The following is a 71,320-nucleotide window of genomic DNA, read 5'->3' as shown; positions in this document are numbered from 1 at the left end:
CCTCGATTTGGAGACCAAGGAATCCACCTTGGCAAAGGCTGCGAAATGTCCTTCCCAGAAAATTATCTCAGCTTTTTTGTCTCCCATTCAGCCAATGGCTCAGACTACTAGCACTTTTCTTGCAGTCTGAGGAGGAGAAGAACCCAGCTTGTGTGCCTCTGGATATGGCCCCCCACCCAATTTCCCTGGCTGTGGTCCCCCAGCACTTTCATGGAGTTGTTGAGCATAGGCACAATTGCTCCTTCTGGGGACACCGTAAGTCCTTTGCTGAAATGCTAGAAAGAATCTCTCCGCCCCCCGATTTTCTTCTGCAAAGACAGGAAGGATTGGAGACAATGATACGTGGAGTTTCTGAAGACCATCTGCCAGTTGGTCCTCTCAAGACGCTGAGAGTCTTTTGAAGATGGGCGCATGGATCACTTGATGGATCGATCCAGAAGGAAATTGGGGTTGCTATCAGTGAATGGCACTGAAAGGCCTGCAGAAGCAATCAAGTTCATCAAGCCTGCCAGAAATATTTCTTCAGTCAAAAGTTTTTGGCTCTTTCCATTTTCTCACCTAAACCTTGGAATCCCACCAAGCGTTGCCATTTAACTTAGTGCATATCTTTGCTTTGGGAATTTGTGAAGAATAGGACAGATCTTGCAAATCCTCTTGGGCCTGTTCTTTTCTTTTTTTCCTTGTTCAGGAGGGTCTTGTGTCCTTTGAGGAGGTGGCTGTGTATTTCACCGAGGAGGAGCGGTCTCAGCTGGATCCTCACCAAAAAGCGCTGCATTGGGAAGTCATGCTGGAAAATTATAGGAACGTGGCTTCTCTGGGTAAGGGTTTGCTTCTCTCACAGCAGAGAGTTTGGAAAGACATTTTCTAGTTAGATGCCATCAACTCATCTCTTGGAGGGGGGGAAGGAAAAGATCTGCCCTTCTCCTGCTCCAAGGAAGGAAGGACGTCGATGGCTCTCTGCTTAGATGCATCCCTAGCCATTTCTCATCTGGTGAATTTTTCCATTTCTTTTTAAAGGTATCAGTGAGAAACTCATTCCTTGGCTTGAGGAGATGCTCAGCTCCATCACACAGATTTCATCCTTTTGGGCGCAGATGCTTCCCTATCTGTCCTCTGAAGGATTCTCATTTATTCAGGCTGTTGGGTTAATCACTTGTCTCCCTTTTCATCTATTTCCTGAGCCTTGGGGTTAAGGGCAAAATGGTGCTGTTTTTCCATTGCAAACATGCTGTGTAGGGTTAATAGAAGAGTTTTTTTCTCTGCAACCATTTGATTTTGGCCAGAGAAAAATGAATAGTAAATGGAAGGCAGTTTGGGTAGGAAAAAAGGACAAATTTCAAAACTGATTTAGTTGTCACTGGTCTTTCCTGTTATTGACCGCCTTCCGCTAAATGTTAGGTTTTCTCCTAAGGCCTCCCTGGATGTTTCCCCAGATTCTTCCAGAACTCAATGCTGACTCTGGGTTTGGTTTGACTATATAAGAATGATTCTAAACCAACCAGATGCTGTAGATGTTTTCAAAGCTTTTATGGCTCATGAGTATAGAAATTATCATTTCTATACCATGTGATTGTAAGGATACAAATGTGCAATATATTGGAATTTTGGCAAAAATTCAGAAGGAAAATCATATGACCTCCTACAGTCTGATCTTTTCCCACATCCTTGCTATCATGTTCATTTCTCTTTTCCTTTGAAGGTGATCATGGTTATAAGAATAAAGATCCCAGTGAAAAATTCGAAGTGATCAGGCATGGAGGCGGAATGGACAAGGAACTGGAGATGCAACTAGAAAGTCATGAGAGAAGCCAGTCAAATAGTTGAAATCAGGAACGCGTATCCTCCATGGATGCTGAGACCCAAGGCTTTCTTGCCCAACAAGGAAAAATAAAGGAAAAGTATACTGGAAAAAGTGTAAGACTATTAAAAGACCAATTAGTTGTAAATGAACACTCTCCAACACAACCCAAAGGAGAAGATTCTGTCTGCAGATACAATAGAAAAAATCACAATTTGACTTTCACTCTTTCCTGTGAAAATGAGCCCTTTACTTCTCCTAAAAGGATCCACACACGGGGAAAACCATATAAATGTTTGGAATCTGGAAAGATTTTCAGAAGAAGCCGACAAGTTACTTCACATGCTAGGATCCAGAGAGAGGAGAAACGACATAAATGCACGGAGTGTGGAAAGAGCTTCAAGACAGGCAGCCAACTTATTGCTCATAAATGTCTCCACACAGGGGACAAGCCATATAAGTGTGTGGAGTGTGGAAAGAGCTTCTCTCAAAATACATCCCTTATGAGTCATAAATGTCTCTACACGGGAGAAGCCATATAAGTGCGTGGAGTGTGGAAAGAGCTTTCGTACTAGGAGTGATCTTACTTCCCATAACAGGATCCACACAGGGGAGAAGCCATATAAATGCATGGAGTGTGGAAAGGCTTTTAGTGAAAACGGTAATCTTACTTCCCATCAAAAAAGGATCCACACAGGGGAGAAACCATATGAATGCATGGAATGTGGAAAGAGCTTTACTACTAGCAGTGATCTTACTTCCCATAACAGGATCCATACAGGGGAGAAGCCATATAAGTGCATGGAGTGTGGAAAGAGCTTCAGCACAAACAGTTCTCTTTTTTCTCATAAAAGGAGCCACACAGGGGAGAAACCATATACAGTCAGGTCCAGAAATATTGGGACATCGACACAATTCTAACATCTTTGGCTCTATACACCACCACAATGGGTTTGGAATGAAACAAACACAATGTGCATTAACTGCAGACTGTCAGCTTTAATTTGAGGGTATGTACATCCAACTCAGGTGAACGGTGTAGGAATTACAGCAGTGTGCATATGTGCCTCCCACTTGTTAGGGGACCAAAAGTAATGGGACAACTGGCTTCTCAGCTGTTCCATGGCCAGGTGTGTGATATCCCCTCAGTACCCCAATTACAATGTGCAGATAAAAGGCCCAGAGTTCATTTCAAGTGTGCTATTTGCATGTGGAATCTGTTGCTGTCAACTCTCAAGATGAGATCCAAAGAGCTGTCACTATCAGTGAAGCAAGCCATCATTAGGCTGAAGAAACAAAACAAACCCATCAGAGAGATAGCAAGAACATTAGGCGTGGCCAAAACAGCTGTTTGGAACATTCTCAAAAAGAAGGAACGCACCAGTGAGCTCAGCGACACCAAAAGACCCGGGAGACAACGGAAAACAACTGTGGTGGATGATCGAAGAATCCTTTCCCTGGTGAAGAAAACACCCTTCACAACAGTTGGCCAGATCAAGAACACTCTCCAGGAGGTAGGTGTATGTGTGTCAAAGTCAACAATCAAAAGAAGACTTCACCAGAGTGAATACAGAGGGTTCACCACAAGATGTAAACCATTGGTGAGCCTCAAAAACAGGAAGGCCAGATTAGAGTTTGCCAAACGACATCTAAAAAAGCCTTCACAGTTCTGGAACAACATCCTATGGACAGATGAGACCAAGATCAACTTGTACCAGAGTGCTGGGAAGAGAAGAGTATGGAGAAGGAAAGGAACTGCTCATGATCCTAAGCATACCACCTCATCAGTGAAGCGTGGTGGTGGTAGTGCCATGGCGTGGGCATTTATGGCTGCCAGTGGAACTGGTTCTCTTGTATTTATTGATGATGTGACTGCTGACAAAAGCAGCAGGATGAATTCTGCAGTGTTTCGGGCAATATTATCTGCTCACATTCAGCCAAATGCTGCAGAACTCATTGGACGGTGCTTCACAGTACAGATGGACAATGACCCAAAGCATACTGCAGAAGCAACCAAAGAGTTTTTGAAGGGACAGAAGTGGAATGTTATGCAATGGCCAAGTCAATCACCTGACCTGAATCCCATTGAGCATGCATTTCACTTGCTGAAGACAAAACTGAAGGGAAAATGCCCCAAGAACAAGCAGGAACTGAAGACAGTTGCAGTAGAGGCCTGGCAGAGCATCACCAGGGATGAAACCCAGCATCTGGTTATGTCTATGCGTTCCAGGCTTCAGGCTGTGATTGACTGCAATGGATTTGCAACCAAGTATTAAAAAGGGAAAGTTTGATGTATGATTATTATTCTGTCCCATTACTTTTGGTCCCTTAACAAGTGGGAGGCACATATGCAAACTGTTGTAATTCCTACACCGTTCACCTGAGTTGGATGTACATACCCTCAAATTAAAGCTGACAGTCTGCAGTTAAAGCACATTGTGTTTGTTTCATTCCAAATCCATTGTGGTGGTGTATAGAGCCAAAGATGTTAGAATTGTGTCGATGTCCCAATATTTCTGGACCTGACTGTAAGTTCCTGGAGTGTGGAAAAAGCTTCAGGAAAAGCAGTCACCTTATTGCCCATAAATGGATCCACATAGGGAAGAAGCCATATAAGTGCACAGATTGTGGAAAGAGCTTTCGTACTAGGGCTGAACTTACTTCCCATAAAAGGATCCACACAGGTGAGAAACCATATAAATGCATGGAGTGTGGAAAGAGCTGCAGAATAAGCAGACACCTTATTGACCATAAATCGATTCACACAGGGGACAAGCCATATAAGTGCCTGGAGTGTGGAAAGAGCTTTCGTACTAGGGGTGAACTTACTTCCCATAACAGGATCCACACAGGGGAGAAACCATATAAATGCATGGAGTGTAGAAAATGCTTTACTACTAGCAGTACTCTTACTTCCCATAACAGGATCCACACAGGGGAGAAGCCATATAAATGCATGGAGTGTGGAAAGGGCTTCAGAATGAGGAAACAACTTATTGCCCATAAATCGATCCACACAGGGGACAAGCCATACAAGTGCATGAAGTGTGGAAAGAGCTTTCGTACTAGGGGTGAACTTACTTCCCATAACAGGATCCACACAGGAGAGAAGCCATGTAAGTGCCTCGAGTGTGGAAAGAGCTTTACTACTAGGAGTGATCTTACTTCCCATCATAAAAGGACGCACACAGGGGAGAAACCATATAAATGCATGGAGTGTGGAAAGAGCTTTACTACTAGGAGGGAACTTACTTCCCATAAAAGGATCCACACAGGGGAGAAGCCATATAAATGCATGGAGTGTGGAAAGGCTTTTAGTGAAAACGGTCATCTTACTTCCCATCATAAAAGGATCCACACAGGGGAAAAACCACATGAATGCATGGAGTGTGGAAAGAACTTTCCTACTAGGAGTGAACTTACTTCCCATAACAGGATCCACACAGGGGAGAAACCATATGAATGCATGGAGTGTGGAAAGGCTTTTAGTAGAAAGAGTAATCTTACTTCCCATCATAAAAGGATCCACACTGGGGAGAAGCCATATAAGTGCACGGACTGTGGAAAGACTTTTACTAAAAACAGTTCTCTTATTTCTCATAACAGGATCCACACAGGGGAGAAACCATATAAATGCATGGAGTGTGGAAAGAGCTGCAGAATAAGCAGACACCTTATTGACCATAAATCGATTCACACAGGGGACAAGCCATATAAGTGCCTGGAGTGTGGAAAGAGCTTTCGTACTAGGGGTGAACTTACTTCCCATAACAGGATCCACACAGGGGAGAAGCCATATAAATGCATGGAGTGTGGAAAGAGCTTTACTACTAGCAGTTCTCTTACTTCCCATAAATGGATCCACACAGGGGACAAGCTGTATAAGTGCCTGGAGTGTGGAAAGAGCTTTCGTACTAGGAGTGAACTTACTTCCCATCAGGATCCACACAGGGGAGAAGCCATATAAATGCATGGAATGTGGAAAGAGCTTTACTACTAGTAGTTCTCTTACTTCCCATAAATGGATCCACACAGGGGACAAGCCATATAAGTGCACAGAGTGTGGAAAGAGCTTTACTATTAGCAGTTCTCTTACTTCCCATAACAGGATCCACACAGGGGAGAAGCCATATAAATGCATGGAGTGTGGTAAGACTTTTCGTCAAAACAGTACTCTTACTTCCCATCATAAAAGGATCCACACAGGGGAGAAACCATATTAATGCATGGAGTGTCGAAAGAGTTTCTCTAATAATACATGCCTTATAAATCATAAAAGGCCAGCAATGTTTGGTAACCAGAAGGTAAGCCGTGAGAAATCAGAGAAGCCCTGAGTGTAGCCAATGTTGTCAACTAAAGTTTTGAAGTCCTCTATGCTTCCCTCTCTCAATTTAGAATTATCAACCGAATTAAAAGAGCAAATGTCTCAAGGAGGGAGAAGGGAAATGGCTCAGGCATTGAATACAGGGCAGTCCACCCCTGGGGAGTACTTGGGGCTCTCTGAGTTTGGTCGTTTTCTTGGAAACGTTTCTTGCTAGCACTGAAGATGTAACCTAGCCGGGTAACGAAACATTTGCAAGAAGACGACCAAGCTCAGAGAGCCCCAAGGACTCTACAGTTCGACCCTGAGCCGCACATATTCTCTTCTATTGGTCAGTCCACCCCTGCGAGCTCTCCCTTACGATCAGTGCGCCCAGCCCTCCGCAGGATGCCCTGAGTTTCACTTGAGGGGCGTTACCTGCCCGTCGTATGTACGGTAGACACGTGGCCTATCAAGAATAAAAGCCTATTTAGAGTTTTGGTTGAATATTAGAGAGTGCTGAGTTCCCATCCGCCCTCTCACATAGTCAAAATAGTCACCAATCTAGCGAGTCATTCAGTAGCTTTGTGTCGAAAGGGAATGTCCCTTGCCAGTCATGAGGCACAGACGTGGAGACCCAATATTTATACTGCTCTTCGGCGATGGCAGTCTGGCAGTTGAAATGTCAGTGAATGCAGCGGTCAGCGTAAGAGGCAGGCGTTTTCAGCCAGCACAGGCACCTTTGCTTTAAGCAGAGTCACGCTTAGTCAGGAGCTTGGAAGACTCCTCCTGAGGTGACCGCAATCCTCCTTGTGAGTTCCTATTGAAGTCCACTGAAGAAAAGGGCAATCCTTCGTCACTCTTGTAGGGGAGTCTCCTATTTTGAGATGTGAAGCATTTTTCCCTGCAGGGCAGAATACTTTGCCTGCTTTCAAACGCCCGGTGCCTCCCTTCACCCACATTTTGCTCCTGTGGCCCCAAATTGTCTTTCCCCCTTTCCTTTCCTCCCCTCTTGGCAGGGGGTTCCCTTTGTCACAGGAGGGGAGGGGATGTTGTGCAGGATCAGTTGTGCTGCTCTCTCTCCTGCTGTGAGGCTCCCTTTAGGTCTCTCTGGGCCTCACTGGAGAAGCATTCCTTGGTGCCCAGGGTCTATTGCATCTCCCCCCCCCCCCACTTTCATCTATGCCCAGTAGTGCCAAGTTAGTTATTTTTTATTGACATTGATGTCGCTGGGCACTCTCCGTGTGCTCCTGCACCTTCCTCATGGCGACCACCAGCATGAAACCTCAGGGTCTGACCTCTTCACATGGAGCATGTGAAGCTTCTCTCATGGGGGAGGTTTTGATATTGGGCAAGACTAGGTGCGGGTCAACAAAGCATTGATGGAGCTTCAGGATGGCTTGGTCCAATAGTGGTCTCCTCCCCTTCAACCATTTGTAGCCAGAGAGGAGGTGGACTGGCTGCTTTGGGAGGCCTTCCGTGTGAAAGCCCAGTGCCAATATCCCAAGAGATCTCCAAAGATTGGCTTTGCCTCACAGGGCAGAGAGTGGCCAAGTCTCAGATCTAGTGGATCACCTTCGTTGAGATCCTTGAGCCTTGTTAGGGTTAATTCCCTGATCGTGCAGTGGAAGATGAAGCTGCTAGGCTGATTCTTACTGCCAGAGGAAAGACAAATCATGGGAGGTCAGCATAACTCTAGAAATGCACCCCCAGATTGCAGGCCCTCCTGCTGTGAACGGGTGTGGGTGAATGCCAGCAGCCCTGAGACAGAACATGGACTGCTCATGATGTTTCTACTTCGATGAAAAGATCATTATATACTTCAACTGCTAAAGACTTTAATACCTTTTCATTCCTAATAAGTTCCTAGAATGAGATCTTGAGAAGCTGGAGAGAAGGAATGTACATTGACATAGGATTCTCAAGCATCCAGGTGGAATTGTCTGGAGGTTTTCTTTTCTTTCTTTCTTTCTTTCTTTCTTTCTTTCTTTCTTTCTTTCTTTCTTTCTTTCTTTCTTTCTTTCTTCTTCTTTCTTCTTTCTTCTTTCTTCTTTCTTCTTTCTTCTTTCTTTTCTTATTCTCTCAAAAAAAACTAAAGAAGTCCAGTTGCCGTGACTCAACCTCCAGACATTGACACAAGAATTGATAGAGTATTGGGATACCCTGCAGAGCCAAAGGTTTTTTTTTTTAAAAAAAAATTCTTGTTTTCAGATAGACCATACCAGTCCATGGAGGCTCTACCAAATATTGTCCTAAACATCATTTCCCTTTTGTCCCTAATATCCATATTGACAGACAAAGATGAAACCCATCACCCCTTTAGTTTAAAGGGAAAACACAGGAAGACCCCCTTGAGGGCCAATGCTGGATTCTTGGTGCAAAGCAGAGGAGGAGATTGCTGATCAAAGTGGAAATGCAAAGCACTTCTGGGGCAGCCCAGCAATTCAGAAATAGGTCAGAAATGGACCTCCCTCCCCCTTCTCTGAGCTATTGCTCCTCTGAGGTTGCTGAGGTCCTCCTGAGAAAACTGATCACTTTTTCCTAACTGTAGCTGCTGGAAGAAAATAAATTTGCAAAAGAAAACTTTTGAAATGCAGATCTTTATTCTAACAAGGAAAACTTTTCTTTTGCCCATTTCCTGTAATCACCTTTTTTTACCTTAGAGGGGAAGCAAGCTCCCCCCCCCCCCGCCCCCGTTAGGATTTTCTTTCCCATGGGAAGAAATGCAGCTTGTTATCTGCACAGAATTGTTATGACTAGAGATATCGCATGACAGGTGTGTCTCCACGTATACTGCTAGTTACTGCCACCTATTGGCATGTGTATGCTAGTTACTCAGTGGAGGGGTATGGAGTGGCAATATAATGGGAGGATCATATGCTCAGCCTCTCAGTTTACCTTAGTTTAGTTTGAGTACAGTGGTTTTATGTGGTAGCCACCATGTAGTCGTTTTTATGGGCTATGTAGTTGTAACTAATAATCAAGTAATGTACCTCTTCTCTGAGAGTTTGTTTTTACCTAGAGACTTTGTTAAGTTTGTAATGTTAATAAGTCTTGGATGCTACAATATATGAGAAGATGTGTTTTCCCCTATATTTTGTATGATATTTGCATTTTATGGAATTTTGCATTTTTATCAATAAACACCAGTTAGTATATATTTTCTGACTGGATTTTTTTGGGAAACAAGAAATGGACATTGTATTTTGCACAGCTGCCATGCTGATGTGTATTTTTCCTGGGCAACTCTTCTTGGAAATTTCGCTGCACCCTGCACAATAGGAGTATTGCTGCACTCTGCGCAACAGGTTATGGGCCCAGGAGTGCTGGCCCAGGAGTGCTGACTCAGGTGTGCTGTGCTGTCCCAGGAGTGCTATTCCAGAACTGAGCCCCGGACAGAGGCCAGAAGTGCTGGAAGCCAGGACTGAGATTCCTGAGTGAATGGAGATTTATGTATTTATCACCCGGCTTGTGAGCGTCTGGTCAAGGTTTTCGTTTGAGGTTTGGATTCTTTCTCTGTGTCTGAGTGCCTGTTATAAAAGTGAAACATGGCGACGGCAGCAGTAAGCCTTCTGTTTGAAAGATTGAATTCAAAGAACTACCAGACATGGAATATAAAAATGAAATTGTTTTTCATGAAAGAGGGGCTCTGGCATTTTGTGCACAACCCTCCTCCAGTAGCACCTATGCCTACTGAGCAAGCCATGCTGGACCGTGCGTATGGTAATTTGATTTTGGGACTTGAGTCTTCAGAACTAGTGCATGTTCGCAATTTGAAGACTGCTAACGCATGCTGGGTGGCTTTGCGTGACATTTATGCGAGACAAACCTCAGCTGCTATCGTGTCAAAGCAGTTATATAACCTTAAATTGGAGCAAGGAGCTAATGTAATTGAGCATTTGCATGAGATGAAAACTTTGTTTGCTGAGTTGGCAGATCATAATATGGAACTGCCTAAGCAACAAAAGGCATGTATCATTCTTTCGAGTCTGGATGATTCATTTGATATGATTGTAGAAGCTGTCCAAGCTTTACTGCCTGCCGATTTGACCGTCGACTACCTTACCAACAGATTACAGGAAATACAATCTTCTTGTGATTTACAGATAACTTCAAAGAAGAGGCTTGATAACATAAAGCAGCGACCTTCTGCTGGCACAGAGACTGCATGCATGGTGAGGAAATGCTTTCATTGTCAGTCTACCAAACAACTTCTAAAAGACTGTCCTATGAAAAATCAGCCAACTGAGAGTTCCAGAAAGTTCATCCATCGTGGGAATGGACAGTTTGGTAAACAAAAAGCAAGTACTAGAATGGTATCTGCTTTGATTTCTAACAGAGACAAACGTCCTTCTGATAAGTGGTTACTGGACTCTGCTTGCAGTGAAATCATTGTAAATAATGAGCAGTTATTACTGACCAAATGCAAGCCTAAAATTCAACAAGTTAACTTGGCTGATGGTCCGGTAGCTAAAGTAACTATGCAAGGTAAAGTATTAATCCCTTGTTTGGGGGAAGTGGTTTCTGATGTACTCTGTGTTCCTACACTTGATTTTTCCCTTCTCAGTGTCCCTGTATTAACTAGCATTGGGTATACTGTTACGTTCCAAGGTTCTGAATGGTATGTTATCAAAGAGGGGGCTGAGTGTGCTAGAGGGAAACTGGTTAATCATTTGTATGAAATGCTTCCTAAACAAGATGTGTTAATTGGAAGTTGTGCTGGTAATGTGCCTTTACATGATGGTTGTATTCATTATTATCACAGAGTGCTTGGTCATCCTGGATGGAAATGTTAGTTGCAAATGGCCAAGAGATTTCCAGAACTGAGATTCAAGAAATATGCAAAGTTTCTTGATTGTACTGTGTGTAAGCAATCTAAGATAAAATCTGTCCCTGTTGCCAGAAAAAGTAGCAGAATTTCCCTGAGATCAAGAAGCAACAGTCAGAACCGGTCATGGAACAACCGATTGGTTCAAAATAGGGAAAGGTGTACGACAAGGCTGTATACTGTCACCCTGCTTATTTAACCTATATGCAGAGTACATCATGAGAAATGCCAGGCTGGAAGAATCACAAGCCGGAATTAAGATTGCAGGGAGAATCATCAACAACCTCACCTAATGCGAAGAGAGATCTCTTTGGAGAAGACCCTGATGCTGGGAAAGATTGAAGGCAAAAGGAGAAGAGGACGGCAGAGGATGAGATGGTTAGATAGCATCACTGAAGCAATGAGCATGAAACTGAGCAAACTCAGGGAGGCAGTGAAGGACAGGAAGGCCTGGCGCAATATGGTTCATGGGGTCACAAAGAGTCGGACACGACTTAGCGACTAAACAACAACAACAACGCTGATTTAGCTGGCCCGTTTACTCCAAGTGAAGGTGGAGCAAGATTTATGTTTGTTTTAGTAGATGATAAGACACGTTTTACGTTTTGTTATTTGCTTAAACAGAAGTCTGAAGCTTTCTCTCATTTCAAAGAGTTTGTTGCTTTTGTTGAGAGAAAACATGGATATAAAGTGGGCAGTTTGCAAAGGGATAGAGGGGGCGGGTTTCTGAGCAATGAGTTTCAGAATTGGCTACGTAAAAAAGGCATTTTCCACAGATTAACAAATGTGGGTGTATCTGCAGAAAATGGCGTGGCTGAGCACAAAATTGGTGTTCTGAAAGTGTTAAAAGATAGTTCACTGCAGGATGCTCAAGTACCATCTCATTTTTGGGGTGAGGCAATGTTAACAGCAGTATTTCTCACTAATAGACACTGGAATTCAGCTGTGAATGAAGTTCCTTATTTTTTGCTTTATAACAGATATCCTTCCTTAGAGCACTTGCGTACGTTTGGAACTTTTGCTTATGTACAGATTCCTCAGTCTCAGAGGAGGAAAAACCAACCAAAAACACAGTGTTTGAGATTTGTTGGTTATTCTGCTGAATCTAAAGCGTATCGATTTTCTCTGGGTCATGGTCAGATTGTAATCTCTAGAAATGTTAGGTTTGAGGAGCCTTCCGGCTGGCAAAGGCTGCATGCAAATTCAGAAGTCATTTTCCATTCACACACAGACTTAGCTAGAGAGCAAACACCACCTGTTGTAGCCCCCTCTCCGCAGATAAAACAAGCGGCGGAGGAGGTGCCGGTTTTAACTGAAGAAGAGAAATTAGAGCAGGCAGAGGAGGAAAAAGAGCAAATTGTTTTTGAGATTCCTCGCAGGTCAACCCGTACAACAAAAAGGGTTCCACCTGAAAAGTTTGTTATTCAACAAGTGAGGGTGTGTCAGATCATTTGCGAACCACAGAAATTTAAGGAAATATTAAGTATGCCTCTCTGTGAACAAGAAAAATTGAATGTTGCTATGGATACAGAATTTGATGCATTGGTAAAACAAAATGTATTTGAAATTGTTGATTTACCTCCATCACAAAAAGTCATAGGTTCCAGATGGGTGTTTAGAAAGAAGCTTTTACCTGATGATACTGTTCAGTATAAAGCTAGATTGGTGGCACAAGGTTATTCACAAGAGCAATTTATGAATTACAACCTCACATATGCATCTACAGTTAGGCCTGAGTCATTGCGTGTAATGTTGGCCTTAGCTGCACAAAGAAACATGGTTGTTCATCATTTTGATGTGGATACAGCTTATCTGAATGCTGAGCTTCCTGAAATTGTGTACATGAAGCAAGCTCCGGGTTACACATGTAGTGATCTCCAGAAAGTCTACAGGTTGCGTAAAGCACTGTATGGATTGAAACAAGCTGGGAGATGTTGGCATCAATGTTTAGATAAAGCTTTGTTGGAAATTGGTTTCAAGAAACCATTAGCTGACTCATGTGTGTATACTAGAGGAGCTGGGGAAGATTATACAGTCCTTCTCACTTATGTTGATGATTTTTGTCTTGCAACTGGTTCTTTAAACTTGGTAAAAGAATTTGCCAAGCAAATGGAGCAATATTTTAAAATGAAGGATCTGGGTATGTTAAGATACTACCTTGGTATTGAAGTGCACAGAGCTGAAAATGGAGAAATCTATCTAAGTCAAAAGAAAAAGATAGAACAGTTGTTAGCACAGATGGGGATGTCAGAAGCTAAACCTGTAAAAACTCCAATGACCTGTGATTTTTAAAAAAATGAGATGTGTGAAAAGTTGTGTGAAAAACCTGAAATGTACAATTCTGTGATAGGTTCTGTCCTTCACCTAGCCCAATGGACACGTCCCAATTTATCCTATGCTGTTGGAGTTTTGAGCCGTAAAGTAGCTAACCCAACAGAGCATGATTGGCAAGGATTAAAAAGAGTAATGAGATATTTAAAAGGTACAACAGACCTTTGTCTTAAAATGTCAACGAGTGGGCCTGAAAAGCCAGTAATTTTTGTTGACAGCTCATTTGCAGAAGAAGGGGACAGAAAGTCCATAACTGGGTTTGTCTGTAAATTTGGTGAATCTACATTGCGTGGAAAGCAAGGAAACAATCTTCCATTGCCTTGTCAACTGCAGAAGCTGAATTTGCAGCTTTGTCAGAAACAGTCTGTGAATTAAGATGGTTTCATCAGTTATTCACTGACCTAGGCATACAAGTGTCATTGCCTTATACAGTGCACGAAGATTCCCAAGCCTGTATAGGATTAGCTAAAACAGAAAACCTAAAAGCTCGTACAAAGTATGTAGATGTGAACTACAAAAATGTAAGACAGGCTATGTTAGAAAATTTCATTGATATTGTATATTGTGTATCTGAATCAAATCTTGCAGATGTATTTACCAAACCATTGCCTATTGTACAACATGAAGTAATGTTAACCAGACTTGGATTTGAACAAATGTAATTGTTTTCTGCATTGTTGTAACCATTTGCGTGTATTGCCCTGTAATGTATGTTATTGTTGTTGTTTCGAAAACGAGCTGAGAGGGGTGTTAGCATTTTCTTTCCCATGGGAAGAAATGCAGCTCGTTATCTGCACAGAATTGTTATGACTAGAGATATCGCATGACTTGTGTGTCTCCATGTATACTACTAGTTACTGCCACCTAATGACGTGTGTATGCTAGTTACCCAGTGGGGGGGAGTATGGAGTGGCAATATAATGGGGGGATCATATGCTCAGCCTCTCAGTTTAGTTTAGTTTAGTTTGAGTACAGTGGTTTTACAGTGGTAGCCACCATGTAGTCGTTTTTATGGGCTATGTAGTTGTAACTAATAACCAAGTAGTGTACCTCTTCTCTGAGAGTTTTTTTTACCTAGAGACTTTGTTAAGTTTGTAATGTTAATAAGTCTTGGATGCTACAATATATGAGAAGATGTGTTTTTCTCTATATTTTGTATGATATTTGCATTTTATGGAATTTTGGATTTTTATCAATAAACACCAGTTAGTATATATTTTCTGACTGGATTTTTTTGGGAAACAAGAAATGGATATTGTATTTTGCATAGCTGCCATGCTGATGTGTATTTTTCTTGGGCAACTCTTCTTGGAAGTTTCGCTGCACCCTGCACAATGAAGTATTGCTGCACTCTGCGCAACACCCCCCCCCCCCCCCAGTTTCAAGTCTGATAGACTGGAAGGAAAGTGCATCTTTTGAAAAACAGGATCAATATCAGAGATTACAAGATTGGTTACATAGTTCAGCATGTCCACTTAATAAGTAACATCACATAATAACATTACACATTTTCAACCCATAGATGTGACGGTGTCCATGATGGCCTGTGATTTTCTCCATCTGGGACACCTGGTGGTCTTGGAGGCTTTGCTATATTAAGTCTTGCCTGGGCTTATATCTGCCTTTTCCTGCTTTAAGCAGTCTGCATGCTTAATCGCAGAGCTCCTTGACATGTCCTGTGAAGGAATGTGAGTCTAATGGTGTATCCTTGACATCTTCTGGTGGGGAGTGTGAGCCTGATAGCTTATGACCCCAGTCTGAGTCCCATTTTATTAATTAACTCCCCTTTTGCTGATATCACCACCTTGAGATCAGCCCCTCTGACAGAGTTGCCAGTAAACAGACGTCCACCTTCATCTTCCCTGTTCACAACACACTAACCCCTCACACAACCTCTTACAACATACAGTGTTCTTTTCTTTGCTTTCATCCGTGTTCATCATCTGCTGCCTTTCAAAGGACCACCTCGCCCCTTCGCGCTCCCTCTTCTGCAACCTCGCCCAGCCCTTCCGCCTTCATGGAGACCCACTCCCAGCAGTTCAAAGCAGTCCACACAGACTTCCGTCTTCCTCTACTGAAGGTTGCCACTACCTGACCACTGGAGCTCTCCTGGGCCTTTACACGGAGAGCAGATTTCCTCACCTCTGACCTAGAGCTCTATGAAAAGGCCCAGAATCCCAGATCTGTTGGAGGGCGGGAACACGGTTAGGTCTCCGACCCCCACACCACCCCAGTGTCTCAAGTATGTATGGCTTTGCTTCACGTTGTGAATTGGCTTTACAAACCGTACACCAGCACACATGCCTCAAGAAGAGAAATGAAAAGGAGAAAAAGTCAGTTCCAAAAGACAAATACACAGAAATCAAAGTACAAGAGGAGTCTCTATGAAAGTACTTAAAAAAGATTAAATATGTGGCATGTCAGGAATGCACACTACCAAGTATAGAATTCCAGTCATCATTCAGATTTTATTGCCCATTGACAATACTTGGTGGTGCCTTCTCTTCTCTTCTCTTCTCTTCTCTTCTCTTCTCTTCTCTTCTCTTCTCTTCTCTTCTCTTCTCTTCTCTTCTCTTCTCTTCTCTTCTCTTCTCTTCTCTCCTCTCCTCTCCTCTCCTCTCCTCTCCTCTCCCCTCCCCTCCCCTCCCCTCCCCTCCCCTCCCCTTCTTTTTTCCTACATTGGTTCCGTAGGAATTTGTGGAGCAACCGAGGCAGAGAGGAAGACAAAAATCAAAAGGGCAGAGTTAAGGAAAAGAGCAGCCTTACATTTTCAGCTAGAGTATTAGCTACAATAGAAGTTGTTATATATTGCATATGCATATATTTCATATTTAGTATTTACACACACACACACATATATATACACTTATATTTAGTGTTGAGGCATTTGGGCTTTCATTAAGGATTTCTGAATCCTGTTTCCTCCCTTAATTTTGTAAGCTTGGAGGCCTTTTTCACTAACTTTGAGACATCCAAATCTGTCCCCATAGAGACAAGTTAATGTCTCCATTCCAAGGACAGTTTTCCTGGGGAAAATGTGCTTCATTAAGGGTCGAGGGGCCGGGAAAGGAAGGAAGGAAGGAAGGAAGGAAGGAAGGAAGGAAGGAAGGAAGGAAGGAAGGAAGGAAGGAAGGAAGGAAGGAAGGAAGGAAGGAAGGGAGGAAGGTCCTAGTATGGAATGGTGGTGAGGTGGGACACCGGGGGCTGAGGAAGGGGCGGTATTCTGAAACGGGCTGGACGAAAAGCCTCCATTGTGCCAAAGGGGGGGGGTCAGGCGCGGCCACCCACCTCAGCCCGCCGTCACAGCTTGGGCTTTGGGGTGAAGAATAAAGAGCTGAATTTCGTCCAACTGCCTGTTGTCTCTTTTATCCCGGCTCAGAAATGAACTGGGAAGAAATAATTCTAACAGTTATATGGGCTGAGACTTAGGGAAATCCAGTGTTAGGGATGGAAGGTCCCAAGGTCTAAGGACATCCCTTGAAAAGAAATCCCATTTCCCTATTTACAGAGAGCTGGGGAAAGGGGAACACACACACACACACACACACACACACACACACACAACGTTGGGAGTAGAAATGAGCAGGAGGCACACACAAGAACTTACCTAATTAGTGGAGGCATTAAAAGTTACACTCGGGATTAGAAAGTCCTGCCCAGCAGAACCAACAGGGCAGATCGGAAGGTCTTAGTTTCGATTGCAGAGATTTTAATATGGCACAGTCGAAGGTCCCCATTGCAGGCCAAATTTGTCTACCAGCTGTGTCGGTCATCCGAGCCCATCCCAGACACAAACTTCGTGCACAACTCTTCCTCGTCTCCGCCTGTACGGGTAATAACCCCCGTCCCAGGCAAGGGGCATCCTTTCCGGGGGGAGGTCAGGAGACCTTGGGCTGCTCATTCCCCATCTTCCCCAACCGATGACACGTGTGTCCCCCAAGGTGTTAGGCGTATCTTTTACACCCAGAGACTTCCCAGTGATCTCCTGGCCCTCCTCCTCACTCCCTGGTTCTGGACTGAGAGAGGGACAAGACAAGCAGGCCAGTATTTGCCCAGATAGAGTCCAGCGCACGGCCTTGCGCTACCTGTTGAAGCAGATGAGTCTTGTCAGCCCCCCTTGCTTTCTAGGGCCTCCCAGTCTTTGCCGAGAAGGACTCTGGGCGTGGCTGGAACTGAAGTTTTAGACCCACAGCCCTGGTCAACAGTCTGGATTGAAACATAAAGAGGGAATCACACATTCGCTGGGCAGAAGACGCAAAAAAGGGCAATTACCAACTATGAAGTCTCAAGTTCAAGCAACTGTTTGGCTCAAAACCAAAACTCCTTTTACTACCGAAGTCGAAGTGGGCAGAGTCATGGACAGCACCCTCCGGACAAATGATCCGGTGCCACCTGGGTGACGTTGTTACCAACATTTGAGATTATCTGACTCTCCTCAATTAGGATTCAGTCCGGCAGAAGATCAGACACGAAAGTACCAGCTGAGATTTTAAAGTTTTATTTAAAGTTTGCCAATAGAGTCAGCTGGGCTCTCCCCTTAAGGCAGAGGAGACCCCTCCCACGCCCAAAGAAGACAATTTTATACATGTTCCTTACGAAGAGATACAGCAATTAACAAATGATTGGTTGAAATTGGCATAAGTTTTGGATCCTCCTTATTATTGGGGGAAATTTATCTTCCTGATGAGCTATTGGATGCTAGTCAGAGTTCAGGGCACCCCCTCCCCTTTGTCTTTATGCCCCCGACCCTTATGGAGACAGGGTGTCTGAATGAGAGAAACGTGTGAAGATTCATAAATGTCCGTGTCTGTGTTATCCCTTTGGTAAGGAAGTAAATATGAGGGAAAATAAGAGCCCTTTTTCATAAGGTTTCAATCCCCCCTTTTTAAATTCTTAATATTTCAACCAAGAATTTAAACCTTGTAAGGAAAGGTTTTCTGTACCAAGACGAGGTACTTGTTTTTCTGCAGAGAACTTGGTCATGTACAGGTACTACATGTAAAAATAAAGATGGGGAAGCAGTAAAGACATGTGCAGATTAATAAACCACAAACAATTACAACTACTAAGCCAATAAAAAGATGTCGCAGCCATGAAAAATTAGGCAGCCAGGAGGTTAACCAAGACCAGTCCCCCCTAGAATTATTCCAATCTTCAACATACTCTTCTCTATCTTTTCGTATTTCTGCCACAATGTGAGCAATCTGTTTATGGTCAACCAGGAGTCCTTTTGTCTGGTCGTGGAACATGCAACATGACTGATTAATATACACGCAAACACCACCCTGACTCTTCAAGATCATATCTAGGGCCGTCCTATTCTGGAGGACCACATCCTTAAGGGAGAGGACTTCATCTTGTAAGTGTTCCTCCAGATTCAATGTAATATTCTCCCATTTTTCCAATGCCATAGAAGTGTTGTAAAGAAAGGAGGCAAGTTTATGTATATCTTTGTAATTCTGAGCAACTCCCACCGCAGGGAAGAGACTCCTGCCAATGAAGGTTCCCGTAGACCATTCTAGGTGTTCTGCTCTCCTTTCCCGGTGGAAGGTATGCCTAGTGGAGTATCGGATAGCTTCTACTGGCACTATAAGAATGCCACCGGGCCACAACCACTCTATAGTGCAAGTCCCTGACCAGGCAGGTGGCATTTCCTTAAATCCCTCATTGCCACATAACCACCAGACTCCTGAACCTAAATGGATTGGTCGTTTAGATGTTAGAACCTGTAGAATAATCTTGAGAGTAGGAAGAAAGGCGCCTGATTTAAAGGAGTACTGGGGGAAAAGTTTTTCTAGCCATTGAGTAAAAGAACCATCAAATATAGGAACTGACTTGTTAAACAGCAACCATCCAGGACTATCCCATGTAAACTTATACACACACCCCTCTCAGTCCCCAACAAAATCATTTCCCCCCCTCTTCTGAAAACAAAAGGGGGCATCAGGTATGGGGTGGAGAAGCTGGAAAGGTTTGGGATCCGTATAGCTTGAGTTAAAACTCTGAACTGAGTAATTATACCCTCTGTCCAAGCCTAGGGGTATTGGCAAAACAACTGACCCTTGCTGGCTATGAGTAGGGAAATAACTGCAAATCCAGCAAGCAAGAGGGTTTGTTTCATTAATAACCAAATTATGAAGTTGTATCAAAGTATTATGTGACTAGTCAGCGATTACTACCTGAGAGATGAAGAAAAGAAATGACAAACAGAAAAGAAAGAGCGACATGCTGAATTTTCCCAATACCTCCCCTTCTGTTCTCTGTTCCATCCAGCGGATCCCCCGGAAATCGGGAAGGGGAAGGAGTGTCCTTACAAATCCTTACAAGTCAAATATGCTTTGAACCTTCATTGCCCACAAACGTATTCAGTGTCTTTAGCGTCCCTTTGAGAAAACCAGCTTGAGGCCGTCCAGTCCTTGAACTTTCCACTGGGTTTTTGGTTTCCGTTGCTGATGTTGTGATGGGACGATGCTGTCACCCGGCGGAGGGGCAGCCTTTGGTGCTGGTAATGCACCCACGCTTGGATCCCCTCAACCTTCAGGCTGGATGGGGTCACCAAGAGCACCTGGAGTGCTTCCAGTCTTTGCCAAGAAGGACTGGTGGAAGTCTGGAGGTGGCTGGAACTGAATTTTTAGACCCACAGCCCTGGTCACCAGTCTGTATTGAAATGTAAAGAGAGAATCTCACACACACACATTCACTGGGATCAGGCTCGCAACAACACTCACCCTGAAGGGCGCCCTGCTGTCGTCTCCGGTGTCAGCTCGGAAACTGTGAATCCCACTTCTGACCCCAGTTTCTGTGTGATCAAAACGCAGGACACAAATGCAGAATAATCGAGGCTTCACTGCAGTGTTTCTTGAGCAGTACGTACTGGAGGGGGACCCCACCAGAAGTTAGTGGGAGGCCCTCCCCTACAGGCAAAATGGATGCTCTGATATTTATACAGTTCTACAAGAAGGGGAAGGGAAAAGAAACGTATATGCATACATATTCCTATGATGATGCAGGGATACCTAAATAAGCAATAGTTCTCAAGTTACTCTCTGCCCCTCTGTTATCTGCTAGTAAAACAATAGTGTCACAGGGAAGAAGACACAAATTAGTTCAAGGTGCCAAATGCCAGGAAGAAGGCATCCTCCCTCAGGGCAGATGCCCAGGTTGCTATGGGGATGTTTGTGATAAGGAGTTTACAACTGGCCTGGTTCACATCAGCTTCAAAGATGCTTCCACATGCCTTTATGTTTCAATCTTATTGAGGTGATCCCATTCATCTGAGGCCTCTAGAAACTTGTCTTTTTCACCCAAAGATTCATTTTTCTCACACTCTTAAGGGAAAATATTTTATTAGATCAAATAAGAATGTGATATTTTTGAAAGAAAGGTTGTATAGTATGAGGATGAAAGAAGGAACTAGTATTGATAAGCACTGAAAGGAAATGTTAAAGCTCGTTTCAGAGCTTCAGTCTGCAGGAGCAGAGATATGTGACTCTGAGTTTCACACTTCTATATTACTTAGCCTACCCCAATCCTTTGCAAACGAAAAGACTATGGTTGAGTCTATTGCAAAAGTGGATTTAGATTATACAGTTGCTTATTTGAGAGACTCTGGCCTTAAAAGGGTAACGGATAACAGGTCAGTATTAAGAACAAGACCTTAAAGGAGATGTTATGTGTGCTCGAGGATTGGGCATATTGCTAAGTATTGTAGAGTTAAAGGGGTAGAAGGTCAAAGGCCAGAGGAGTAAATGTTCTACAGAAAGAATGTCTTTCAGTAAATAAGGACATTTTAATAGCCATAGAGAATTTAAACCATTAAATGGTAGACCAAATAAGAGATATAATCAAAGGTTTAATAATGGTATGAATGCTTGCAATGATAATCGTTTCAAATATCTGATTATCAAGGTGTAAATGACAGAAGGCATTTTCTCCCTGATAGTGGCAGTTTTATCCATATTTGTCGGTTTAGAGAAAGTTTCAGTGAACTTGATACGGAAAATCAACAAAGGCTAAATGTTTTTGGAATTGGAACTGTACCTTTACGAGTTTTTCCTTCTACAGGTGAGGTAGTGAACCGGACATTAACAAATGTTGCTTTTGTTCCTGAAGCCTCAAATAACTTGCTTGGTACTAAAAGGGTCGTGAAGAATGGTTACACTGTAATACTTAAATCTAATAAGGAAAAATTATTAATGACAGAATTGGTCTGGTGCTTAAAGTTGATGAAAAAGATGGATTTCATTCTATCATTGATGTTAATGATAATATAACAAATGAGAGGAGGCCTATGTGTCAAACTAGGCAAGATATCTGTGATCATAAAAGTTGTCTTTATTCATGGCCTGTGAAGTTTGCTCATAGGAACATGAAAAGTATTGAAAAATTATTGACAGAAAGTGGAGTTAATGCTGTTAAATGTGATAAAGCAAAAGAAAGGTGCGAAATCTATATAAAAGGAAAGGGAACAGCTCCTAGTTATTCAGGACAATCCAATGTACAAGATAAGGATTTTTTGGAAGAGGTTTATTCAGATCTAGTGGGTCCTATGCCATTATCTGCAGGCAAGAACAGATATTTTCTTATTTTACTGAATTTAAGAGTAGATATAGTTATGTATATACTGTATACTTAGAAACAAGGATTAGACCCTTGAAAGATTTAAGTGCTATGTAGCCACAATTAAGAACCAATTTGGTAAGGCACCCTTAACACTATGTACTGATGGAGGTGGAGAATATTGTAATGCAGATTTTAAGAGGTTTATGGAACAGGAGGGCATAGAACATAAAGTAACCATATCTTAATCTCCACAACAGAATGGATGTTCTGAGAAGTTGAACATTATAGGGGATGTCTAGATCTACGGTGATGCAAGCTGGACTACCTGACTCTTTATGGGCTGAAGTGGTAGTTACAGCAGCTTATTTGCATAACAGAATCCCTAGTAAAACACCTTTTGAACTATGGTTTGGAAAGAAACCAAGTTTAAAGCATATAAAAAGCTTTGTTGCTAAAGCATATTCTTATGTTCCAAAAGAAAAAAGGGGGAAGCTTGATCCACGAGCTGAGATTGGAATCGTTGTTGGATATCCTCCTGGGAGGAAAGAGTATAGAGTCTTTGATCCTAAAACTCTTGAAGTGAAATGTTGCAATGTTGTATATGTGGATGAGAGAAATATAATGCAAAAGACAGTTGAGGCTATATTAACAACTGATTTACAGAGCATAGATTCTGTTCCACAAGAATTGGTGACTGGGGTACCTATAGAGATCACTGATCAATTAGTAGGTCCATCTTTGGGAAATGCTGTTATAACAGAAGGGGAAGTAAGAATTAAACCACGTGAAACAGAAACAGAACAAATAACTAACGTAAGACGATCAGATAGAAGTATAAAGGTAAACCTCCAGAAAGATATGGATTTTGTGAAAACTTGCAAGAACCAGCAAATTGGAAAGAAATTAGTAAGCTACCTATTTTAGAAAGAAAAAAATGGATAGAAGCTATGGAGGAGGAATATCAGTCTTTACAACAGAATCATGTTTGGACTCTACTGAATTACCTCCTAACAGACAGGCCATTGGAAATAAATGGGTATATAAAATCAAATATAATTCAGATGGAAGTATAGATAAATATAAGGCACGTTTGGTTGCGAAAGGTTTTTCCCAGAGATATGGAATTGACTATTTTGATACATTTGCACCAGTGGTCAATGATACAACATTTAGGACATTTCTTCATGTTGCTTGTTCAAGAAATATGTTTGGAGAACATCTAGACGTTAAAACAGCTTTTCTTAATGGAGATCTTTCAGAAGAAATTTATATGGTGCAGCCTGAAGGATTTCAAAAAATTGGACAAGAAAATCTTGTTTGTAAACATAATAAGAGTGTTTATAGCCTTAAACAATCAGTCAAAAGCTGGTATGATAAGTTAACAGACCTTTTATATCATCAAGGATTTAAGCAAGGAAAGGCTGATCCCTGCTTATATATGAGATTCAAGAATGGACAATATCAATATATCCTGACCTACGTAGATGATTTATTAATATGTGGTCAACACAAGGAGGATGTTAATGAAATAGCTAATGAATTAAAGACTGAAATAGAAATTAAACAGCTTGGGGAAGTAAAATATTATCTAGGAATGGAAATTGAAAAACTTAATGATGGAAGTTTTCTCTTAAGTCAAAAGCAGAAGATTGTGGACTTCATAGAATCTGTTGGCATGGAAAATTGTAAGCCTGTAAGTAGTCCATTAGAATTAACATATTTAAAATTGAAGGACGGACAGCCATTTACAAATCATGGTAAATACCAAGAAGCTATAGGTAAACTCCTTTAGTTGAGTAAAACCATGAGACCTGATATTGCAGCAGCCGTTAACATCTTAAGTAGAAAAGTGAGTTCACCAAACCATCATGATTGGAATGCTGTAAAGAGAGTGGCGAGATACTTGAAAGGAACAGAGGACTTAAGATTAAAGGTATCATCTTGTGAAAATCCTAGATTAGGTGCATACATGGATGCTAGCTGGGGAGAAGAGTCAACGGAATACAAGTCAACCAGTGGATATCTGTTTTATTTTGGAAATAATCTTGTTGATTATTGGACTAGTAGGAAACAGACTGTTGTGGCTCAATCCTCAGCGGAAGCAGAACGTATGTCAGCAGCAAATGCATGCAACGATTTGGAATGGATTCTTCATTTATTAAAGGACTTTGGTATTAATGGACCTAGTTGTGATGTTTGAAGACAACCAAGTCTGTATTACTAAATGTAAGGAGAAAGTATTAAGGCAAGAAGTAGAGCAGTTGGATTAAGGTGTCAATTTGTAAAGGATTTATAGCAGAAGGGACTAATAGATATTGTATATTGTCCTACAGATGAAATGGTCGCTGACATTTTAACCAAGCCATTAACAAGAGAAAGGTTTGTACATTTTTGTGAAATGTTGAATATGTTTAATTCTAGTTAATAATGATTATACTGATAAGATCTGGAGAAGGGGTGTTGGATATTTGCAAGATCTACAGCTTTAACAGAATTAACTATGGAGTTAACAAGATATTTTTTTTGGCTGTGAACATAATTGAATCAGGTGGCAAACTCTGTATAAAAGAAGTGTTTTTCTTCTTACTTGTTCTCCTGCTTTTCTGATTTTACCTTTTTAAGCTCACTGCTTCTTCCCTGCTGTCTTGGTACATTTGTATTATATTATTTATATTCTTTGTTGTCACTTTTGTATTGTTGAAGATCTATTTTATGCTCAAGTTTTCTCTTTTGTATATTTTAAATAGATATAAAGGTTGATATTTATATTTCTTGTCTTCTCTTAATCTCTTGACCCAACACGTTCTTCAAGCCCTGTGTTTTGTGTGAACTCAGCCCCTGTGCTTGATTGACTTGTTTGGGCTTAGGGCATGTTCTCTGAACCCACATGGGTGTTGCGATGTGACTTGGCTGTTCAAAAGCAAACCCTGAAGAAAGGGAAATGGAACATCCCAAGCCAGGCTCACTTCACTGGCATTGCATTTTAGCTGAACTGGACTTTGGGGGTTTGTTAACCTGTTTGGGGTTTGGCATGTTGTGTGAATCCCGCTTGTAGAGAAGTGTAGATACGGGTTTTTAAAAAGCCAGCCCTTCCTTCTGAGAAAAAGAAAAGGAAAATGCTCCGAGATGCATTTATTGGGCATTCCAAGTCCTTGATGGAAGTCAGTCCCCTATTTTGCATCTCTCTCTCTCTCACACACACACACAGTACACACACACAAGTAAAGAAACACAGGACTCTTGGCCACAAAGGCTGCCAGATTTGTTTACTGGCAGGCAACACCAAGCAGTCAGGGGAAGTCTTCTGGTCACTCTGTTCAAGCGCTTCGGCAAGGAGGTCCCACCTCTCCAAGGAGAGGAGCCTCGAGCAAAGCTTTCTGTCAAATGTTCTGCATTTCACGGATGAGGAAGTAGCTATAGGAAAAATTGAATCGTTTCCATTTTGTCACATTGTCGGGCAAGCGTGCTTGGTTCCATGTTACATACTACCATCCCATAATGAGCTTAGCATGTTCTATGTTTTCTGAAATCTCCACCTTAGGGTTGTGTGTTTTAGTACGTTAATTAACTTTTATGTGACAACTAGGTCTGCCGGTGGTCTCACAATTGTGGTTTTTGAACATCTCAAAACCTTATCTTCCCCTCCCCAGAGCACCCTCCTTGCCAAGTACCCACAACAGCAAAACCTTTGACTTGTTACCATCCTCTTCCAACTTAGTAGTATGCAACCCTTAAGAAGTAAGATTCAGCTTATGCCAATCAGCTGCCTGGACCTCAGTTCCTATCTGCTCAATGCCACTGCCATACTATACCAGCTCAGAAAAATGGTGCCCTCCATGGGGATGAGTGTTGTTCAATGGTGAAATCCATCAATTTCTAATTCCTGGAATTTCTTTTCTTTTCCATCCCAGACACACAACCTGGAAGCCTTTTGTAGGTCCTTCCATACAGACAAAATTCTCTCTTGGGCAAAGAGGGCTAAATGGCCCGCTGTGGTCATTCCTCGGCTACAGGGACAGTCCTATTAATGAAAAGGCATTTGGAGAGCCACAAGATTCCTCAGATGCCTTGGGAGTTGCGGTACAGGACAGAGAAAGAATGGAGACACAACCCTTAGCAAGTGAGGGAACTGGAGAAGGCCCTTCTGCTGTCCAGCCTAGGAGCTGTGGGGAGATCTGGGAAAGACCAGGGCAGAAGATCCTGGAGGACGAAACCATCCGTTCAGAGGTTCGGCCCCAGAAATTAAGGGGCATCCAATACCAGGAGGCTGAGGGTCCCTGAGGACTTTGCAGGCGTCTCCACTACCTTTGTCATCAATGGTTGAGACCAGAAAACCACACAAAGGTGCAGGTGCTGAACCTGGTTGCTCTCGAGCAGTTCCTGGCCCTTCTGCCCCTGCCGATGGAGAGCTCGGTGCGGGAGTGTGGAGCAGAGACCAGCTCGCAGGCAGTGGCCCTGGCGGAAGGCTTCCTCCTGAGCCAGGCGGAGGAGCAAAATGAGCCAGTCAAATTGCAGGTGAGAGACCTTCATTTTGGGAGCCCAGAAGGGGTCTGAACGGAATAAACAATGTGTTTGAATTCTTAACCCCTCCCCACGAGAGTTTTCTGGCATTTGTAATATGTGGAGATGTTTCACTCATTCTTGTGGGACATCGTTGTGTTACCCATTCTAGAAGATAGATTTGGGACAGCCATTCCTTTCTCACTTTCGAGCCTCCCTGATGGACACTGGAGGCTTTAAATGTGTGTTCAGAGAACTACAATACACTTCACATTGTGGGATGTCTGTTAATTCTTCTTCTTTTCTCCTGCCTACTATTTCAAGTCCTTCACTGTGGGCATCAGCGATCCTGACGGAAGGAGGAATCCCTCCAGTCTCCCTCAGGACCCATTTTTCAGGAGGATCTCTCAGGAAGATCCAAGTGAGGACACCTCAGGAGGTAATCGAAGGCCCTCCCATTCCCAGAGAGATCCCAGCTCTCTCATCTTCTCTATGTCTTCTCTTCTCTAGAATGCCTCCTCCTAATTTATTAATTACGCAATTTAAAATTCTCTCTCCATCACAGGGAAGACTCGAATGAAGTTGTCTGCTCTTTCTGGTGGAGCTGAAACAGTGGCTGAACCTCCAGCTCCAGTAAGAGGAGGAAATTTATCTTTTGAATTTGTATTCTCCCTTTCCTTCAGGCAGTCAAGCTGGTGTATGTAGGACTCTCTCCTTCCATTTTTCCCCCTTTTTTGGGCCTGGGTGTTTTCTTGTCCTTGAGCAACATGGAATGTGGAATAGCAGATTCAAGTTGCTCTCAGTCACCTTAGCCTGCTCTGAAGTCTGTGGTTTGGATACCATCGTTTGTAATTCCTCCCCTGAGATTCTTATTAGGAAATGTTTTTTTAAGACTGGTACTTAACTCACCTTCTACTACTTACTCTTTCTACTATTTGCTTACAATAACTGATTTTTTTTAAAAGAGTTCCTCAAGTGATAGGAATAATATTATTACAGTCATAGCAACCGCTAAACAGAGACCCATTCTTTTTTTAATTGCTTGACTTGGAATTGTGCAAGGCTGCTCGAAAATAACTAAATACTCAGATTGGCACATTGCCATTTTTAAAAAGCCTTGTTTACAACCAGTGATGAGAAATAGAAGCACATCAGATTAAGACATGAGCCAGGCTATTAATATCCAATGAAAATGGCCGGATAGAGAAGATTTTAAGTAGAATTTTTTCTGAAAGAGCATATAATCAAGGCCCTTTTGCCTTGCAAAGTAATTTCTAATCCTCTGTTTTCTACCTGGATTTGGAGGCCAAGGAATCCCACTTGGCAAAGGCTGAGAAATGTCCTTCCCAGAAAATTGCCTCCACTTTGTTGTCTCCCATTAAGCGAACAGCTCAGACTACTAACACCTTTCTTGCAATCTGAGGAAGAGAAGAATCCGGCTTGTGTTCCTTTGGATATTCATGACCCCCCACCCAAATCCCTGGGCTGTGCTCTCCCACCACTTCATGAAGTTGTTGAGGTGGGCACGATTAGTCCTTCTGGGTTCACCGTAAGCCCTTTGCTAAAATGCTAGAAAGAATCTCCCCGCCCCCAGATTTTCTTCTGCAAACACAGGAAGAACTGGAGACACTGATAGGTGGAGTTTCTGAAGACCATCTGCCAGTTGGTCCTCTCAAAACACTGAGAGTCTTTTGAAGGTGGGAGCATGGATCGCTTGATGGATCGATCCAGAAGGAAATTGGGGTTGCTATCACTGAATGGCACTAAAAGGCCTGCAGAAGCAATCAAGTGGATCAAGCCTGCCAGAAATATTTCTTCAGTCAAAAGCTTTTGGCTCTTTCCATTTTATCATCTAAACCTTGGAATCCCACCAAGGGTTGCCATTTAATTTAGTACATACAGTAGAACCTCGGGTCACGAATGCTTCTGTTCACGAACTATTCGGGTGACGACCAGCTCCGGTTGCAAAATTTTGCCTCCGCTCGCGAACGCCGGATCGGGAGATGATCAGGATCCGCGGCCATTTTCCCTCCCGTGACATGGTCCGCGGCCATTTTCCCTCCTGTGACATGTGTTCCGCGGCCATTTTTCCGCCCCTGACATGTCCGCAGCCATTTTCCGCCCCTGACACGTGGTCCGTGGGCATTTTCCACCCCGACACATGTTCCGCAGCCATTTTTCCGCCCCTGACACATCCGCAGCCATTTTCCGCCCCTGACATGTGGCCCGCGGCCATTTTCTGCCCCTGACACGACGTCGTAGGGAGGGGGATTCTCCCTCCAAGCAATAGCCGCCTCCCTGTCCTCTACGTCAGAACGGATTAACAGAAATTACATTGAACCTTATGGGAAAATTTGCTTTGGGTCGCGACCAATTCGGGTCGCCACCAGAGTCGCGGAATGAATTAAGTTCATGAACCGAGGTTCCACTGTATTTTTGCTTTGGGAATTTCTGAAGAATAGGACAGATCTTGCAAATCCTCCTGGCCAGTTCTGTTCTGTTCTGTTCTGCTCTGCTCTGCTCTGTTCTTTTCTTTTTTTCCTTGTTCAGGAGGGTCTTGTGTCCTTTGAGGAGGTGGCTGTGTATTTCTCCGAGGAGGAGTGGTCTCAGCTGGATCCTCACCAAAAAGCGCTGCATTGGGAAGTCATGCTGGAAAATTATAGGAACGTGGCCTCTCTGGGTAAGGGTTTGCTTCTCTCCCATGAGAGAGTTTGGGAAGACATTTTCTGGTTAGATGCCAGCAGCTCATCTCTTTGGAGGGGCGGAAGGAGAAGATATTGCCTTCTCCTGCTTAAAGGAAGGAAGGACGTCAGTGGCTCTCTGCTTAGATGCATCCCCTGCCATTTCTCATCTGGTGAATTTTTCCATTTCTTTTTAAAGGTATCACGGAGAAACTCACTCCTTGGCTTGAGGAGATGCTCAGCTCCATCACACTGATTTCATCCTTTTGGGCCCAGATGCTTCCCTGTCTGTCCTCTGAAGGATTCTCATTTATTCAGGCTGTTGGGTTAATCACTTGTCTTCCTTTTGATTTCTATCCTGAGCCTTGGGGTTAAGGGCAAAATGGTGCTGTTTTTCCATTGCAAACATGCTTCTTTAGGGTTAATAGAAGAGCTCTAGAATTGTTTTCTCTGCAACCATTCGATTTTGGCCAGAGAAAAATGAAGAGCAAATGGAAGGCAGTTTGGGTAGGAAAAAAGGACAAATTTCAAAACTGATTTAGTTGTCACTGGTCTTTCCTGTTATTGACCGCCTTCCGATAAATGTTAGGTTTTCTCCTAAGGCCTCCCTGGATGTTTCCCCAGATTCTTCCAGAACTCAACGCTGACTCTGGGTTTGGTTTGACTATATAAGGATGATTCTAAACAAACCAGATGCTGTAGATGTTTTCAAAGCTTTTATGGCTCATGAGTATAGAAATTATCATTTCTATACCATGTGATTGTAAGGATACAAATGGGCAATATATTGCAATTTGGCAAAAATTCAGAAGGAAAATCATATGACCACCTACAGTCTGATCTTTTCCCCTACCCTTGCTATCATGTTCATTACTCTTTTCCTTTGAAGGTGATCATGGCTATGAGCATAAAGATCCCAGTGAAAAATTCGAAGTCATCAGCCATGGAGGCGGAATGGACAAGTTAGTAGAGTTGCAACTAGAAAGTCATGAGAGAAGCGAGTCAGATAGTTGGAATCAGGAAAGCTCATCTTCCATGGATGCTGAGACGCGAGGCTTTCTTGCCCAACAAGGAAAAATAAAGGAAAACTATACTGGAAGAAGTGTAATACTATTAAAAGACAAATTAGTTGTAAATGAACACTCTCCAACTCAAACCAAAGGAGAAGATTATATCTGCAGGGACAATAGAAAAAAATCACAATTGTACTTTCACTCTTTCCTGTGAAAATGGGTCCCTTACTTCCCATAAAAGGATCCACAAAGGGGAGAAGCCATATAAGTGCCTGGAGTGTGGAAAGAGCTTTACTACTAGCAGTCATCTTACTTCCCATAAAAGGAGTCACACAGGGGAGGAACCATATAAATGTGTGGAGCATGGAAGGAGCTTCAGGAGGAGGAATAACCTAAATTCACATATACAGATCTGTTTGGGTGAGAATCCATGTAAATTCTAGATTTAGTTGTTTAAATCTATACATTTTCTATTTGTGTACACTGACCTGGGAAAAGAAGATTTCTTTGAGTCTGACCCTCACAACCGGCAGCCCAAGAGGAATTAATTTACCATTGAAAATGGCTGTTTTAATTATGAACTGGCTTTTTGAACGTACTGTTATTTTAGGTGGCCAATATTATTGCACACCAATAAGAGAAATTTATTGTTTATTATGTTTATCCCAGTGCCAGAAGGCATGGTTTGTCTCGTATCCAGGAATAAACACACAGGGAGAGAGAGAAGAGTTGATTTTCTGAGAGCCAGATACACAAGAGGATCAGCTGTGGGGCTGCAATGCTCGGTTTCTCCAGGAGTTCCTTTTATAGGGTGTATCTGTCAGGTTCAGCCCAAAGAACTCCAGGGACAGCACAGATACAGTTCTGTTGCACTTATTAGCTTCCACCTCCAGGACAGAATCTCTCCAGACTGAATCTAAACTTCCCAAGCCAGCAAGCCGAAACACCGTGAATTCCTTAGGGTGGTGCCAGTCTCATCTTCTTAACCTTCCCACGCTCCTGTTGGGGGCTAAGGAAATGCTTATCTCCCTGAGCGCGGCCTTCATCAAGCCATTCCATCACAAGATCCTCTTGTTCCTGGAAAGGTGAGAAGGAATGCCGGCCCTCGAGGAATTCTTGGAAAATGTGATTCCCGGATTCCAAGAGAGGTGAAATTAGTAGGATCTTTAGAAGGGAGCCTTCTCAGGTCAGGCGCCCTCCTGCACTGGGGTTTCCTGTGGTTCCCTTACCTGGCATGATCTAATTGGCATGTAGATCCCTTCAGAGAAGAAATCTTATGATCTGATCAAGGCTTCAAGGAATGTTGGTCCTTCAAGCAAGGTCTTTAATTCTTTAATTCTGGGCTAGGGTGGAGGAGTCCCAATTCTTCCTGCTACGTTTTTAATCTTTTTAGGTGACCCAGTTCTTACTATAATTTGATCATATGCCTTGATTGCTGTTCAGATAAACGATGGTGGGGTGAGACAAATGGGAAACTTTGACTTCCTGCTGACCTGGGAGGCGAGGGGAGATTTGATTTCCTTCTCACAATCCCTCCTTTTTCTTTTTGTGCAAAAACAGAATATGTTATGCAGAATCCGTTAGGGAATCTTGTAGCTATACATCATCCTGTGACTCAGATTCGTATTTTTGGCCATTCTGCATCAAGATTAGGGATCCCTGCCTTGGGGGAAGGTGTTGATCTTGCTTTGAGAACAGAAGAGCATTCCCTACAACGTCCAAAACAGGAGGATAAGCCCTGAGGAAAACAGCAAACAAATATTCCTATTACCACCAAGCCCATAATTCCCAGAAATGTTGTCTTCAGCCTGGCAATGTTTGGTAACCAGGAGGTAAGCCATGAGAAATCAAAGCAGCCCTGACTGTAGCCAATGTTGTCAACCAAAGTTATGAATTCCTCTATGCTTCCCTCTCTCAATTTGGAATTATCAACCGAATTAAAAGAGCAAATGTCTCCAGGAGGGAGAAGGGAAATGGCTCAGGCAGGTGAATACAGGGCAGTCCACCTCTGGGGAGTCCTTGGGGCTCTCTGAGCTTGGTTGTTTTCTTGGAAACGTTTCCTGGTAGCACTGAAGAGGTTACCTAGCCGGGTAATGAAATGTTTGCAAGGAGACAACGAAGCTCAGAGAGCCCCAAGGACTCCACAGTTTGACCCTGAGCCACACATGTTCTCTCCTATTGGTCGGTCCACCCCTGCAAGCTCTCTTTTAGATCAGCCTGCCCAGCCCTCCGCAGGATGCCCTGAGTTTCACTTGAGGGGCTTTACCTGCCCATCGTATGTACGGTAGAGACATGGCCTATGAAGAATAAAAGCCTATTTAGAGTTTTGGTTGATCATTAGAGAGTGCTGAGTTCCCATCCGCTCTCTCACAAAGTCAAAATAGTCACAAACTTTACAGTCATTCAGTGGCTTTGTGTAGACAGGGAATGTCCCTTGCCAGTCATGAGGCACAGACGTGGAGACCCAACATTTATACTGCTGTTCGGTGATGGCAGTCTGGCAGTTGAAATGTCAGTGAATGCAGCGGTCAGCGTAAGAGGCAGGCGTTTACAGCCAGCACAGCCACCTTTGCTTTAAGCAGATTCTCGCCCCAAGTCAGGAGCTTGGAAGACTCCTCCTGAGGTGACCGCAATCCTCCTTGTGAGTTCCTATTGAAGTCCACTGAAGAAAAGGACAATCCTTCGCCACTCTTGTAGGTAATATTATATTTGGAGATGTGAAGCATTTTTTTCCTGCAGGGCAGAATACTTTGCCTGCTTTCAAACGCCCGGTGCCTCCCTTCACCCACATTTTGCTCCTGTGGCCCCGAATTGTCTTTCCCCCTTTCCTCTCCTCTGGGAAGGGGGTTCCCTTTGTCACAGGAGTGGAGGGGATGTTGTGCAGGATCAGTTGCGCCGCTCACTCTCCTGCTGTGAGGCTCCCTTCAGGTCTCTCTGGGCCTAGCTGGAGAAGCATTCCTTGGTGCCCAGGGTCTATTGCATCCCCTCTCCCCCACTTACATCTATGCCCAGTAGCACCAAGTCTGTTGTGTTTTATTGCCATTGATGTCGCTGGGCACTTTCCGTGTGCTCCTGCACCTTCCTCATGGCAACCACCAGCATGAAACCTCAGGGTCTGACGTCCACACATGGAGCGTGCGCACCTTCTCTCCTGGGGGAGGTTTTGATATTGGGCAAGACTAGGTGGGGGTCAACAAAGTGTTGATGGAGCTTCAGGATGGCTTGGCCCAATGGTGGTCTCTTCCCCTTCAACCATTTGTGGCCAGAGAGGAGGTGGACTGGCTGCTTTGGGAGGCCTTCCCTGTGAAAACCCAGTGCCAATATCCCAAGAGATCTCCAAAGATTGGCTTTGCCTCACAGGGCAGAGAGTGGCCGAGTCCCAGATCCAGTTGATCACCTTCGTAGGGATCCTTGAGCCTTGTTAGGGTTAATTCGCTGATCAGGCAGCGGAAGATGAAGCTGCTGGGATGATTCTTACTGCCACAGGAGGACAAATCTTGGGAGATCAGCATAACTCTAGAATTGCACCCCCAGATTGCAGGCCCTACTGCTGTGAATGGGTGTGGGTGAATGCCAGCAGTCCTGAGACAAAACGTGGACTGCTCATGACATTTCTACTTCGATGAAAACGTTATTATAGATGTCAAGTGCTAAGGACTTTAATATCCTCTCATTCCTAATAATTTCCTAGAATGACAACTTGAAAACCTGGAGAGAAGGAATCTGCACTGACAGGAATTTATAGAGTGCCTCGATTGCTTCCAGAGCCAAAAGTTCTTAAAAAGATTTTTTGTTTTGTTTTCAGATAGACCATACCAGTCCATGGAGGCTCGACCAAATATTGTCCTAAACATCGTTTCCCTTTTGTCCATAATATCCATATTGAGGGACAAAGATGAAAACCATCTCCCATTTCGTTTAAAAGTAAAACACAGGAAGACCCCCTTGAGGGCCAAGGCTGGATTCTTGTTGCAAAGCAGAGAAGGAGATTGCTGATCAAAGTGGAAATGCAAAGCAGTCCTGGGGGCAGCCCAGCAATTCAGAAATAGGGCAAAAATGGACCTCCCTCCCCCTTCTCTGAGCTGTTGCTCCTCTGAGGTTGCTGAGGTCTTCCTCAGAAAACTGATTACTTTTTCCTAACTGTAGCTGCTGGAAGAAAATAAATTTGCAAAAGAAAACCTTTGAAATGCAGATCTTTATTCTAAAAAGAAAGACTGACATTGTCCATTTCCTGCAATCACCTTTTCTACAAGCAAGCTCCCCCCCTCCCCCCCGCTTCAGGTCTGATGGACTGGAAGGAAAATATATCTTTTGAAAAACAGGATCAATATCAGAGATTACATGATTGGTTATGTTTGGCATTCTTTACTACCCAAGTTTGAAAGAGCCAAATAAAACTTGAGACGAGACTTTTTTGAAAGTTAACAGATGGATTTTGATGAAGACACAGCTGGGTGAGCCCAATCAGTAATGGCTGAACCACACCTTACAAAGCAAACATCAGAGGCTTTATAGAAAGTTACGGGTGTGAAAAAATTCAAATCAGATCGTGCATCCTCTCATGTCCATACAAGGGGTTTTTGGGATGGTCTAGGGGAGGGGTAAAGGTGGGTCCTAAAGAGGTGAATCTAAGTTTAACTTTGTTCTTCTGGTTACCAAGGAAACCCTCCATGTCGGTCCTTTTCTCTTCCTTGGAATTCGGGGTCTCTACTGGCAACTTTCTCTTCCTGGTACCAGGCTAATTTACAGCTTGCTTGTTCAAGGACAGTCAGGCATCTCACGGCTAATTGTTTCTAAAGGAAATGGGGTGGGGGAATGCTGTGCTCTTTAGGAGGCAAAAGCAAGTTGCAAGTTAAAGTTTTTAAAAACATAATATAAAATAGAGTGCCCTGTTACATGTATGTTTAGACATTACGTGAAATATATATATAGAGAGAGTATAAAATTGTGTATTAAAATAATGCCCTTCCTTTCCTCCCTTTGCTTTTGAACATAAGATGCTTCTTATGTATTCAATTAATTAAGCAAGATACATCATTAACACTTTCATTGGTTAGTATGTCAGCAAAAGCTTAAAGGTCCAAAGGCAAACAAGCAGTTAATTTTTATGAGTTCTTCATCAATGGAACACAGTCCTTAGGGATGGTTTAAGGAACAAAATTGCCGCTGGTCTGTGGGCTGAAAGTTGCGTAGTGGGGGAGGCCACCACAGCCATGTCAGCCACCGCGGATGTTACTAATTTTCTCACTAAAGGAATTATACATTGAATAAACATTAACCCAACAAATTCACATAAAAGCAAAAATAATACCTGCTTTATCCAGGTGCTTCCAGGTAGCCAGGACAACCATTGATCTGAATTTGTAAGTCTTTGTCTTATTTCAGAAGCTTTTTCTTGCAGGTCTTTAACAACCTGTCGAACTACTCCTGATTTATTAGTATAAAAACAGCACTCTTCTTCCAAAAAGAGACAGAGGCCCCCTTTCTCAGCTGTGAGAAGATCCAGGCCTCGTCTGTTTTGGAGAACTACAGCTGCTAATGAATCCAGTTGGTTCTGGAGTTCAAGTACTCCTTGTGCAATTTGATCCAGGCTACTTTGGAAATCTTTTGACAGTTGTTGAAATGTGATAGCAGAATGGGTTATTCCGGCAATCCCAGTCCCCGTAGCTACTCCTATACCCGTTAACAAGGGAAGAAGAATTGGGACTCTTTTCTTACGAATATGTCCTATCAAAGGGATTGGCGGTTCTTGCTTATTTACGATAACCCCAATATCAGGAGACAGGAAGGCTAAAGTACATATTCCTTCCCAGTCAAGGGACAGGCCTTGGAACGCCTTGTCTCCACAGAGAAAGAAAACTCCTCCCTCTTCCAGGCATGGTCTCAAAGTGAATTCAAAAACTTTTTCCTGTGTGCTGCCACTGAGCCTCACAGTGAAAGTCTCAGTCACATATGCTATCCCAACCAATGGTTGCACCCCTTCTTGTGGGCTCACAGGGGCTTCCATTGATTTGTTTACTACCACCCCTGGCAGTGAAGGGTCCACAAAATATGAGGAGTCTTCCCATTGTCCCTCTTGGGACCTCTGGGGAATAGGGAAACAATTCATTCTCTTTTTGCTCTTTGAGAGCCAAGGGGGGAGATCGAACTGAGCGTAGGCAGGTTTATCCAGACACCAGTTCTCTCTCACTTTTCCTTGCACAATAGTTACTCTGGATCCTCTGGTTATACACATCTTTGATCTGTTTTGTAGCTGCACGCATAACTTTCATCATCGTGAGGGTATGATTACGAACCATCAAAACCACTATAGAACAAGCATTCACATCAATTTTTCCCACTTCCACTCGTCTCTTAGGTTCATGAGGATCATGTCGCTGAACACATATTGGTGTTTTATCCAGCATTTTTACTCCAAGAGTAACAGGCCCATCTATGGGGGGGCCCTGTTTCAGTCCCATTCCCAGTATCATCCTCTTAAGTGCATCAAAATAAGCTTGAGCAATTCTACTCGGGGGTCTTTTTCCAGTGAAAACCAACTTAGTCTTGATTTTGTACCACCATTCTGCTGGACAGGAAGGGCTTGGTGAACCCCTGGGGCTATAAGTAAACATATCCAACAATCCTTTGCTATTTTGGGGTTACCTTCCTGCAGCAGAGTTTGGAACAAAACCACAGTATCATACATATATGTCTTATTAGGCTGTAAACGGGACACAAACTCCTCTGTATCCTTTCTATGTATTACCTTGTAGGTCGGTGCAGGAGGGGGTGGTTTCTGAACTCCATACCTTAGGTATGCTCCATATGCTTAGGATATGAGCATTAATATTGTCAACCAAAAGAAACACTTCAATTACCAATAGGCTTATGATCAAATTCTTCCGACAAACACTCTTTGATCTGCCCCTGGGCATCCAAGGCATTAAGACATCCCCCCTCCAGAAAATAGTAATCAGCCCCATCTTTATCTCTTGCCCAAAAAGTGTGGGGAAACCAACAACAAATGAAAAGTATTCCAAAACAAACAATACAATGAAAACAATATCAGTTCCACAACTTGGTTCATGACCAAGCCAGCACATCTAAGGATCGTGTGGCTGGCAGAGTCTATGGTTTCAAATCTTCTGGTTGTTCCTGAATTAGGTCACTACTGGTGGACCTAATTAGTCCTTGAAAAGATCTGCTGGTGAAGCTGGAGAATGCTGCAATTTTAATTTAAGTCCGTCGACCGAGGAAACTTGCCAAGTGTCTGGGGGTTCCTTCACCTGCTTGATCCTGGATCCGTGCACCCAAGCTTTGATGCCCTCGACTTTCACAGCAGTTGGCATGCTCAGGAGGACTTGCTTCAGCTCGGACCACTTCGGATCAGTGCAAGATGGGAACAGCTCCTTCACTCTGACCCACTGGCCTGGCTGGGCGATGGGTGATATGTCAGGAGCGACTGGCAAAGCATCTCGGACCTGCAGGGAAATAGAGGATAGAACGTGCGCCAGCTTCTGCAAGTATTGAGAAATGTTCTTTTCACCAGTCCAGGCAGTTTGCACTTCATGAGATACAAACGGTCTCCCATAAAGCATTTCAAAGGGGGACAGCAATAGTGGCCCTCTGGGCATAGCCCTGATACGTGTTAAAGCAAGGGGCAATATTTTGGGCCACGGCAACTGCGTCTCCTGACAAAGCTTTCAAGCTGACCCTTTAAAATACGATCCATGTCTTCAGCCCCGGCTGAAGCCTGAGGCCTGTAATTAGAATGTGAATTTACTGACTTGCTGAGTGACTTCAGAGATGAAGTGTCGGCCGTTATCTGATTTAACCCTTTAGCGACTGAGAATCTCTTGCGCGCCTGAGATGAAACAGGGTAGGCTTCAGGCCATTCGGAGAACAAATCCACAAAGACCAAAAGATGATTTTTGGGTCCCTTTTTTGGGAAGTTCAGTAAAGTCCACTTGCCAGGCTTCCCCTGGGTATTGAGCAGTACGGAGGTGGCCTGGAGCGGTAGGTTTACCACTCTTTGGGTTATTTCTGTGGCAGATAGTACATTGAGGTACAGCTGATTGGCAAAGGTGCCTCAGCTTCTTGCTACTGTATCTTTGAGAAAGCCACTTAAAAAGAGGTTTGGGGCTACAATGGGCCATGACATGACTTCTTATGACAACCATCCACAGGATTTGAAAAGGCAGTTGAACACGGTTGTCAACAATCCACCACCCATCCACCACCCACTTTCCTTGTGGATCAAGATGATCTCTCTAATCATAGAGAGGGGAAATGGGCGATCAGGCTCTACAGGAATGAGGGGCAAAAGTTGGTGAGTTTCTGCGGGCATGACATCACCCCCATGAGCAGCTTGTTTTGCCCAATAATCAGCAGCAGGATTGCCTCAGGAGATTTCACCTCGATCAGTCTGGTGGCCTCTGCAATGAACTATTGCTAATTGGGTAGGTAAACAGACAGCAATAGCTAGTTCTTCAAGAAGAGGTTTTATCTTTAGAGTTTTTCCATCTTCCCCCACATTTCCTCGGACTTTCCAAAGAGCAGCATGTGTGTGAGCAGCTAAAAAGGTGTCAGTAAAAATGTTGGCTGTTTGCCCTTTGGCAAGGTTCTCTAAGGGCTAACACTTCAGCTGCTTGGGCTGACCAGTGGGAGGGCAATTTACATAGTAAAATAGGTCCATCAGTGGTGACCGCAGCCAAACCTATCTGGTGGACCCTATTTCCAACCAAAGAAGAACCATCAGTCCAAAACTGACATTCTGCCAAGTTAAAAGGTTCAACTTGGAGGTCAGGGCGAATTCCAACAATAGTCTCTAAAACCTGATGGCAGTCATGGGGGCCTTCTGATGTGTTAGCCTCTTCTGGTGGTCGAGGCAGAAGGGTGGCTGGGTTGAGCCGTTCACAGCGAAACAGTTTAACTGAATCATAAGCTGGCATATTTAGTCAATCAGGCTGAAGTAGCCCATGCAGGAAGTTTTTGTTCCAGCAATGTTTGAACAGAGTAGGGTGTGTAGACATCTTTTCTTGAATTAAAAGCACTGTAGCTGCAATTGAACGAAGGCAGGAAGGCCAGCCTTTTACCACAGCATCCATGGCTTTGGATAGATAAGCAATAGGAATCATTTTCAGGGCCAAATTTCTGGGTAAGGACTCCTTGTGCACATCCTTGTTTTTCAGTAACAAACAAAGCGTTTAGACTGATCAGGAAGGGCAAGGGCCACAGCTCTAGCAAGAGAGTCTTTTAGGTCCTGCCAAGCAGATTGATGTTCTCCAGTCCATTCCCAAGCCATATCCTTCTGAGTGAGTTGGTAAAGAGGCTTGGCAAGGAGGGAATACCCAGGAATATCCTTTAACAGCAAGGTGATTGAGGAGAAGTACAGAGGTGGTTTCTATGGCTTCTTTAGTCTTTCCAGCCAAAAGGAGATCATCAACATAAAGAAGCAGAGAATTCCCATTGGGGGAAAAGTCCTTTAAATCTTGGGACAAAGCAGCAGCAAACGCTGTAGGGCTGTTTCTGTACCCCTGGGGGAGCCTTGTCCAGGAAAGCTGACATTTCTGTCCTGTAGTGGGATCCTCCCACTCAAAATCAAAATATTGCTGGCACTCCTTAGCCAAAGGAATGCAGAAAAAGGCATCCTTGAGATCAATAACTGTGTACCATACTTGGTCACTAAACAAGGTGGTCAATAAGGTGTAAGGGTTGGCCACAACCTGGTGCAACGGTTGAACCCTCCTGTTGACCTCTCTAAGGTCGTGGACCTTCCTCCAGGAGCCATCTTGCTTGGGGACCGGGAAAATAGGTGTTGACCAATAAAATTGAATATGAATCAACAGCACATTTTCCAAAAAAGGTCAATTAATGTTTTAATTCCCAGGCGTGCTTCCCGTCTGATAGGATATTGCTTAATTGAGACGAGTTGTGCCTCGGAACAACTGGGCCAAGTTGGGCTTGGCAAACCGAGCAAACCCTGGTTTCCCTTGATACCACACCCGTGGGTCAATCTGGGTGTTATCAAGTGGGCTGGCTTCAGTTGGCTTGGATAAAAACAAAGATAAGCCTGTTCTGGGGGAATGTGAAGACTCAAGCCTTAATCATTGAATTGAATGGTAGCTCTTAATTTTCCTAATAGGTCCCGACCAAGTAGGTTGATGGGACAATGTGGCACAAGCAAAAAAGAATCATCCAATTGCCCTGGGGGGGCAACAACTGAAAGAGTTTGGCTGATTGGTGCCATTTCTATAACTCCTGTTGCACCAATTACAGGAGCAGAGGGAGTGGTCAGGCAAGGAATATTTTTGTCATTTAAAACACTATAAGTTGCGCCTGTATCAATGAGAAAATGATAAGGTGACATCAACCAGAGGATCGGGGGAAGACAAAAGTCCTCTGAGGCCCCTTCAGTATGAATTGTTCTTGGCTTAAAATTCAGGGGCTTGAGCACTCAAAAGAGGCAAGGGGATCCAGACCTCTGCTGGGAGTTTTGAGGTCGGCTTCTCTTTGCTTTGTGGGCGAATGGCCAGTGCAAGAAGAGATGCTTGTTTATGCATTCTCTTATCTTCTTTTTTTTTTCCATCTTAGAGCTCTCTTTGAGAATAAACAGTGAAAGCCATCTGGATAAGAGTCTCAAAATTTTGAGTTGATGGGGCAGGTAACTTCTGGAGCTTTTTTATAATATCTCGAGCACTTTGGCCAACGAAAACAGCTTTAATCATAACTTCATTGGCAGGGGCCTCTGGGTCAAGATGAGTGAAGTGGCAGTGGCCATCTTTAAGGCATGTCAGGAATTCCAAAGGGGATTCTTTAGGTTCCTGAACAATTTTATGGACACAATGAAAATTCACTGTCTTTGGCACACCCAATCGCAGTGCCTGAAGGAAAGCAGTTCTAACCCTTTCCAAAACAATTGCTCCATCTGGGGTATTGGGGTTAGCCTCATAACTGGGCACCAGGACATCCTGGGCAGCTGGCCAAGCACCCAGTGGGCGGCCAGCCTGTACATCCAGATTTCTTGCAGCTGTGTAAGCATCAGTAGCTGCTTTAAGCACTTGGCATTTTTCTTCTGGTGATAAGAAGACTGACAGCAAAGTAAAAGAATACAAAGTTTTGCCACTTTTTTTTCTTTTTCTTTTCTATTTTTTTCCCCCTTTTCTAAGCCTTCTGTCAGCCTGGGCTTTGGTGCCACCTAGAGGATTTCTCGGGTTTTTCCTTCAACTCGGGATTTCTGAGAACTGCACCTTGGACAATTTCTCGGGCTTTTTATTTTCTTGTGCCATCAGTCTCTCCCTCAACACAGGGCTTCAGCTTGGGATTTCTAGGAATTTCTCGGGCCTTTCCATCAGATTGGGGTCTGGCCAGTCACCCTCCCTAATTCGAAATCCTTCTCCGTGAAATGGTGAGCCCCCTTTGTGTAAAATCCTCCTCTAGAACAATATATTCCAACAACCACCCATACCGCACTCACTTAGTGGGCAAGCCCCTAGTGGAAATTTCCCACGGCTCACTCACGCACTCACAAGGCACCACTCCCCACCTAATAAAAAAAAAATACTCACCCATTTCCGGTTTCCCCAAATCCATCTTTATACAACAGATATAAAAGAAAAAGGCTCAATTTTGAGCGTTCAGGTTCAGCTGGAGCGGAGTCTGTTGATGGTGGCCAGCACAAGGTCACTGGAAAACCTTCCAGGCGCGCGCTTGACTTGACGTTGCTGAATGGTCCCCGTCGATTTTCTCCGTCCGCTGTAGTGAAGGCAATGCAGGGCGGCAACTAAAAGAAGTCAGCCCCAAAGGGTTCTCCGCCTTTGGAGTCCCTGTTCGGGTGCCAGAAAATGTTAGGCACTCGCCTTTGTTTATTTGTTTACCCAAGTTCCAAGAGCCAGATAGAACTTGAGATGAGACTTCATTAGCTAACAGAAGTTTTATTGGCCAAGAAACATTCTGGATGGCTCAGTCAAGACAGTGGCAAAAGTGTTGAAGAGAACCACCCCTTCCAAAGCAAACATCAGAGGCTTTATAGATATTTACAAATGTAATCAGATAGTACATCCCCCGATGCCCATACAAGGGATTTTTGGGATGGTCTAGGGGAGGGGTAAAGGTGGGTCCTAAAGAGGTGAATCTAAGTTTAACTTTGTTCTTCTGGTTACAAAGGAAACACCTCATCTCTTTGGAATTCGAGGCTTCTCCTTCTTGGCTTCTCCTTTCTTTGCCTGGTACCGAGCTGATTTATAGCTTCAAAGACAGTCAGGCATCTGGCTAATTGCTTCTAAAGGAAATGGGGTGGGGGAATGCTGGGCTCTTTAGAAGGCAAAAGCAAGTTAACCCTTTAGAAATAAGATAGAGTTCACTGTTACATGTATGTTTATACATTATGTGAAATATATATATAGTATAAAATTGTGTATTAAAATAATGCCCTTCATTCCCAAAAACCGAACTCAAGGCTGGAAGCCAACCGGCTTTCTTCCAGGAGAATCCTTAGACTGACCGAGATGCAAGGGAGAAGGGGGCCGAAGCATGGCCCTCCATGTGGCCTTCTCCCCACGAAGAACCATTAAAGGAACGGGGTTTGTTCAGCCCAGCGTTTTTCAAGCTTGGCCACTGTAAGATGGGTGGACTTCAACTCCCAGAATTCCCCCAGCCTGCATGCTTTAAGATGGGTGGAATTCTGGGAGTTGAAGTTCCACGTCTTAAAGCATGCTGGGTGGGGAATTTTGGGAGTTGAAGTCCCACATCTTAGAGTCGCTAAGGTTGAGAAACTCTGCACCAGAGTATCAGAATCTTCTTTACTGTATGCTCTGTGCTGCTTGCACACTCACTCCTTGTACTTGCACACACTCCTTACTCACACGCCGCCCTTGTCAATTTTAATCCTACCTCAGTGCAGGTATCTTGCTGCTGGTTGGGGGTGATGATCAAATTGGACATTACGAAAACAACACTTTCGCCCTAAGATGGGGGAAAGAATTAGAAAAAGACTATTTTAGAATTTTGCTAGACAAAGCAGAAGGAAGGAAGGAGGGAAGGAGGGAAGGAAAGGAGATTATAGCTCTATTTAAACCATGGGCATAGTTTATCCCTCCACCCCTTTCCTTGAAATCACAATATTCCCAAATCTGATATCCAGTGTGGGAGGGTAGGGGGATTTGAATAGATATATAGCAGTTGGTTTTAATACATCCTGGCTAGTCATTGCTGATTCCATAAAAGCTAAGCAGGGTTGGATTTAGTGGGAGGAGAGACCACCAGGGGATCCCAGGGTTGTAGGCTAGACTCAGAAGCTGACATTCCAGAAGAAGGTTACTGCGAACCAATTCTCTATCATGGCCAAGAAGTCACCAGGAGTGGTTTTGAGGGCATCTCTGAGATTTCATGAGAAGTCTGGAAATTGTTCTCCTCTACCTGAACCTCTGCCAGTCCAAAGGACACCACCCTTCCCCAAACCTGGGCCTTTTAAATGGATTGGGCCACTACCCCCCCATCTCCAGCATTGAGTTACTGGCTGGGGATGATGGGCCCTGAAGCCCAAGCCTTCTAGGGCCTACCTGTTTGGGGAGGTTTGGAGGAGAAAACGCAGAGGAGGTGAACCGGGTTCTTGAAGCAAAAGGTTCGGAGCACCGGAAGTCCGAACCCGGTACCTGTGGGGGTATGATGTAGTCCACCACGTCCCAGATCCTCTTGCCCATCTCCGAGGTGTTGGTGAAGGTGACTCCATGCTGGTGAGGAATTCTGGGAGTTGAAGTCGACACGTCTTCAAGCTGCCAAGGTTGAGAAACATTGTTCCAAACTTTACATCCTTTCTTTAAATTAAATTACACTACAAGGAAGCTGCTTTCAGTAGGACTTCTGGAAGAATGTAAGATCTGTTCAACAAGGAAGTGACTTTATGTGTATTTATGTGTATCGAACAAATATCAGCTAAAATTCTAGACAATATACAACATCCCAAATTAGTAAACCATGATAAAGATACAATAATAGAGTATAATATGAATGCATACAGGTTTATAAATCCATTCTGGTTCCTGTTTTCTAAATTACTTGTTCAATAATTTTATATAACATTTTAGTAGATACATACATGGGAACCCTTTTCATCAGATGGCAAGACACTCACTCCTCTCCTTTTCCTTCCCTCTGATCTCAGCCGGCTAGAAATAAGAAGCATTGCTATAAAAAAAAAGATTTAAGAGTGCCGTGATTAAGGAGTCATCCTTGTTTTCCTTTTTTAAATGAGCGAACCGTGGACTTTGAAGGAAATTCTTATCTGGTTTAAATTCCAATTCTTCAAAGAATCCCAAACTGGCATCTTTATTAGGAACAATGACGGGGTGCCTCCCAAGTGAGCAAACCTTCCGGCTCAACTGCATTCTTCGTCAGGTTGGAGACAGAGAAAGGGAAGATGTGCTGCTGTGCCTTGTGGCAGGGATGAAATGGAGAAGAGGTCATGAGCATTTGGCATCATGACCGCCTCTCATTAATCCTTGATCTTAAGTGGTTGCATTATACTGGGACCCGAGTTTTCCGTTTTGATCCTTCCCGTCCCATTTATGTTTGCAGATTATTGATCCGATGTTTTAATAATGCCATTCTCTGTTCCAAGAACACGGGACCTAAAAGCTGGTAGCATCTCTCCACTCGTTTGCAGGACTCACTTTCCAGTTACACACAGAAGGCAGCTTACAAGTGAAAACAGCACACTCCAGAAATACAGAAGGCCAAAACGAAAGCAAATGAATTAAAAAGCGAATTAAATGTTACTACCATTACGATTATCCCATAGAAGGCTAAGCAATTTCCCTTTATTGTCAACCTCAAAGCGGTTTAAACCATTAAAATATAAGTATAGGAACAGATATATCAAAATATACACTTGTTAAAAATGCAGGGGAGGAAGAAAAAAATATGATGATGATGATGAAGATGAAGATGATGTAATGCAGAGCTGAGCAATTCTTATCAGAGGAGGTGAGTGAATAAGCAGGTGGAAGATATTCTGCGGGTGTCCCTGGGGGCAAAGGGAGGAAAGCGGTGGGATGACAGCCTGAGGCACCAGGTCACAAACTGTGTGTTGCACAAATATATGAAACTTTGCATTCCCACAGCACAACACTGCTTTTGTCATTTTGACACACACTTTTAGCCTTACAGATTATTCTGAGATCTCCAAAGTGAATTCTTCCTCTTCGGTTGCAAAAGGAGCAAAAAAGGTCTTTTCCCCCCCAGATGTTTGAGGAGGTTACCCGAGGAGGACGAGAGGAGTCAGCGGCCTCTGTGTCCATCGCTCTGGCTAGCGGCAGAAGGGGACTGTGTGAGGGAGGAAGGTTGCCGTGGCAACTGGCAGGGTTAGGCCTGGTTGAGCACGACAGGCCGGAAGCCTCGACCTTGGCTTGTTGATGAAGTAACCGGGTTGGGGAGAAGAACCGGCTTGCGGAGAGGATATTTAGGCACAAAATCCTAGAGGGGAAAAGGGCATTTACAGGGAGTCCCCGGGTTAATAACGCCCGGTTTACGAACCAGCCATAGAGAAGAACGGAGCCTATGGTAGCAAAATTCAAGTTAAATGCACAATAGTTTGAGTTAGAGTTAGAGTTAACCCTAACCCTAACCCCACCCTCTATCCCAGTGTTTCTCAACCTTGAGCATTTTAAGATGGGTGGACTTCATGGCTGGCTGGGGAATTCTGGGAGTTGGACTCCACCCATCTTAAAATGCCCAAGGTTGAGAAACCCTGCTCTATCCAGTCCCCTGTGCTGTTGCTTTTCTCGTCTCATTTCTTACTTTCTCATTCTCACACAGAGTCTGCTTCACCAAGAAAAAGGGAAGGTAAAGCACCTGTTTTGCACACAGAAGACACCCCGTGACAATCCCGGCATTTTCATGTAGGGTTGGAGGGTTTGGGGGTTATGCAGGCGATGATCACTGATTATGCAGACAAGGGTCATTATGCAGACAAGGATATATTTTTCCAATCCAACCAGAGCTTTGTGAATGGCCACTGCCTATAGATCATGATAGATAATGATCACTGTCTGCCTGATGATGTTCAGGGAAGGCTCCATGAGTTTAAGGAACTGGACCGTGGGCTGTGCAAACGTAGGGCATAATTAAAAAGTTAGTCTTTTAAAAGCAAAGCTCTGTCCTGTTCATAACAGATGTCTCCCTCTCCGCTCCGTGTTAATGCAACTTCCTGCCCGATGGTTGCTGCCTCGCCATAGCAAACCAGGGGCTCTCTGTCTGTCTGTCCCGGTTGCCATGGTTTCCTCCATGGCACAATCACACTGAGCCAAGGTGTTGGCAAGAAAAGCTGGGTGGGAGCCAGACCAGGCCTGGAGGTTGGACTGGACATCAAAGCTCTCCAGTTGCAATTTCCTCCCCTCCTTCCTGTCCCTCCATCCTACCTCCATCTCTGGCCTTCCTTAACATCATTCCCCAATCCCCCCTTCCCCAACCCTCTTCTTCCTTCCCCCACTTTCCCTCCCCTCCTTTCCTCCTGAAGGTTTATGTGTAAACTGAATAACTGTTGAATGAAGGATTACATGATTATTAAGAAAAAGGTGTATGTGTAAAATGTTGAGAAAAGGAGCCTCATGTAAAATGATAGCCATAGGATTGAGAAGGGGGCTTTGTGTAAACTGATACCTGCTGAGGAGAGGTCAGGGGGAAGGAATGTCAGGAATGTTTGTTGTTGTTGTTTAGTCGTTAAGTCGTGTCCGACTCTTCGTGACCCCATGAACCATATTGCGCCAGGCCTTCCTGTCCTTCACTGCCTCCCTGAGTTTGGTCAGTTTCATGCTCATTGCTTCAGTGATGCTATCTAACCATCTCATCCTCTGCCGTCCTCTTCTCCTTTTGCCTTCAATCTTTCCCAGCATCAGGGTCTTCTCCAAAGAGATCTCTCTTCGCATTAGGTGGCCAAAATATCTGAGCTTGAGCTTCATTATCGATCCTTCCAATGAGCAATCAGGGTTGATTTCCTTTAAGATTGACTGGTTTGACCTCCTAGCAGTCCAGGGAACTCTTAAGAGTCTTCTCCAGCACCACAGTTCAAAGGCATCAATTCTTCGGCGCTCGGCCTTTTTTATGGTCCAGCTCTCACAGCCATACATTACTACTGGAAAAACCATAGCTTTGACTATGCGGATCTTTGTCGGCAAGGTGACGTCTCTGCTTTTTAATATGCTATCTAGGCTTGCCATAGCTTTCCTCCCAAGGAGCAAGCGTCTTTTAATTTCATGGCTGCAGTCTCCGTCTGTGGTGATCTTGGAGCCCAAATAAATGAAGTCTGTTACTGCTTCCATTTCTACCCCTTCTATTTGCCAGGAATTGATGGGTCCAGATGCCATGATCTTAGTTTTTTTAATGTTGAGTTTCAAGCCAGCTTTTGCACTCTCCTCTTTCACCCTCATCAAGAGGCTCTTTAGTTCTTCTTCACTTTCTGCCATTAGGGTGGTATCGTCCGCATATCTGAGGTTGTTGATGATTCTCCCTGCAATCTTAATTCCGGCTTGTGATTCTTCCAGCCTGGCATTTCTCATGATGTACTCTGCATATAGGTTAAATAAGCAGGGTGACAGTATACAGCCTTGTCGTACACCTTTCCCTATTTTGAACCAATCGGTTGTTCCATGACCGGTTCTAACTGTTGCTTCTTGGCCCGCATACAGATTTCGCAGGAGACAGGTAAGGTGGTCTGGTATTCCCATCTCTTTAAGAATTTGCCACAGTTTGTTGTGATCCACACAATCAAAGGCTTTTGCATAGTCAATGAAGCAGAAGTAGATATTTTTCTGGAACTCTCGTGCTTTCTCCATGATCCAGCGAATGTTGGCGATTTGATCTCTAGTTCCTCTGCCTCTTCGAAACCCAGCTTGTACATCCGGTAGTTCTCGGTTCATATATTGCTGAAGCCTAGCTTGTAGGATTTTGAGCATAACCTTGCTAGCATGTGAAATGAGTGCAATTGTGCGATAGTTTGAGCATTCTTTGGCGTTGCCCTTCTTTGGAATTGGAACGTAAACTGACCTTTTCCAATCCCGTGGCCACTGTTGCGTTTTCCAAACTTGCTGGCATATTCAGTGCAGCACTTTAACACCATCGTCTTTTAGTATTTTAAATAACTCAGCTGGAATCCTGTCATCTCCACTAGCTTTGTTGTTAGCAATGCTTCCTAAGGCCCACTTGACTTCACTCTCTAGGATGTCTGGCTCAAGGTCAGTGATCACACCAGCGTGGACATCAGGGACATTAAGATCTTTCTTGTATAGTTCTTCTGTGTATTCTTGCCACCTCTTCTTAATCTCTTCTGCTTCTGTTAGGTCCCTGCCTTTTTTGTCCTTTATCATGCCCATCTTTGCACTAAACGTTCCTTTCATATCTCCAATTTTCTTGAAGAGATCTCTAGTCTTCCCCATTCTATTGTTTTCCTCAATTTCTTTGCATTGTTCATTTAAGAAGGCCTTCTTATCTCTCCTGGCTATTCTCTGGAAATCTGCATTCAGTTGCTTATATCTTTCCCTTTCACCCTTGCTTTTCGCATTCCTTCTTTCCACAGCTATTTGTAAAGCCTCATCAGACAGCCATTTTGCTTTCTTGCATTTCTTTTTCTTTGGGATGGTTTTAGTTGCTGCCTCCTGTACAATGTTACGGACCTCCGTCCATAGTTCTTCAGGCACTCTGTCTACCAAATCTAATCCTCTAAATCTATTCATCACCTTCACTGTGTACTCACAAGGAATATGATCTAAGTCATACCTGAGTGGTCTAGTGGTTTTCCCTACATTCTTCAATTTAAGCCTAAATTTTGCAGTAAGAAGCTCATGATCTGAGCCACAGTCAGCTCCTGGTCTTGTTTTTGCTGTCTGTATAGAGCTTCTCCATCTTTGGCTGCAAAGTATATAATCAATCTGGTTTCGGTATTGACCATCTGGTGATGTCCATGTGTAGAGTCGTCTCTTGTGTTGTTGGAAAAGAGTGTTTGCTATGACTAGCTTGTTCTCTTGACAGAACTCTATTAGCCTTTGCCCTGCTTCATTTTGTACTCCAAGGCCAAATTTGCCTGTTATTCCGATTACTCCTTGACTTCCTACTTTAGCATTCCAATCCCCTATGATGAAAAGGACATCTTTTTTTGGTGCTAGTTGTAGAAGGTGTTGTAGGTCTTCATAGAAGCGGTCAACTTCAGCTTCTTCAGCATCAGTGGTTGGGGCATAGACTTGGATGACTGTGATATTGAATGGTTTGCCTTGGATACGCACTGAGATCAGTCTGTCGTTTTTGAGGTTGTACCCCATTACTGCCTTTCCCACTCTCTTATTCACTATGAGTGCAACTCCATTTCTTCTAAGGGTTTCTTGCCCACAGTAGTAGATATAATGGTCACCCGAATTAAATTCACCCATTCCCGTCCATTTCAGTTCGCTGATTCCCAAGATGTCGATGTTCAATCTTGTCATCTCATGTTTGACCACATCCAGCTTGCCTTGGTTCATAGATCTTACATTCCAGGTACCTATACAATATTGTTCTTTACAGCATCGGACCTTCTTTTCGCTTCCAGATACATCCACAGCTGAACCTCCTTTCGGCTTTGGCCCAGCTGCTTCACTCTTTCTGGAGCTACTTGGAATTGCCCTCTGCTCTTCCCCAGTAGCATATTGGACACCTTCCGACCTGAGGGGCTCATCTTCCGGCGTCATATCTTTTAGCCTTCTAACATTGTCCATGGGGTTTTCTTGGCAAGGATACCGGAGTGGGTTGCCATTTCCTTCTCCAGTGGACCACATTTTGTCAGAACTCTCTGTCATGACCTGTCCGTCTTGGGTGGCCCTGCACGGTATAGCTCATGGCTTCACTGAGTTACGCAAGCCCCTTCGCCACGACAAGGCAGTGATCCATGAAGGAATGTTTAGTAGGTGACTGACCAGAAAAGGGAACCAAACCATATAAGGGCATAAGAAAAAAACTCATCTTCATTATAATGTTAATTAGTTCTGCCCTTGTAAGAATACTATAAAAGGCTGTGTCTTTGTCCCCAAGGGGTGCCACCTGTCAGGTTCGGTCAGCACGAGGTTTCAGGGAAGCACGGGGCTGCAGGGAAGCTCGCAACCAGACCACGCGGAATCCACCGGCGGTAGCTAGCGGGGAAAAGAGGAACCGAAAGCGCCGCTAATTAACGAGCCACCTGCGGCCAGCTAAACAGGAAAACCGCAGCGGAAGCTTTTAATTATGAACTGATAACGGCGCGAGCAAGCAAGGAACGGGGCCGCAGGGCAGCGAAACAAGATCGCAACGCAGCACAGAACCTGCGGTCTGCACGTAGCAGGGAGGGCCCAACCCAGCCGGAGGGGGACTGGCAATCAAGGACAATGGACTCTGACCGACCCTGCCATCATGAACGATCAGGGGGGACATTGGGGGGCCTAATAGCCCACAGCCGCAACGCGATCACGAGGCGGGAAAAAGCGCGGGAAGGGGGGAATATAACAAGTGATGCAATTGTACCAAGCCAGTCCTGGCTTTGCTTGTGACTACTACGTTACGCATGAGTAAACCTTCTTTGTGAACCACACGTGTCACGAGAGTTTCTCTGTCGAACGGGGCAAATCTCACATAAAGCCAGGACTCACCGTCAGCGCTACCCGGTACCACCGAGGAGTGTTTTCTTTCTCAATACAGGCATGACCAGCGACGAGGAATCCGTGGGTCAGCTGGAGCGCGAGGGATCCAGGCTCGCGGAAGGGCGGTCGGAGCCGCCCGGGAGCGACGGGGCAGCGGCCAGGGCCGGGCGCGCTCCATCCGAGCGGTGGTCGATGGGCGTGAATCAAGGACCAGACGATTCGGGCGTTACGATGACCCGGGGTTCGGGGTTCCGGAACCGTGAGTGGAGCGAGAAATTCGCCCGACTAGAGGAGAGAGTCGAGCGACGCCTAGACGCCGTGGAGGCGATGCTCCAGACCCTACTACAGAGAGTGGGGCCACCGGCGGTGAACGAGGAGGCGAGCGACAGGGGGCGGTCCGACACCCCCGCCGGCACCACCCACGGCGCCCCGGTCGGAGGACCAACGGGCGGCAGACGCCCTGAGACTTCGAGGTATCACTGGGAAGTTCTCAGGGGACCCCGAACAGCTGCCGCACTTTCTGACGCACGTCAGGGGGTTCATGCAGAGGGGTGGTCACCTATTCGCTAGAGACGAGGACAGGGTATCCTACGTGGCCGAGCTGCTAGATGGCCAAGCCGCCAGCTGGGTGATCGGGCTGTACGATGCCAACGCGGCGGAACTACGGAGTTTCCCGGACTTCATGCAGGCGCTCCGGGACAGATTCGAGGACACATTGAGCGCCAAGCGGGCGGAGGACGACATCCTACAATTCAGGCAGCGGGGCAAATCGGTATCGGAATATGCCCTGGAGTTCCGGAGGTTGGCCGAGAAGCTCGCGGACTGGCCGGAGTCCCTGAAGGTGAAGTATTTTAAGAGGGGACTCAACCCAGAGATCCTGGAACGGGCACTGGGGCGGGACGACCCGGCCACAGTGAAGGATTGGATCTGGCTGGCCGGAACGGCGGAATCGGCGTGGCGGCAGATCCAACAGAGCACAAGACGACGGGACCAGACGAGGGACCGGCCGAGGGAGAGGACCCCGAGGAGAGACGGAGCGGTCGACGGCAGTCCACCGGGAGGCGAGAGGCGACCAGAGCCCCGAATCTGTGCTTCCGATGCGGAGGCAGAGGCCACCGAGCGGCGCAGTGCCCGACGGAGCGGGAAGGCGCCCCACCACGGCCCGAGGTCAAAACCCCGCGTGCGAACGGGAAAAGGACCGGTGACCGACCGCGGAAGGGGGCAGTGGCGGCGGTGACCGAGAAAGGACGCGGGGGGTGGTCGACCCCGGAGACAGCATCCTCCGGAGAGGACTCGGAGCCGGCGGGAAACGAGGCGCGCTCGCACTGAACGGCGTCCCAGTGCGAGCAGGTGAGTCGAGGCGAGCGGACCCAATAGGTGACGAGGACTGCCCACCGTTCCGGGTGAGGATACACGTCCGGGTGGTGAGATCCGGAGGGGAGGCGCAGCTACGGGCGCTACTGGACTCGGGCTGCACCCACTGCTTGATGCACCCAGCGGTGGTCTCGGGGCTCGGGCTACAGCTGAGGCGCCTCCGGGAGCCCATTTCATTCAGCCAGTTAGATGGCACGCTGGCAGGGGGGCCAGCTCAGTATTACACCGAGCCGGTCCAGATGACGATCGGGAGTCACCGGGAAGAACTGAGGTTCGTGGTGGTCCCGGTGGCCGACTACGCGGTGGTACTCGGCTTGGCGTGGCTGCGGCGGCGGAACCCACGAGTCGACTGGACGGCGGAGGCAGTGCGGTTCGGGGTCGACAGACCGGCGAGGGGCGAGAGCAGAGGGGACCGAGCCGTGGAGACGGAGGCAGCCGCAACCACCGGCGGACAAGCGGCGGGTCCGGGACACCGGGAGACGGGGCGAGAGCAGATGGGGCCCGAGACCCGGGCGGCAACAGCAACAGCAGCAGCAGCAGCGCCGGGACCCCGGAGACCCGCCACGATCCCGAGGCGAGGGGAGGCAGCGGCGACTGGCGAGGCAACCGCAAAGCGAGGGGCCGGACCCGGGGAACCCCCGACGGGCGGCGGAATCCCGAGGCAGTATCGAGACCTGGCGGCAGCGTTCGGGGAGAAGGAGTCTGACCAGCTCCCACCACACCGGCCCAGTGATTGCGCCATCGAGCTAGAGCCAGGAGCGACCCTGCCTAAGCCAAAAATGTACTCCCTGTCGAGGAGGGAGATGGGAGCCCTGCGCGAGTTCATAGACAAGAACCTAGCACGGGGATTCATCCAACCCGCGAAGTCACCATTAGCGGCCCCGGTGTTATTCCGGGAGAAGAAGGACGGCTCGCTCCGTATGTGCGTAGACTACCGGGGGCTGAACGCAATCAGCACGGAGTACAAATACCCCTCCCCTGATGAAGGACTTGATGTCGCATCTGTCGAAGGGGCGGGTGTTCACAAAACTGGACTTGCGCGAAGCCTACTTCAGAGTTAGGATCCGCGCAAAAGATGAGTGGAAGACGGCGTTCAACACCCCGCTCGGAAGCTACCAGTTTTCCGTGATGCCGTTCGGATTAAAAGGGGCCCCGGGGGTATTTATGCAGCTAATTAATGAGGTGCTGCACGACCTACTCTACCGGGGCGTCCTGGTCTACCTGGACGACATCCTCATCTACACCGAGACCCTGGCGGAGCACGTGAGCCTGGTGCGCACGGTGCTCCAGAGACTGCTGAAGGCACAGCTGTACGCAAAGCTCTCGAAATGCGAGTTCCATCGAGAGCAACTAGACTACCTCGGCTACCGAATATCCAGCCGGGGAATTGAGATGGACCCGGCGAAAGTAAGGGATGTCCTGGGCTGGGAAGCGCCGCGAACCCGGAGGCAACTCCAAAGCTTCCTAGGGTTTGCGAACTTCTATCGTCAGTTCATCCCGAACTTCGCCCAAATCGCCCTTCCCCTAACCGACCTGCTAAAAACCAAGGGCACTGGGAAACCCCCAAGCCCAGCATGGCACTCGCGTGGACTGCAGAATGCCAGGGGGCGTTTGAGGAACTAAAACAGCGGTTCACCGCGGAGCCGATCCTGCGCCATCCCGACCCAGACCGGTGGTTTATAATCCAAGTGGATGCATCAGACGTGGCAACGGGAGCAGTCCTGCTCCAACCCAGCCCGGAGGGGCCATCCACCCGTGCGCCTACGCCTCCCGCAAATTCACCGAGACGGAGAGGAGGTGGATGGTGTGGGAGAAAGAGGCGTACGCGGTCAAGTGGGCGCTGGCCACGTGGAGGCATCTACTGGAGGGGGCAACTGAACCGTTCGAGGTGTGGACGGACCATAAGAACCTCGAGGCCCTGAAGACCCCGCGTAAGCTATCCCCCAAACAGGCACGGTGGTCCCAATACTTCGGGAGGTTCAGGTTCACACTGAAACACATCCCCGGGAAGCGCAACTTCTTAGCGGATGGACTGTCTCGCATGCCCCAGCACGCCAGCCTACGGGAGGAGATCGTGGACTCCGTCATCCCCGCCAGCAGGCTGGCTGCAAAGGCGGTGACCCGAAGCCAGACCAAGGGGGAGCGACGGGACGCGGCGTCTGAAGTAAGGCAAGGGTTCGCGGAGGCAGCGGAGCGGGACGGTTGGCTCAAGCAGAACCGAGAGGCGCTAACCGGCCAAGAGGGGTTGTGGTGGCACGAAGGAAAGCTGTACGTGCCCGAGGGTTGCCGACGGGAGGTCATGGAGAGAGCCCACGACAGCCGGAGCGCGGGGCATTACGGCTTCGTAAAGACACTCCACTTAATCCGGCGGCAGTTTTGGTGGCCCACGCTCCGGAAGGACGTGGAGGCGTACTCGGGGGTTGCCCGGTGTGCGCAACAGCGAAAGGAGCCAAAGGCAAACCTAGAGGCCTACTCCAGCCGGTAGCGGAACCCGACGGCCCTTGGCAAGAGGTCGCCATGGACTTCATAGTGGAGCTCCCGGAGAGTAAGGGGAAGACCGCCATTTGGGTGGTCACGGACTTATTCTCCAAACAAGCGCACTTTGTAGCGTGCCGGCGAGTCCCCACGGCCGAGGGGCTGGCGAAACTGTTCGTGCAACATGTCTACCGACTCCACGGCGCACCTCGACGTATCTTCAGCGATCGGGGCGGCAACTTCATCGCGCGGTTCTGGCGGGAGTTCCTGAAGCGGGTGGGGACGAAACAAGCCCTATCCTCCGCGGCGCACCCGCAGACGGACGGAGCCACGGAACGCCTGAACGGGGGCTCGAACAGTACCTGCGCTGCTACGTGGGGCACCAACAGGACGATTGGGCGGAGCTACTACCATTCGCGGAGGTGGCATACAACAACGCCGTCCACAAGAGCACCGGGTTCTCTCCGTTCAAAGTAGCCACCGGGAGAGAATTCGTCCCCATGCCGGAGCTGCCTCAGCCGGAATCCCAGATCAACTCCCTGGACGCCTGGTTCGCCCAAATCGACGAGACCCGGCGAGCGGCGCACGCGGCATTGCAAAGAGCCAAAGCCGACTACAAGAAGCACGCGGACCGCAAGAGGCTCCCCGAGGAAAAGTGGAAAGTGGGGGACCAGGTGTATCTGTCAACCAAAAACCTAAAGACGCACCAGGCATCGAAAAACTCAGCCCGAGGTTTGTGGGGCCGTTCCCCATTTCGGAGATCATCAATCCGGTGACCGTCAGGCTGACGATCCCGAAAAGCCTCGGGAAGATCCACCCGGTGTTCCATTGCAGCCTGCTAAAGTTGCACCAGCCGGGGAACGCCTGGCACAAGGCGGAGGGAGTACCACCACCCATCATGGTCGGGGGGGAGCAGCATTTCGAAATCAACCGGATACTGGACGCCCGGAGGCACAAGGGGCAGACCCAGCTCCTAGTGCAATGGAAACATTTCCCCAAGTCCCACAGCGAATGGGTGAGTAAAACCCACATAAGGGCGCCGGACCTAGTGCGGGACTTTTACAGTAAATACCCCGGGAAGCCGAAATAGGACCGAGGGGGGGAGTTGTCGTCAGGGGGGCGGCATGTCAGGTTCGGTCAGCACGAGGCTTCAGGGAAGCACGGGGTTGCAGGGAAGCTCGCAACCAGACCACGCGGAACCCACCGGCGGTAGCTAGCGGGGAAAAGAGGAACCGAAAGCGCCGCTAATTAACGAGCCACCTGCGGCCAGCTAAACAGGAAAACCGCAGCGGAAGCTTTTAATTATGAACTGATAACGGCGCGAGCAAGCAAGGAACGGGGCCGCAGGGCAGCGAAACAAGATCGCAACGCAGCACAGAACCCGCGGGTCTGCACGTAGCAGGGAGGGACCAACCCAGCCGGAGGGGGACTGGCAATCAAGGACAATGGACTCTGACCGACCCTGCCATCATGAACGATCAGGGGGGACATTGGGGGGCCTAATAGCCCACAGCTGCAACGCGATCACGAGGCGGGAAAAAGCGCGGGAAGGGGGAATATAACAAGTGATGCAATTGTACCAAGCCAGTCCTGGCTTTGCTTGTGACTACTACGTTACGCATGAGTAAACCTTCTTTGTGAACCACACGTGTCACGAGAGTTTCTCTGTCGAACGGGGCAAATCTCACATAAAGCCAGGACTCACCGTCAGCGCTACCCGGTACCACCGAGGAGTGTTTTCTTTCTCAATACAGGCATGACCAGCGACGAGGAATCCGTGGGTCAGCTGGAGCGCGAGGGATCCAGGCTCGCGGAAGGGCGGTCGGAGCCGCCCGGGAGCGACGGGGCAGCGGCCAGGGCCGGGCGCGCTCCATCCGAGCGGTGGTCGATGGGCGTGAATCAAGGACCAGACGATTCGGGCGTTACGATGACCCGGGGTTCGGGGTTCCGGAACCGTGAGTGGAGCGAGAAATTCGCCCGACTAGAGGAGAGAGTCGAGCGACGCCTAGACGCCGTGGAGGCGATGCTCCAGACCCTACTACAGAGAGTGGGGCCACCGGCGGTGAACGAGGAGGCGAGCGACAGGGGGGCGGTCCGACACCCCCGCCGGCACCACCCACGGCGCCCCGGTCGGAGGACCAACGGGCGGCAGACGCCCTGAGACTTCGAGGTATCACTGGGAAGTTCTCAGGGGACCCCGAACAGCTGCCGCACTTTCTGACGCACGTCAGGGGGTTCATGCAGAGGGGTGGTCACCTATTCGCTAGAGACGAGGACAGGGTATCCTACGTGGCCGAGCTGCTAGATGGCCAAGCCGCCAGCTGGGTGATCGGGCTGTACGATGCCAACGCGGCGGAACTACGGAGTTTCCCGGACTTCATGCAGGCGCTCCGGGACAGATTCGAGGACACATTGAGCACCAAGCGGGCGGAGGACGACATCCTACAATTCAGGCAGCGGGGCAAATCGGTATCGGAATATGCCCTGGAGTTCCGGAGGTTGGCCGAGAAGCTCGCGGACTGGCCGGAGTCCCTGAAGGTGAAGTATTTTAAGAGGGGACTCAACCCAGAGATCCTGGAACGGGCACTGGGGCGGGACGACCCGGCCACAGTGAAGGATTGGATCTGGCTGGCCGGAACGGCGGAATCGGCGTGGCGGCAGATCCAACAGAGCACAAGACGACGGGACCAGACGAGGGACCGGCCGAGGGAGAGGACCCCCGAGGAGAGACGGAGCGGTCGACGGCAGTCCACCGGGAGGCGAGAGGCGACCAGAGCCCCGAATCTGTGCTTCCGATGCGGAGGCAGAGGCCACCGAGCGGCGCAGTGCCCGACGGAGCGGGAAGGCGCCCCACCACGGCCCGAGGTCAAAACCCCGCGTGCGAACGGGAAAAGGACCGGTGACCGACCGCGGAAGGGGGCAGTGGCGGCGGTGACCGAGAAAGGACGCGGGGGGTGGTCGACCCCGGAGACAGCATCCTCCGGAGAGGACTCGGAGCCGGCGGGAAACGAGGCGCGCTCGCACTGAACGGCGTCCCAGTGCGAGCAGGGGAGTCGAGGCGCGCGGACCCAATAGGAGACGAGGACTGCCCACCGTTCCGGGTGAGGATACACGTCCAGGGGGTGAGATCCGGAGGGGAGGCGCAGCTACGGGCGCTACTGGACTCGGGCTGCACCCACTGCTTGATGCACCCAGCGGTGGTCTCGGGGCTCGGGCTACAGCTGAGGCGCCTCCGGGAGCCCATTTCATTCAGCCAGTTAGATGGCACGCTGGCAGGGGGGCCAGCTCAGTATTACACCGAGCCGGTCCAGATGACGATCGGGAGTCACCGGGAAGAACTGAGGTTCGTGGTGGTCCCGGTGGCCGACTACGCGGTGGTACTCGGCTTGGCGTGGCTGCGGCGGCGGAACCCACGAGTCGACTGGACGGCGGAGGCAGTGCGGTTCGGGGTCGACAGACCGGCGAGGGGCGAGAGCAGAGGGGACCGAGCCGTGGAGACGGAGGCAGCCGCAACCACCGGCGGACAAGCGGCGGGTCCGGGACACCGGGAGACGGGGCGAGAGCAGATGGGGCCCGAGACCCGGGCGGCAACAGCAACAGCAGCAGCAGCAGCGCCGGGACCCCGGAGACCCGCCACGATCCCGAGGCGAGGGGAGGCAGCGGCGACTGGCGAGGCAACCGCAAAGCGAGGGGCCGGACCCGGGGAACCCCCGACGGGCGGCGGAATCCCGAGGCAGTATCGAGACCTGGCGGCAGCGTTCGGGGAGAAGGAGTCTGACCAGCTCCCACCACACCGGCCCAGTGATTGCGCCATCGAGCTAGAGCCAGGAGCGACCCTGCCTAAGCCAAAAATGTACTCCCTGTCGAGGAGGGAGATGGGAGCCCTGCGCGAGTTCATAGACAAGAACCTAGCACGGGGATTCATCCAACCCGCGAAGTCACCATTAGCGGCCCCGGTGTTATTCCGGGAGAAGAAGGACGGCTCGCTCCGTATGTGCGTAGACTACCGGGGGCTGAACGCAATCAGCACGGAGTACAAATACCCCCTCCCCCTGATGAAGGACTTGATGTCGCATCTGTCGAAGGGGCGGGTGTTCACAAAACTGGACTTGCGCGAAGCCTACTTCAGAGTTAGGATCCGCGCAAAAGATGAGTGGAAGACGGCGTTCAACACCCCGCTCGGAAGCTACCAGTTTTCCGTGATGCCGTTCGGATTAAAAGGGGCCCCGGGGGTATTTATGCAGCTAATTAATGAGGTGCTGCACGACCTACTCTACCGGGGCGTCCTGGTCTACCTGGACGACATCCTCATCTACACCGAGACCCTGGCGGAGCACGTGAGCCTGGTGCGCACGGTGCTCCAGAGACTGCTGAAGGCACAGCTGTACGCAAAGCTCTCGAAATGCGAGTTCCATCGAGAGCAACTAGACTACCTCGGCTACCGAATATCCAGCCGGGGAATTGAGATGGACCCGGCGAAAGTAAGGGATGTCCTGGGCTGGGAAGCGCCGCGAACCCGGAGGCAACTCCAAAGCTTCCTAGGGTTTGCGAACTTCTATCGTCAGTTCATCCCGAACTTCGCCCAAATCGCCCTTCCCCTAACCGACCTGCTAAAAACCAAGGGCACTGGGAAACCCCCAAGCCCAGCATGGCACTCGCGTGGACTGCAGAATGCCAGGGGGCGTTTGAGGAACTAAAACAGCGGTTCACCGCGGAGCCGATCCTGCGCCATCCCGACCCAGACCGGTGGTTTATAATCCAAGTGGATGCATCAGACGTGGCAACGGGAGCAGTCCTGCTCCAACCCAGCCCGGAGGGGGCCATCCACCCGTGCGCCTACGCCTCCCGCAAATTCACCGAGACGGAGAGGAGGTGGATGGTGTGGGAGAAAGAGGCGTACGCGGTCAAGTGGGCGCTGGCCACGTGGAGGCATCTACTGGAGGGGGCAACTGAACCGTTCGAGGTGTGGACGGACCATAAGAACCTCGAGGCCCTGAAGACCCCGCGTAAGCTATCCCCCAAACAGGCACGGTGGTCCCAATACTTCGGGAGGTTCAGGTTCACACTGAAACACATCCCCGGGAAGCGCAACTTCTTAGCGGATGGACTGTCTCGCATGCCCCAGCACGCCAGCCTACGGGAGGAGATCGTGGACTCCGTCATCCCCGCCAGCAGGCTGGCTGCAAAGGCGGTGACCCGAAGCCAGACCAAGGGGGAGCGACGGGACGCGGCGTCTGAAGTAAGGCAAGGGTTCGCGGAGGCAGCGGAGCGGGACGGTTGGCTCAAGCAGAACCGAGAGGCGCTAACCGGCCAAGAGGGGTTGTGGTGGCACGAAGGAAAGCTGTACGTGCCCGAGGGTTGCCGACGGGAGGTCATGGAGAGAGCCCACGACAGCCGGAGCGCGGGGCATTACGGCTTCGTAAAGACACTCCACTTAATCCGGCGGCAGTTTTGGTGGCCCACGCTCCGGAAGGACGTGGAGGCGTACTCGGGCGGTTGCCCGGTGTGCGCAACAGCGAAAGGAGCCAAAGGCAAACCTAGAGGCCTACTCCAGCCGGTAGCGGAACCCGACGGCCCTTGGCAAGAGGTCGCCATGGACTTCATAGTGGAGCTCCCGGAGAGTAAGGGGAAGACCGCCATTTGGGTGGTCACGGACTTATTCTCCAAACAAGCGCACTTTGTAGCGTGCCGGCGAGTCCCCACGGCCGAGGGGCTGGCGAAACTGTTCGTGCAACATGTCTACCGACTCCACGGCGCACCTCGACGTATCTTCAGCGATCGGGGCGGCAACTTCATCGCGCGGTTCTGGCGGGAGTTCCTGAAGCGGGTGGGGACGAAACAAGCCCTATCCTCCGCGGCGCACCCGCAGACGGACGGAGCCACGGAACGCCTGAACGGGGGCTCGAACAGTACCTGCGCTGCTACGTGGGGCACCAACAGGACGATTGGGCGGAGCTACTACCATTCGCGGAGGTGGCATACAACAACGCCGTCCACAAGAGCACCGGGTTCTCTCCGTTCAAAGTAGCCACCGGGAGAGAATTCGTCCCCATGCCGGAGCTGCCTCAGCCGGAATCCCAGATCAACTCCCTGGACGCCTGGTTCGCCCAAATCGACGAGACCCGGCGAGCGGCGCACGCGGCATTGCAAAGAGCCAAAGCCGACTACAAGAAGCACGCGGACCGCAAGAGGCTCCCCGAGGAAAAGTGGAAAGTGGGGGACCAGGTGTATCTGTCAACCAAAAACCTAAAGACGCACCAGGCATCGAAAAAACTCAGCCCGAGGTTTGTGGGGCCGTTCCCCATTTCGGAGATCATCAATCCGGTGACCGTCAGGCTGACGATCCCGAAAAGCCTCGGGAAGATCCACCCGGTGTTCCATTGCAGCCTGCTAAAGTTGCACCAGCCGGGGAACGCCTGGCACAAGGCGGAGGGAGTACCACCACCCATCATGGTCGGGGGGGAGCAGCATTTCGAAATCAACCGGATACTGGACGCCCGGAGGCACAAGGGGCAGACCCAGCTCCTAGTGCAATGGAAACATTTCCCCAAGTCCCACAGCGAATGGGTGAGTAAAACCCACATAAGGGCGCCGGACCTAGTGCGGGACTTTTACAGTAAATACCCCGGGAAGCCGAAATAGGACCGAGGGGGGGAGTTGTCGTCAGGGGGGCGGCATGTCAGGTTCGGTCAGCACGAGGTTTCAGGGAAGCACGGGGCTGCAGGGAAGCTCGCAACCAGACCACGCGGAATCCACCGGCGGTAGCTAGCGGGGAAAAGAGGAACCGAAAGCGCCGCTAATTAACGAGCCACCTGCGGCCAGCTAAACAGGAAAACCGCAGCGGAAGCTTTTAATTACGAACTGATAACGGCGCGAGCAAGCAAGGAACGGGGCCGCAGGGCAGCGAAACAAGATCGCAACGCAGCACAGAACCTGCGGTCTGCACGTAGCAGGGAGGGGCCAACCCAGCCGGAGGGGGACTGGCAATCAAGGACAATGGACTCTGACCGACCCTGCCATCATGAACGATCAGGGGGGACATTGGGGGGCCTAATAGCCCACAGCCGCAACGCGATCACGAGGCGGGAAAAAGCGCGGGAAGGGGGGAATATAACAAGTGATGCAATTGTACCAAGCCAGTCCTGGCTTTGCTTGTGACTACTACGTTACGCATGAGTAAACCTTCTTTGTGAACCACACGTGTCACGAGAGTTTCTCTGTCGAACGGGGCAAATCTCACACCACCCTGCTCTCTCTTGGTGCAGGGTGTGAGCACCCAGACTTTTGCTTGGCCAAATAAAATGCTGTTTAGAGAAGTCCCTGCTTGAAGTCTTTTGTTTTGTGCTGTTGACTGATTTCAAGTTTTCTGGGTAGCCGTGAGCCTTACATTTTTGGCACCCGAACAGGGACAGATGAAGGGAATGTCCCCCCCCCCCACCTCAGAGCCCCATTGAGGTTCTGCCTTCAGTGATGACTCACAGGGAAAACCGACCCAGACCGGTGACGAGATCATGAGCACTCCTGGACCTTTTGTTTCCAGAGACCTCGCGCCGGGCAGGGTCGGCATGTAAGGTTTGCCCCGTTCGACAGAGAAACTCCCGTGACACGTGTGGTTCACAAAAGAGGTTTACTCATGCGTAACGTAGCAGTCACAAGCAAAGCCAGGAGTGGCTTGGTACATTTGCATCACTCGTTATATTCCCCCCTTCCCACGCTTTTTTCGCCCCGCGATCGCGTTACCGCTGCGGATTATCCGCCCCCCAATAATCCCTCTTAATTGTCCATGATGGCAGGTTCGGCCAGGGTCCATTGTCCTTGATTAGCAGTCCCCCCCCGCTTGGGTTGGTCCCCCCCCATTACGTGCAAGCCCAAGGGTTCTGTGTTGCATGGCGATCTTGTTTCGGTACCTGCGGCCCCGTTCATTGTTGGCTCGCGCCGTTATCAGTGTAGAGTTAAAACTTTCGCTGCGGTTTTCCTGTTTGGCTGGGCGCAGGTGGCCCATTAATTAGCGGCGCTTTCAGTTCCTCTTTCCCTCAGCTAGCCACTGCCGGTGGAGTTCGCACGGTCTGGCTGCAAGCTTCCCTGAAGCCCCGTGCCGGCCGAACCTGACATACCGCCCCCCTGAAAACAAATCCCCCCCGACTTTATTTCGGTTTCCCGGGGTATTTGTTGTAAAAGTCCCGCATTAGGTCCGGCGCTCTTATGTGGGCTTTGCTTACCCATTTGCTGTGGGACTTGGGAAAATGTTTCCATTGCACCAGGAGCTGGACCTGCCCCTTCTGCCTCCTGGCATCCAGTATCTGGTTGATCTCGAAATGCTGCTCCCCACCGACCATGATGGGTGGTGGAACCCCCTCTGCCTTGTGCCAGGCGTTCCCCGGCTGGTGCAGCTTTAGCAGGCTGCAGTGGAACACTGGGTGGATCTTCCCGAGGCTTTTCGGGAGCGTCAGCTTGACGGTTACTGGACTGATGACCTCTGCGATGGGGAACGCCCCCACGAATCTCGGGCTGAGTTTCGTCGATGTCTGGTGTATCTTTAGGTTTTTGATTGACAAATACACCTGGTCCCCCACTTTCCACTGCCCCTCGGGGAGTCTCTTGTGGTCCATGTGTTTTTTGTAGTCGGCTTTGGCTCTTTGCAATGCTGCGTGCGCCGCCCACCGGGTGGCGTCGATTTGGCCGAACCAGGCATCCAGGGAGTTGATTTGGGATTCCGGCTGAGGCAACTCTGGCATGGGGACGAAGTCTCTCCCGGTGGCTACTTTGAATGGGGAAAAGCTGGTACTTTTGTGGACGGCGTTATTGTATGCTACTTCCGCGAACGGCAGTAGCTCCACCCAATCGTCCTGTTGGTGTCCCACGTAGCAGCGCAGGTACTGTTCGAGCCCCCCGTTCAGGCGTTCCGTGGCTCCGTCTGTCTGCGGGTGCGCCGCGGAGGAAAGTGCTTGCTTCGTCCCCACCCGCTTCAGGAACTCCCTCCAGAACCACGCGATGAAGTTGCCACCCCGATCGCTGACGACCCATCGGGGCACGCCGTGCAGCCAGTAAACATGCTGTACAAACAGTCTCTCTGCCGTGGGGACTCGCCGGTACGCTACAAAGTGCGCTTGTTTGGAGAATAAGTCTGTGACCACCCAAATGGCGGTCTTCCCCTTACTCTCCGGGAGCTCTACTATGAAGTCCATGGCGATCTCTTGCCATGGGCCGTCGGGGTCCGCTACCGACTGGAGTAACCCCCTAAGCTTGCCTTTAGCACCTTTCGCTGTCGCGCACACCGGGCAATCCCCCGAGTATGCCTCCACGTCCTTCTGGAGCGTTGGCCACCAGAACTGCTGCCGAATTAAGTGGAGCGTCTTCACGAAGCCGTAATGCCCCGCGTTCCGGCTGTCGTGGGCTCTTTCCATGACCCCCCGTCGGCACCCCTCGGGCACATACAGATTCCCTTCATGCCACCACAAACCCTCTTGGCTGGTTAGCACTTCTCGGTTTTGCTCGAGCCAAGCGTCCCACTCCGCCGCCTCCGCAAACCCTTGCTTTACCTCAGGCGCCACGTCCCGCCACTCCCCTTGGTCTGGCTCCGGGTCACCGCCTTTGTAGCCAGCCTGCTGGCAGGGATGATGGAGTCCACGATCTCCTCTCGTAGGCTGGTGTGCTGGGGCATGCGAGACAACCTGTCTGCCAGGAAGTTGCGCTTCCCGGGGATGTGTTTTAGGGTGAACCTGAATCTCCCGAAGTATTGGGACCAACGCGCCTGTTTGGGGGATAGCTTACGCGGGGTCTTCAGGGCCTCGAGGTTCTTGTGGTCCGTCCACACCTCGAATGGTTCGGCTGCCCCCTCCAAAAATGCCTCCAAGTGGCTAGCACCCACTTGACCGTGTACGCCTCTTCCACACCATCCACCTTCTCTCTGTCTCCGTGAATTTGTGGGAGGCATAGGCGCATGGGTGGATGGCCCCCTCCAGGCTGGGTTGGAGTAGGACCGCCCCCGTTGCCACATCTGACGCGTCTACTTGTATGATAAACCGCCGATCTGGGTCGGGATGGCGGAGGATCGGCTCCGCAGTGAACCGCTGTTTTAGCTCCTCAAAGGCCCCCTGGCATTCCACAGTCCACGCGAGTGCCATGCTGGGCTTGGGGGGCTTTCCACTGCCCTTGGTTTTTAGTAAGTCTGTCAGGGGAAGAGCAATTTGGGTGAAGTTCGGGATGAACTGCCTGTAGAAGTTCGCAAACCCCAAGAAACTTTGGAGTTGCCTCCGGGTTTGCGGCACTTCCCAGCCCAGAACATCTTTTACTTTCGCCCGGTCCATCTCAATTCCCCGACTGGATATCTGGTAGCCGAGGTAGTCCAGCTGTTCCCGATGAAACTCGCATTTTGATAGCTTTGCGTACAGCTGCGCCTTCAGCAGTCTCTGTAGCACCGTGCGAACCAGGCTCATGTGCTCCGCCAGGGTTTCGGTGTAGATGAGGATGTCGTCCAGGTAGACCAGGACGCCCCGGTAGAGTAGATCGTGCAGCACCTCGTTTATTAGCTGCATAAGCACCCCTGGGGCCCCTTTTAACCCGAACGGCATCACGGAAAATTGGTAGCTTCCGAGCGGTGTGTTGAACGCTGTCTTCCACTCATCTTCTGCGCGGATCCTGACCCTAAAGTATGCTTCGCGCAAATCCAGCTTTGTGAATACCCTCCCCTTGGATAGGTGCGACATTAGATCCTTCATCAGGGGGAGGGGGTATTTGTATTCGGTCCTGATTGCGTTCAGCCCCCGGTAGTCCACGCACATCCAGAGCGAGCCATCCTTCTTCTCCCGGAATAGTACTGGGGCCGCTAATGGTGACTTCGCGGGTTGGATGAATCCCCGCGCTAGGTTCTTATCTATGAACTCCCGCAGGGTCCCCATCTCCTTCATTGACAGGGAGTACATTTTCGGTTTGGGCAGCTTTGCCCCTAGCTCTAGCTCAATGGCGCAGTCACTGGGTCGGTGTGGAAGGAGCTGGTCGGACTCCTTCTCCCCGAACGCGGCTGTCAGGTCTCGATATTGCCTTGGGATGCCGCCGCTCGCCATGGTTTCCCCGGACTCTGGCCCTTGTTCTGCAGTCGTCCCGCTAGTCGCTGCAGCCTTCCCACGCCTTGGGATCGTTGCGAGCCTCCGAGTTTCCGGCGCTGCCGTTGCTGCTATCACTGCCCGGGTCCCGAGCACTGTCTGCTCTTGTCTCGTCTCCCCGTGCCTCGGATCCTCCACTTGCCCGTCTGTGGTCGCAGTCGCGTCCGTTGTCGCGGGCCAGTCCCGCCTGCTCTCGCGCTCCGCCGGCCCCTCGACCCCAAATCGCACCGCCTCCACTGTCCAGTCGACCCATGGGTTCCGTCGCCACAGCCACGCCAAGCCAAGTACCACTGCGTAGTCGGCCACCGGGACCACCACAAATCTTAGTTCTTCCCGGTGACTCCCGATCGTCATCTGGACCAGCTCGGTGTAATATTGAGCTGGCCTCCCCCGCAAGCGAGTCGTCTAGCTGGCTGAATGCGATGGGTTCCTGCCGCAGCTGTAGGCCAAGTCCCGAGAGCACAGATGGGTGCATCAAGCAGTGGGTGCAGCCTGAATCCAGCAGCGCTTGCAGCTGTGCCTCCCCTCCGAATCTCACCCCCCGGATATGTATCCTCACCCGGAACGGAGGGCAGTCCTCATCCCCGATTGGGTCCGCGCGCCTCGGTTTCCCTGCTCGCACTGGGACGCCGTTCAGTGCGAGTGCGCCTCGTTTCCCGCCGGCTCCGAATCCTCCCCAGAGGACACCATCTCCGGGGTTGACCACCCCATTCGGCCTCTTTCGGTCACCGCCGCCACTGCACTCTTCCGCGGTCGGTTGCCGGCCCTTTTCCCGGTAGGACGCGGGGGCTTGACTTTGGGCCGTGGTGAGGCTCATTCCCGCTCCGTCAGGCACTGCGCCGCCCGGTGGCCTCTGCCTCCGCACTGGAATCACAGGTTCGGGGTTTTGGTTGCCTCTCGCCCCCCGGTGGACTGCCACCGACTGCTCCGCCTCTCCTCTGGGGGGTCTCTCCCTCGGCCGGTCCCTCGTCTGGTCCCGTCGCCTCGCGCTCTGTTGAATCTGCCGCCACGCTGATTCCGCCGTTCCAGCCAGCCAGATCCAATCTTTCACTGTGGACGGGTCATCCCGCCCCAGCGCCCGCTCCAGGATCTCCGGATTGAGCCCCCTCTTAAAATACTTCACCCTCAGAGACTCCGGCCAGTCTGTGAGCTTCTCTACTAACCTCTGAAACTCCAAGGCGTACTCCGACACCGACTTGTCCCTCTGTCTGAACTGCAGGATGTCGTCCTCAGCCCGCTTGGTGCTCAATGTGTCCTCGAATCTGTCCCGGAGCGCCTGCATGAAGTCCGGGAAACTCCACAGTTCCTCCCCGTTGGCGTCGTACAGTCCGATCACCCAGCTAGCCGCTTGGCCGTCTAACAGCTCGGCCACGTAGGATACTCTATCTTCGTCCCTAGCGAATAGGTGACCACCCCTCTGCATGAAACCCCTGACATGCGTCAGGAAGTGCGGCAGCTGTTCAGGATCCCCTGAGAACTTCAAAGTGTTCCTCGAAGAACACTTCCTTCGAAGTGATGCCTCGAAGTCTCAGGGCATCCGCCGCCCGTCGGTCCACCGACTGGGGCACCATGGGTGGTATCAGCTGGGGTGCCGGGCTGCCACCCCTGTTGCTCATGCCATCGCTCACCGCCGACAGCCCCGCTCCCCGCAGCAAGGTCTGGAGCATCGGCTCCATGGAGTCTAGGCACCGCTCGATCCTCTCCTCTAGTCGGGCGACCTTTTCGTCCCTCTCGCGGCTCCAGGCCCCCGAACCCCGGGTCATCGTGACCCCTGAGCTGTCTGGCCCCTGGTTCACGCACATCGACCACCTCTCCGTTGGAGGGTCCCCGGCCTTGGCCACTGCCCCGTCACTCCCGGGTGGCTCTGACTGTCCCTCCTCGAGTTCGGGCTCCTCGTGCTCCAGCTGACACACGGATTCCTCGTCGCTGGTCATGCCTGTATGAGAAAGGGAAACGCTCCTCGGTGGCACCGGGTAGCGTTAACGGTGAGTCCTGGCTTTATGTAAGGTTTGCCCTGTTCGACAGAGAAACTCCTGTGACACGTGTGGTTCACAAAAGAGGTTTACTCATGTGTAACGTAGCAGTCACAAGCAAAGCCAGGACTGGCTTGGTACATTTGCATCACTCGTTATATTCCCCCCTTCCCGCGCTTTTTTCGCCCTGCGATCGCGTTACCGCTGCGGATTATCAGCCCCCCAATAATCCCTCTTGATTGTCCATGATGGCAGGTTCGGCCAGTGTCCATTGTCCTTGATTGGCAACCTCCCCCGGCTTGGGTTGGTCCCCCCCGTTACGTGCAAGCCCAAGGGTTCTGAGTTGCGTGGCGATCTTGTTTCGCTGCCTGCGGCCCCGTTCATTGTTGGCTCGCGCCGTTATCAGTGTAGAGTTAAAACTTGCGCTGCGGTTTTCCTGTTTGGCTGGGCGCAGGTGGCCCATTAATTAGCGGCGCTTTCAGTTCCTCTTTCCCTCAGCTAGCTACCGCCGGTGGAGTTCGCATGGTCTGGCTGCAAGCTTCCCCGAAGCCCCGTGCCGGCCGAACCTGACATGGCAGACCCTGATTCGAGTCCCAACTTGAATGTTAAGGGACTTGTTGATCTTCATTGGACAGGCTGTGAGAATCCCTTCGGTGACACAGTAGAGGTTGTGGTGCCCACGGTGTAAGTATTTTGGGGAGCTGGTTAATACTTCAGAGGGAAGTATTGGGGGGAGTGCTGAGTGAGTGTGTGTGTGTCTGAGATGCGGGAAACTTCCACTAGGGATCTGCCTGCAATGTGAGATTTGAGTGACTGGTGAGAAATCAAGTTCCATGTGGATCCCCATATAGGAGAGGACCTGGTCAGTCCGGAGTCCATCAGATTGGTCTGAGAAATCCTCCCCGAGGATTGTGGTTAGCCAGTTTGGCTGTCAGAAACCGCGGGCGGGAGGGCGTTGGTGCCTCGAGTGGGGGAAAAGGCCATGGCCCGAGAAATCCCTGGAAAGGGAGGGCAATTTGAATGCCTCGAACGCAGCTGATATAAGTGACGCGTAGAAATCTCCTGGGGATCATGAGGACTCTTGGCCTGAGAGAGGGGGAGGTTTTTGACTCGCTTAGTCTGGATCTTGCCAGTCTTTAAACAGCCAGTGCCTGCTGGTAGACTGGGGTATTTTAATTCCTGGAGTGGTGCCTTTAAATGACCAGCATCTGCTGGCAGGCTGTCACAGCCGAGGAAAAGACCAGATCTGGGCAAAAGACAACTCCTCCCCCGGTGGCCAATAGTAACAGTCACAATGGGAAATAAAATTACCTGCCTGTCCAAAAGTCAGAGCCTAAGTGTAGGAATTAAGAATTTATGTACCCCCTTAGATTGTGTCTTGTCTCACTGGAATATCCTAAAACTGAAGACCTTTTGTAACTCCTTTTGGCCAATGTATTTCTTGGGATTCAGGCAACTTCCCTGATAGGTGGGGAGGACCCTGAATCTGGAAGTTTTAACTAGTTTTAATTTTTAAGTTTTAATTAGTCTAATCTTTGGCCACGGAGGGGAAGACAGAAGAGGAACTTTACACTGGTTTTTTTTTTCTTCAACCTCCTTTTGAGAACTTGCCCCCCCCCACCACCATTTCAGCCATTGAGGGATATAGTTGAACGTGCCAGTCCATCCCACACCAGGGTGGGTCAGTTTTATGGCCCCTCTGTCTCTGCAACGTCTATAATGGCACCCCTCTGGCAAGTCCCTTTGGGGGATAATTTAGTTTTTGTACAGTGATCTTTTTAATGTGGTAAATTTGTGTTGTTATGTGTGGTGGGAAAACAAGTTGCATGGCCCCAGGATGGGTCTAATGACTACTTCCAGTGCCATGCTTTATGTGAATATGTAAATACTGAAAATGGAATAGCAAAGGAGGTATTGACTCAGAAGTGGGCTGAACAGAGAAAGCCAGTGGCTTTCTTATCCAAAATTATGGACCCAGTAATCAGAGGATGGCCAGTTTGTGTACAGGCAGTTGCGGCCACTGCTATTTTGGTGCAGGAGAGCAGAAAGCTAACATTTGGGGGAGCTTTAATTGTAAGCACCCCTCACCAGGTCAGGGCTATTCTGCATCAGAAGGCAGGGAGGTGGCTGACTGACTCAAGGGTCCTAAAGTATGAAGCCATTTTGATGGAAAAACCAGACTTGATCTTGACTACAAATCCAAATGTGAACCCAGCCCAGTTCTTAGCCAATGAACATGAAAATGAAAGAGAACTAGAACACTACTGTGTAGATGTAATTGAATTACAAACTAAAGTTTGTCCAGACCTGTTGGAGGTCCTCTTAGAAGGTGGGAGAAAAGGTGATTCTGGAAGCAGGGAGGTTACTGACTCACTGGTCTGTACAGACCTGTGAGTTATATGCCCTTAAGCAAGCCCTCCTGCTTCTAGAAGGACAACAGGGAACTGTCTATAGTATATTGACTCTGAATATGCCTATGGTATAGTGCACACTTTTGGGAAAATCTGGTTAGAAAGAGGCTTAATGATCAGTAAAGGAAAGGGATGACTTGATAAAGGAAGTAATGCAAGCCCTTATGCTACCAACAGAAATAGCAGTAGTGCATGTTGATGGACCCCCTTCATGGATCACTGCCTTGTCGTGGCGAAGGGGCTTGCGTAACTCAGTGAAGCCATGAGCTATACCGTGCAGGGCCACCCAAGACGGACAGGTCATGACAGAGAGTTCTGACAAAATGTGGTCCACTGGAGAAGGAAATGGCAACCCACTCCAGTATCCTTGCCAAGAAAACCCCATGGACAATGTCAAAAGGCTAAAAGATATGACGCCGGAAGATGAGCCCCTCAGGTCGGAAGGTGTCCAATATGCTACTGGGGAAGAGTGGAGGGCAATTCCAAGTAGCTCCAGAAAGAGTGAAGCGGCTGGGCCAAAGCCAAAAGGACGTTCAGCTGTGGATGTATCTGGAAGCGAAAAGAAGGTCCGATGCTGCAAAGAACAATATTGTATAGGTACCTGGAATGTAAGATCTATGAACCAAGGCAAGCTGGATGTGGTCAAGCATGAGATGACAAGACTGAACATCGACATCTTGGGAATCAGCGAACTGAAATGGACGGGAATGGGTGAATTTAATTCGGGTGACCATTATATCTACTACTGTGGGCAAGAAACCCTTAGAAGAAATGGAGTTGCAATCATAGTCAATAAGAGAGTCGGAAAGGCAGTAATGGGGTACAACCTCAAAAACGACAGAATGATCTCAGTGCGTATCCAAGGCAAACCATTCAATATCACAGTCATCCAAGTCTATGCCCCAACCACTGATGCTGAAGAAGCTGAGGTTGACCGCTTCTATGAAGACCTACAACATCTTCTAGAACTAGCACCAAATTAAGATGTCCTTTTCATCATAGGGGATTGGAATGCTAAAGTAGGAAGTCAAGGAGTAATCGGAATAACAGGCAAGTTTGGCCTTGGAGTACAAAATGAAGCAGGGCAAAGGCTAATAGAGTTCTGTCAAGAGAACAAGCTAGTCATAGCAAACACTCTTTTCCAACAACACAAGAGACGACTCTACACATGGACATCACCAGATGGTCAATACCAAAACCAGATTGATTACATACTTTGCAGCCAAAGATGGAGAAGCTCTATACAGACAGCAAAAACAAGACCAGGAGCTGACTGTGGCTCAGATCATGAGCTTCTTACTGCAAAATTTAGGCTTAAATTGAAGAATGTAGGGAAAACCACTAGACCACTCAGGTA

At 48.3% G+C, this 71,320-nt stretch overlaps 3 protein-coding genes across 3 annotated transcripts in view; all 3 read left to right on the top strand.

Annotated features, from left to right (window-relative positions):
• LOC148214034 (uncharacterized) overlaps positions 1–5,908 on the top strand; it is a 9,659-nt gene extending 3,751 nt beyond the window's left edge. The window contains 4 exon segments of the mRNA XM_088128874.1: positions 689–818; positions 1,700–2,319; positions 2,321–2,710; positions 4,266–5,908. Of these exon segments, the coding sequence (XP_087985000.1) occupies positions 689–818; positions 1,700–2,319; positions 2,321–2,710; positions 4,266–5,765 (2,640 nt within the window). The 3' untranslated portion in view covers positions 5,766–5,908.
• Positions 5,909–25,917: 20,009 nt separating this feature from the next.
• LOC148214033 (zinc finger and SCAN domain-containing protein 26-like) lies at positions 25,918–31,410 on the top strand. Its single transcript, XM_088128873.1, is given in 4 exon segments — positions 25,918–26,334; positions 26,644–26,758; positions 29,890–29,962; positions 31,407–31,410. Coding segments are annotated over 4 exon segments (609 nt in total).
• Positions 31,411–56,575: 25,165 nt separating this feature from the next.
• On the top strand, positions 56,576–65,877 carry LOC148214032 (uncharacterized). The gene is made up of 2 exons (XM_088128871.1): positions 56,576–57,280; positions 65,573–65,877. The coding sequence occupies exons 1-2, from the start codon at positions 56,716–56,718 to the stop codon at positions 65,875–65,877; spliced, it is 870 nt and encodes a 289-aa protein (XP_087984997.1). The 5' UTR covers positions 56,576–56,715.
• The last annotated feature ends 5,443 nt before the right edge of the window (positions 65,878–71,320 follow it).

This window comes from Python bivittatus, unplaced genomic scaffold, assembly GCF_059951505.1.
Source record: "Python bivittatus isolate LINGU-HERP-01145 unplaced genomic scaffold, Pbiv_v1 ctg000820_np1212, whole genome shotgun sequence".
Taxonomy (NCBI): Eukaryota; Metazoa; Chordata; class Lepidosauria; order Squamata; family Pythonidae; genus Python; species Python bivittatus.
Note: the sequence above shows the minus strand (reverse complement) of the source record. Positions and strands in the feature narration are given on the sequence as shown.

Bases quoted from the DNA above. Each gene is read 5' to 3' on its own strand.
- LOC148214032 (XM_088128871.1), top strand. From the start codon at position 56,716: ATGCAGAGGGGTGGTCACCTATTCGCTAGAGACGAGGACAGGGTATCC. The intron at 57,281-65,572 runs GCAGAGGCCACC...CTTGTTCTGCAG, and splicing joins TCTGTGCTTCCGATGCGGAG to TCGTCCCGCTAGTCGCTGCA.